General features: G+C 44.2%; 2 protein-coding genes and 1 long non-coding RNA gene across 3 annotated transcripts; 2 read left to right on the forward strand and 1 right to left on the reverse strand.

The window, feature by feature from the left end:
- The first annotated feature begins 34,930 nt into the window (after nt 1–34,930).
- Nucleotides 34,931–38,746, forward strand: LOC109762426 (SEC12-like protein 1). Its single transcript, XM_020321278.4, has 10 exons — nt 34,931–35,148; nt 35,242–35,348; nt 35,824–35,956; nt 36,214–36,305; nt 36,577–36,676; nt 36,780–36,852; nt 36,923–37,043; nt 37,530–37,649; nt 37,877–37,947; nt 38,040–38,746. The coding sequence occupies exons 1-10, from the start codon at nt 34,951–34,953 to the stop codon at nt 38,126–38,128; spliced, it is 1,104 nt and encodes a 367-aa protein (XP_020176867.1). The 5' UTR covers nt 34,931–34,950; the 3' UTR covers nt 38,129–38,746.
- Nucleotides 38,527–40,900, reverse strand: LOC109776061 (uncharacterized). Its single transcript, XM_020334745.4, has 3 exons — nt 40,559–40,900; nt 39,018–39,275; nt 38,527–38,830 (listed from the first exon to the last, which is right to left on the reverse strand). The coding sequence occupies exons 2-3, from the start codon at nt 39,262–39,264 to the stop codon at nt 38,796–38,798; spliced, it is 282 nt and encodes a 93-aa protein (XP_020190334.1). The 5' UTR covers nt 39,265–39,275; nt 40,559–40,900; the 3' UTR covers nt 38,527–38,795.
- A 343-nt stretch (nt 40,901–41,243) lies between these two features.
- On the forward strand, nt 41,244–43,711 carry LOC141022175 (uncharacterized). The gene is made up of 3 exons (XR_012183316.1): nt 41,244–41,599; nt 41,682–41,763; nt 43,449–43,711. It is a non-coding gene; the product is annotated as an uncharacterized lncRNA (long non-coding RNA).
- Nucleotides 43,712–72,089: the final 28,378 nt, after the last annotated feature.

Genomic DNA, 72,089 nt, shown 5'->3' on the forward strand with positions numbered 1-72,089 from the left:
AGTCATACGTCTTCACGATTCGACCGATCCAAGTACTGAACGCACGGCACCTCCGAGTTCAGCACACGTTCAGCTCGATAACGTCCCACGAACTCCGATCCAGTAGAACTTTGCGGGAGAGTTCCTTCAGCACGACGGCGTGATGACGGTGTTCATGATGCTACCGACGCAGGGCTTCGCCTAAGCACCGCTACAATATTACCGAGGTGGAATATGGTGGAGGGGGGCACCGCACACGGCTAAGAGATCAATGATCAATTGTTGTGTCTCCAAGGGGTGCCCCCCTCCCCGTATATAAAGGAGTGGAGGAGGGGGAGGGCCGGCCCTCTCTATGGCGCGCCCTAGGGAGTCCTACTCCCACCGGGAGTAGGATTCCCCTTTTCCTAGTAGAACTAGGAGCCCTTCCAAGTAGTAGGAGTAGGAGAGAAGGAAAGGGAAAAGAGACGAGAAGGAAGGAGGGGGCGCTGCCCCTCCCCCTAGTCCAATTCGGACTAAGCCTTGGCGGGGCGCGCAGCCTCCCCTCTCTCTTTCCCCTAAAGCCCAATAAGGCCCATATACTCCCCGGCGAATTCCCGTAACTCTCCGGTACTCCGAAAAATATCCAAATCACTCGGAACCTTTCCGATGTCCGAATATAGTCGTCCAATATATCGATCTTTACGTCTCGACCATTTCAAGACTCCTCGTCATGTACCCGATCTCATCCGGGATTCCGAACTACCTTCGGTACTTCAAAACACATAAACTCATAATACAAATCATCACCGAACGTTAAGCGTGCGGACCCTACGGGTTCGAGAACTATGTAGACATGACCGAGACACGTCTCCGGTCAATAACCAATAGCGGAACCTGGATGCTCATATTGGCTCCCACATATTCTACGAAGATCTTTATCGGTCAAACCGCATAACAACATACGTTGTTCCGTTTGTCATCGGTATGTTACTTGCCCGAGATTTGATCGTCGGTATCTCAATACCTAGTTCAATCTCGTTACCGGCAAGTCTCTTTACTCGTTCCGTAATACATCATCCCACAACTAACTCATTAGTTACAATGCTTGCAAGGCTTATAGTGATGTGTATTACCGAGTGGGCCCAGAGATACCTCTCCGACAATCGAAGTGACAAATCCTAATCTCGAAATACGCCAACTCAACAAGTACCTTCGGAGACACCTGTAGAGCACCTTTATAATCACCCAGTTACGTTGTGACGTTTGCTAGCACACAAAGTGTTCCTCCGGTAAACGGGAGTTGCATAATCTCATAGTCGTAGGAATATGTATAAGTCATGAAGAAAGCAATAGCAACATACTAAACGATTAAGTGCTAAGCTAACGGAATGGGTCAAGTCAATCACATCATTCTCTAATGATGTGATCCCATTAATCAAATGACAACTCATGTCTATGGCTAGGAAACATAACCATCTTTGATTCAACGAGCTAGTCAAGTAGAGGCATACTAGTGACACTCTTTTTGTCTATGTATTCACACATGTATCAAGTTTCCGGTTAATACAATTCTAGCATGAATAATAAACATTTATCATGAAATAAGGAAATAAATAATAACTTTATTATTGCCTCTAGGGCATATTTCCTTCAGTTTAAAGTAGGATGGACATAGTATGACATCATTCATATCATGGTCAAACAGATATAAAACAAACATGCTTTTCTATCATTGTGTGCGCACGTGAACATCACAACTAGATTATAGATCAAGACCAAAAGAATATCCTTCATCTCTTTTAAACCGTGTAAGGTGAAATGATACGTTAAGACAACTGTGTATAAAAGTGAACAGTGTAACTGACATTGGCTGCAAACCAAGCAGTTAAATGAACACATCACAGTAGCAATCAGTTCAAAGGCAGGAGGAGTAAGGACTTACAACAACGGCCTGAACTGGTGTGCTCATGCCCTTCATCTTGCTGGTGTGGCAATCCCTGAAGATTTGCACTGCATTCGATTCAGGTTCTTTTTGGTCGGCACGGGTTTTCCTCTGTATCTGGAACAAGTCAATATAGATACTATAATATGGCATAGAAAAAGAAGGAAGTAGCAGCTATTTACAAGAGCCTCGCAGTGTGCAATATAGCTACGAGATCCTGTTGTCTGTTGGAATTTCACTTTAGAACGGTTGGTCTTGTTCTTCAAACAGTTAGCCTAGAAGAAGATACACTTGTAAGGCACATACATAAATACAAGTTCAATATGTGGTCTGATCAAATACATATACCCTACCTGATACTTTGGATCAGACCAGTGTTTAAAAAGGGTTGTCCAGTCTTCATCTGTAATATATTCCAGTGGAGATGTTTGGGCGATTTCATTGTTAGCCTTGCCTTCAAAGTGAGATTTTCTAACGTGGTACCCATACTGTCGCAGAGCAGACTAAAAAACATGAGTGCATGCTTGTTTAGTTGCATCATCTTTCGGATCCAACTTGAACCTCATCTGTTGAAAAAAGAATGTGAGTCTTATTAGGAGGAAGCTAGAAAGTATGGCACAGAGCAACACAATATTACAAATTGCGATGAATAGCATTACTTACGGATAAATGGTCAAGGAAGGTGTTAAACTGGGTATTGTCTTTCTCATTCCTGTACTGGATCCACGTTGGGAGGATACGTGCATGACACCTAACAGCAATGGTTGCCTCTGATACTAACTTGGCTGACTCTGTAGCATCACGTGGCCTTTTAAACCTGCCTCAAAATGGATCTCCATTCTTCCTCCTTTATATTTTGTTAATCTGTCAAGCATTATCCCAGATGTCTGTTTCCGCTTGTGCCGTGGTGCTAGTTCAACAACGAATATGGAAAGTGTTAGTGCACATCAAACTGTGAGAGTACATATAAAGGAGCATGCAACTGCAACTTGACTCGGTCAGGTACCGTCTTGGTGTTGATGCTCATGAGGTTCATCTGATCTTGCCAAGTCCTGTTGTGTCAGCAGTGCTTCGGAAGTAGTGTTAGGTGTGAATGCAGCTTGGGAACTGGTCAGTTCCGGAGCAAACGAACGAGTAACTCATTGAGATGCTGGTATAGTTGAAGCGGATGCTACAGCTGGTGGAGCAGGTGATACTGTGTTTGTAGATTTAGCCGGTGGACTTGGACCTTCTACTGCACTATAAGTACCAGTAGAATCTCGAGGGCGGATCCTTTTCCGTTTCACCCGACGAGTAACACCATTCCCTACTATATTCTTTTCCTTGCTCTTTTTTGACTTTGCCATGTCAAGGCATACCCACAACACAAAAGAATAAAATCTCTCTTCAGAACTCATTGATGCATGATACAAACAAGCAATACTTTGATGTAAGACAACCGTATGAGGATGGAATATGTAAAAAAACAGGACGGCGTGACATATTGACAGCTATGATGTGTAAACTAAGCAGAAGGATTTTCAAGAAAATAGAAGTAATGCAAGCTAGACACCATATGAAAGATGCAACCAATATCACTCTGCCTAGTTAAAAGTGTCTTGTCATAAGTGGCATTTCGAAAAATTAGAAGCAGTACAACGTAGAAATCAATGCAAGATGCAACCACTATCAAACTGCCATGTTAAAAGCGTCCAATCAGGAGTGACTGATGCGGGATACACAACATCAGTACTTTGATGTAAGAACATGGTATGATTGATAGATGCAGTGTATTCTAGACATAGAAAGGCATGTCATATGCACATGTATAACGTAAAACTCAGCAGGTGCAATTTAATCAAAATATAAGAAATACAGGCTAGACAACATATGCAACGTGAAACCAATTATCACACTGTCAACTTAGAGCAAGCACCTGCGATGGTGGAGTACGGGAGATGAACTCATCATGTAGACTTGGGACTTCAACTTTATTAGCAGTGGCAGTGGCAAATCTAGAGTCTCTGTTTGCGTCGGTCTGGAGGACCACCTACATCCCCTAACTTACTCTTTTCCTTCCTATTTTCTGATATTGCCTTATGAAGTCAAAACCAAAAGAAGATGAATAAAATTAGCTCTGCATAACTGGTTGATGCATGATAGAGACGAACACTACTTTGATGTAAGGCAAGCGCAGGATAGGAGGATGGAATATATACAAAAATAAGACATCATTGCATATTTAGACGTACAATAGGAGGAGGGAATATGTATGAAAAACAGTAAGCAGAAGGCATCTCAACAAAATTAGAAGAAATGAAAGCTAGGCACCATATGAACATGCAACCAATATCACTTTATCAGGTAAAAAGTGTCTCGTCGTAAGTGCCATTTCAAGAAATTAGAAGTAGTACAAGCTAGAAGACAATGCAAGATGCAACCTACATCACACTCCCAAGTTAAATGTGTCTTATGGGTAAGTGATCGTTGCAGGTATAAGTTGTAAGCTGCGCAGATGCAATTCAACAAAATCAGAAGCAATACAAACTAGACATCATATGGAACACGCAACCACGTATAACAGTTCCAAGTTAGAGCAAGCACCTGTGATGGTGGAGTAGGGGAGATGTGCTCATCATCTACACGTATGTTCTAGAAACAGGAACACGTGTCATATTCACAGGCATTATGTGTAAAGTAAGCAGATGCAATTCAACAAAGTTAGAAGCAATACAAGCTAGACATCATACGCAACATGCAACCACATATAATAGTGCCAAGTTAGAGCAAGCACCTGTGATGGAGTAGGGGAGATGTGCTCATCATCTACACAGCTATGTTGACTGTCCAGCCTTGTGTTGTCTTGCGAATCTTGTTGGTAGGATGGAGGAGTAGAATCTGTAGAGACCCTCTGTTTGAGTTGCTCCGAAGGACCACCATCATCCACTGCCGGACTAATTTCCATCAGCTGTATTGATTTTGCATTGTGAAGTCAAATTGATAAGAAAAAGGAATAAAATTCGCTCTTCAGAACTCATTCATGCATGATACTGACGACCACTACTCGGATGAAAGGCAAACACATGATACGAGGATGGAATATGTACGAAAAATAGGACGGCGTGACATATTCACACCTATGATGTGGTAACTAAGCAGAAGGCATTTCAACAAATTAGAATCACTGCAAGCTAGACACCATATGAAAGGTGCAACCAATATCACTCTGCCAAGTTCAAAATGTCTGGCGTTTCAACAAATTAGAAGCAGTACATGCTAGAAATCATATGCAAGACACAACCAATATCACACTGGCGACTTAAAGGTGCCTTATCATAAGTGACTGATGCGGGATATGCAAGAACAATAGTCTGATGTAAGAACATGGTGTGATCAGATATAGTATGTTCTAGAAACAGGAACACGTGTCATATTCACACGCATTATGTGTAAAGTAAGCAGATGCAATTCAACAAAGTTAGAAGCAATACAAGCTAGACATCATACGCAACATGCAACCACATATAATAGTGCCAAGTTAGAGCAAGCACCTATGATGGTGGAGTAGGGGAGATGTGCTCATCATCTACACAGCTACGTTGACTGTCTAGCCTTGCGTTGTCTTGCGAATCTTGTTGGGAGGATGGAGGAGTAGAATCTGTAGAGACCCTCCATTTTAGTTGCTCGGAAGGACCACCATCATCAAATGCCTTACCAATTTCCTTCCGCTTTATTGATTTTGCATTGTGAGGTCAAACCGACAAGAAAAAGGAATAAAATTCGCTCTTCAGAACTCATTCATGCATGATACTGACGAACACTACTCTGATGAAAGGCAAAGTCATGATACGAGGATGGAATATGTACAAAAAACTGGACGGCTTGACATATTCACACCTATGATGTGGTAACTAAGTAGAAGGCACTTCAACAAATTAGAAGCACTGCAAGCTAGACACCATATGGAAGGTGCAATCAATATCCCTCTGCCAAGTTAAAACTGTCTCATCATAGGTGACGTTCATCAAAGTAGAAGCACTACATGCTAGAAATCATATTCAAGACACAAACCAATATCACACTGCCAACTTAAAGGTGTCCCATCATATGTGACTCATGCAGGATACACAAGAAGAGTAGTTTCATGTAAGAACATGGTGTGATAGACAGATATAGTATGTACCAAAAACAGGAAAGCGTGTCATATTCACACGTATCATGTGTAAGCTAAGCAGATGCAGTTTACACTAATTAGGAGCAATACAAGCTAGACACCATATGCAACACCTTGGATGGTGGAGTAGGGGAGCGGAGACTTGGAACTTGTAATGCACTAGCAGTACAATGAGAATCCGTACAGATGCTCCGTTTATGTTGCTGCAGAGGACCACCATCATTGCCTTTCTTACTCTTTTCCTTCCTCTTTTTTTATTTTGCCTTGTCAAGTCAAACCCACAAGAAAAGGGAATAAAATTTGCTCTTCAGAACTCATTGATGCATGATACTGACAAGCACTACTTTCATGTAAGACAGCCGCATGATGGGAGGATGGAATATGTATGAAAAACAGGACGGCATGACATATTGACATGTATGATGTATAAAGTGTAAACTAAGCACAAGGTGTTTGAACTAGTTAGAAGCAATGCAAGCTATAAACCATATGAAAGATGATACCAATATCACTCTGCCAAATTAAAAGGGTGGCCTAACAAATGTATTTGATCAAATTAGAAGCAATACATCGCAACAGGCTAGAAATAATATGCAATATGCAATGAATAAAGGTGTCTCATCATAAGTGATTGATGCAGGATACAGAAGAGAGGTAGTTTCATGTAAGAACATGGTTAACACATAGATGTAGTGTGTACCAAAAATAGGAAGGCATGTCATATTCACAGGTATAATGTGTAAACTAAGCAGATGAAATTTACCCTAATTAGAAGCATTACAAGCTAGACACCGTATGCAACATGCAACCACATATCACACTGCGAAGTTTGAGCAAGCACCTGCGATGGTGGTGTGGGGGAAGTGCAGTCTTCAAGTACAGAGCTACGTTCAATATCTTCAATTAGGCTTGATGTTTCTTGAGAATCATGTGGAGAGGATGAAACTGCACTCTTTATAAGAGTGGCGCGTCTCATACTAACCCACGGGCATGACTGTCTCATCATAAGCGATAGATGCAGGATACACAAGAACAGTAGTTTGATATAAGAACATGGTGTGATAGGCAGATGTAGTATGTACCAAAAACAGGAAGGCGTGTCATATTCACATGTATAATGTGTAAGCTAAGGAGATGCAATTTAACAAATTAGGAGCAATACATGCTAGGCACCATATGCAACATGCAACTAGATATCACACTGCCATGTTAGAGCCAGCACCTAGGGTTGTGGAGTAGAGGAGATGAGATTTGGAACTTGCACTGCAGTAGGAGTAGCAGGAGAATCTGCAGAGATCATCTATTTCGGTTGCTCCAGAGGACCACCATCATTCCGTGCCTAGTTCCTTTTAGATTTTCCTTGTCAAGTAAACACGCAAGAAAAAGGAATGAAATTCGCACTTCCAAATTCGTTGATGCATGATAATGACGAACACAACTTTTATGTATGGCAACCACATTGTAGGAGGATGGAATATGTACGAAAAACACTAAGCAGAAGGCATTTCAACAAATAGGAAGCAATGCAATCTAGACACCATATGAAAGGTCCAACCAAAATCACTCTACCAAGTTAGATGTGTCTCATTATAAGTGGCACTTCAACAAATTAGAGGCAATACATGTTTGACAAGATGCAACCAATATTACATTGTCAACTTGAAGGTGTCTCGTCAGAAGTGATTGATGAGGGATACACAAGAAAAGTAGTTTGATTAAGAACATGGTTAATATAAAGACGTAATATGTACTAAAAACAGGAACGCATGTCATATTCACAGGTATAATGTGTTAACTAAGCAGATGCAATTTACCCTAACTAGAAGCATTACAAGGTAGACACCATATGCAACATGCAACCACATATCACACTGCCAAGTAAGAGCAAGCACCTGCGATGGTGGTGTGGGGGAATTGCGGTCATCAACTAGAGAGCTATGTTGACTATCTTCGTTTAGCCTTGCTGTTTCTTGAGAATCATGTGGGGAGGATGACACTGCACTCTTTAAACGAGTAGCGCGTCTCACAGTAACCCACTCGGGTGACTGTCTCGTCATAAGTGATTGATGAGGGATACAAAAGAGCATTAGTTTGATGTACGAACATGGTTAATAGACATATGTAGTATGTATCAAAAACAGGAAGGCGTGTCATTATCAAAGATATAATGTGTAAAGTAAGTTGATGCAATTTAACCAAATTAGAAGCAATACATGCAACCACATTTGACAGCGTGAAGTTAAAGCAAGCACCTGCGATGGTTGTGTGTGGCAATTGAGATCATCAACTGCAGAGCTACATTTACTGTCTCCATCTGCTGGCACTGCACCCTTTAGAGCGTTGAGACGCTTACTGCTTATCTTCGAATTACACTGAAGCGACTTCTGTCTTTTATTTTTTGTATTCATCAACACTGCTTCAGAGTCTGAAATACCCATTCATAAAAAACAATACTGTGAGTTTGGGTGAAGTGTGTGCACAAGTAGTACAGTGTAAAGGTAGCAGATAGCAGGTCGGTGAGAAATAAATGACGGGAGATGCTACCTCTTGAGCACTGCGTTGGTTTTTCCCTTGAAGAGGAAAGGGTGATGCAGCAAAGTAGCGTAAGTATTTCCCTCCGTTTTTGAGAACCAAGGTATCAATCCAGTAGGAGACCACACACAAGTCGCCTCGTACCTACACAAACAAATAAGAACCTTGCAACCAACGCGATACAGGGGTTGTCAATCCCTTCACGGCCACTTGCAAAAGTGAGATCTGATGGAGATAACAAGATAAATATTTTTGGTATTTTTTATGATATAGATTGAAAGTAAAGATTGCAAAGTAAAATAGATTGGAAACTTATATGATGGAAGATAGACCCGGGGGCCATAGGTTTCACTAGTGGCTTCTCTCAAGATAGCATAAGTATTACGGTGGGTGAACAAATTACTATCGAGCAATTGATAGAAAAGTGCATAGTTATGAGAATATCTAGGCATGATCATGTATATGGGCATCACATCCGTGACAAGTAGACCGAAACGATTCTGCATCTACTACTATTACTCCACACATCGACCGCTATCCAGCATGCATCTAGAGTATTAAGTTCATAAGAACGGAGTAACGCATTAGGCAAGATGACATGATGTAGAGGGATAAACTCAAGCAATATGATATAAACCCCATCTTTTTATCCTCGATGGCAACAGTACAATACGTGCCTTGCTGCCCCTGCTGTCACTGGGAAAGGACACCGCAAGATTGAACCCAAAGCTAAGCACTTCTCCCATGGCAAGAAAGATCAATCTAGTAGACCAAACCAAACTGAAAATTCGAAGAGACTTACAAAGATAACAAATCATACATAAAAGAATTCAGGGGAGGTTCAAATATTGTTCATAGATAATCTTGATCATAAACCCACAATTCTTCGGATCTCGACAAATGCACCGCAAAAAGAATTGCATCGAATAGATCTCCAAGAAGATCGAGGAGAACTTTGTATTGAGATCCAAAGAGAGAGAAGAAGCCATCTAGCTAATAACTATCACTAAAAAAATACACTTCCGTGATGATACGTGTTTGTCACAGTAGGTCGCATTTCTTGTCATGCATGTACATCCATGACAGAATCAAGATAGTCATACCTGTGCTGTCGTAGAAGTGTTCCATGACATTACCAAAATTATCATCACAGAAGTGTCCACTTCCATGACGATAAATCGCGCGTCACATAAGTGCTTTCGTCAAGGGTGACCGACACGTGGCATCCACCGTAACGGAACGCCGTTAAGCTATCGGGTCCAGTTTTGGATCCGATAACCCGTTAACAGCCCCGACCAATGGGGATTTTCCACGTGTAAAATTCTGATTGGCTGACGGAAACACGTGTCAGCTCCGCGTTGGCACAGGTGTCACTCATCCAATGGGCGAGATGCGCCTATGATACGTCGACACGTGGCACGGCCCAACAGTGGCCCAATAGAGTTTAAATGGGCCAGCCCAACTAAAGGCCCACAAGATTTTGCGGACCATAATGGGCCGGCCCAGCTAAAGGCCCACAAGATTTTGCGGGCCATAATGGGCCGGCCCAGGTAAAGGCCCACAAGATTTTTGCGGGCCATAATGGGCTAGCCCAGGTGAAGGCCACAAGATTTTTGTGGACCATAATGGGCCGGCCCAGCTAAAGGCCCACGAGATTTCGCCGACATTAATGGGTCGGCCCAGCTGTAGGCCCACAAGATTTTGACGACCCTAGTAGGCCGGCCCATTAGCTGGCTGCCATGTTTTGGGCCAAATGCCGGCCCATATTTGATCCGGTCCATTAATGGCCTGCCATGTTCCGGGCCTAATAATGGCCCATATGAGATCCGGCCCGTTAAAAGCCTACCATGTTCTGGGCCAAATTACGGCCCAGATCAGGTCCGACCCTTTAAGAGGCGTTGGGCAAAATTATGGCCCATATCAGATTCGGCCCGTCAACTGGATGCCACGCTTTTGGGCCCATTTGCTAAAGGCCCATTTAGTAATTCGGCCTGATATTAGTTTTGGCCTATTAAGGGCCCATTTAACATTTCGGCCCTATATTAATTTTGGCCTGTTAAAAGCCCGTCATATAGTTGGGCCTAACTATGGCCCGGTTTGCATCCGGCCTGCTCGCAGCCGATAATCTGATTGGGCCAAACAAGGACCGAGACAATTTTGGCCTATTATAAGCCCATGATTTGATTGGCACATTCATGGGCCGGGGTCTATTTTGGCCTGCTGCCGGCCCGTGAGCAGTTCGGCACGTTTCAGGCCCAACCTACTTTTCAACCTCCTAAAGGCCTATTGAGTTTTCTTGGGAAAATAGGGCTGGCGGTTTACTCGGCCTATTAAAGGCCCAAATCTACTAGTGGGCCAGTTTACATTTAGGCCTGTTAATGGACCAAGATGACGGGGCCCATGATGCGGATCATACATGGTGATTTGCATGACGGCCCGATTATGTACCGTAATTTTACGGTTTGGCCGGTTTACTCCGAAGACGGGATATATATACAGTAAAATAACTGTAGCATCGTGAATAATAAAAAAACCTAGACTGTACAATAAAGAAATTACGGCATATTACATCCAGTAGGCATCAAAGTTCGCCACTATGATAATAAAGCAAAAGCAGACAGCAGATTACATACATTGGGCATCAAAGATCGTCACCAGTGCAACTAAACACGCCGACAAAATAATATACAAAACCGACAGCACTTCAACAGAGTTCAAGAAAGGTTAGCCCTGCTCGGGAGCTGCAGCGCAAGCAGCTGAGCAAGCTGGTGAGACTGCACTTGTTTGACACATATCCTCCTCACTCTGAAAGATAAACAAGTAGACAGATGACAGGTTTTGCACATACAAGTATCAGTGCTGACAATTCATCACATTTCTTACTGACGAATAAAGTGACACAGTTTAAAATAGCATTAACACAATATGGTATTGTTCAGGTCAAGACATGGCAGGAAATGACATTGTGAAGGGGTTGGGAGCTTCACGACACCACTGGATTATAGATCAAGAACTCATAAGTATCAATGGTTAGCGTGCTGTGAATTTATCCCATTTCAGATTGGCAAAATAAGATCACTTGCTCTGTATAGTTTAATTTACATGGTATGAAGAAGGAACTTGGTTGTACAACTGAAAATTTAAATTTAGAAGGACAAACTTTTGTTTATGAACTGGAGTACATAATAAACTTTAAACATGCAATTTGATGCAAACACCGAAAATAAACAGCTGTTGCAGTCATGCCTAACCAAATATACACAACAAAGTTTGAAGGTTTGAGAAGGACAAACTTACATTATTGGTGAAGGCAGGCTCTATAAAGCCCTTGTCCATGCTGATGGGGGGGGGCCAATTCAAGAAGTTTACCACAGAATCTTCTTCATAAGCATTGCCTTTATTCTACATTTTGTTAAAAGTAAATATAGATGTGACAATATAATAAAAAATGGAGAATATTTAAGATAAGATGAAGAGTGATGATACATAACCAAGTAGCTATAAATGTAAGTACAGCGATACAGGCAAAAGGTACAGCCAAGAGCAATGCAGAGCTAAACTTCTTCAGTACCATCGGTGTTATCCAACGTTATGGTAAGAGTAAATATAGATCTTATGTGTAGAAAATGGAGGGCAAAGGAAAATAAGCTGCAGAGTGATGGTACATGAAGAACTACCTGTCAATATAAGTACACTGATAAAGGACAGCAGGTACTTACAAGAACAATGCAGAGCTAAAAAATTTCATTGGCATTGGATATATTCTACACTAATGTAACCATTCATACAGATCAGATAATTTGGAGCGAACAATTGATAAGCAAGCTATCATGCATACTGCTATGACATACTCCTGTCGTTCTTTTCAAACCGGAATTCTTTTTCGAGCAGATTTCCTGCAAAGAAGATCCAAGGCACATGCGGAAAAGTAGAAGTTCAAATTGTCATGCGATATCATAGACAGTACCTCATCCTCGGAACGAGACCAGTGCATAACAAGGTTTTTCCATTCAATGTCTTCTAAATTTAGCACAGGAGACTTCACCAGAAATTCATTTATAGACTTGCCATCAAAGTGTGATTTCCTCAAGTAACACCAATACTGCTGCAATGCTTCCTTGAAAAGCGCAAACAAGCTTTGCTCGTCATGACTATCCAGATTGACCCTCACCTACTTACAACAATGTAATGTAAATCATTGATGTGTTCAAGCAGCAGAAAACAGGAAAATAATCACCATGAATAATAGCACTTACACGTAAGTGGGACAGGAAGATGTGAAAATGGTGTTTGTCTTCACTATAATCTTCCAATGATGGGAATATATGCACGTAGTCCCTAACAACATTGAAAGCATTGTCTTTTAAACTGGGAATAACTGGAATGGGGTTCCAATCTGCAGGAATTGGCCGTCTCTACAGTTGGGATAGGTCTTTGGCCGGTGGACTTGCTGTACTTTTTGCTGGAGTGGGATTTTCTGTGGTACGGCTGGTGTTATGGCAACTGAAATCGGCATACCTTTTGCTGGAGTGCAGGTCCTGTGTGGTGGGGCTAGTGGTGTGGCCAGTGAAGTATGGGTACAGTCAGCTGGAGTCGGTCCTACGTTTTGTGTCACTGGTTGTACAGCCAATATAAGTGGGGTGCTGTCTGATTTCTCCGGCACAACCACATTTTTCAAGGACTTTGCTGGCGCTCATTCAGGTTCGGCAATCACCCTCTTCCTTTTTGATGTCTGATGCACAAGAACAGCATTTGAGTGGAAAAACATGGTATGATGACAGATGGAATAGGTATTGATAATGGATGGGCATGGCATCTCGCCATATTTGATGAGTAAACTAAGCAGATGGCGGTGCAACAAAGTAGAAGAAATGCAAGACAACATATGCAAGATACGCGCAATCAATAAAACCTTGCCAAATTAGAGCAGGCACCTTGATGGGTGAACATGACAGGCCATCTGCCTTTGACTCCTCGAGGTTAGAATAGTCATTAGGATCATATTCTGAACAAGAATCTACAGGTGGGGAGCGTATGAGTTTCATTGCATCCAGAATGGCACTCAATGCCTTGGTGCCAATTTTGTAAGTCATTGCAGTGTTCCACAATATTCTTCTGATGCACGGATTCTGATATTCACTGTAATTACGTATAATATCTGAGAACCATGAAAACATAAATAGTTGTGAGATTGTCTTTGTAATGCAGAGGATATTCTAATATAGGGGCGCCCCTGTAAACACTTGTGTGCTATCACTGGATTCTGATGAGAGAGCTCATGTGTGCTGTAATATGGTGCGTGCATTTATATAATCTGGCACAAGTACACAAAAAATAGGCTCCAGAAGTAAGGATAGTTGGCAGATGATAGGTTCAAAATATACTGTATAGAGAGTTTATTGCCAAACCATGATAACAAGAGCACACATCAACTAGGCAGATCATAGTGTACATAAAAGGGGTACACCATAACCACGATATATAAATTGGGAAAGTGGAACTGGCTTGAAAATACGGTGTTGTATTGCCGCTAGTAATTGAAAGCCTATCGATCAAGTACATGCCAGCTCTATCAGCTGTTGACTGCAGATGTCCCTGCTCCCCTTCCTGACAAGGAACATACTGTACGTACTAAATACATAATAACAAAAGAGGAACATGTTAAAGAATAGAAGAGGAAGCATATTCTTGAGGTTCCGCTTAATTGCATACAATGTTGGTTGCCCACTCATGATGAATCACAGCGCCCAAAGAAATGCAATTCCATGCTGTCTCTCTATATGTGGCAATTTTGAGCAAGAGTCATTAGGATCATATTCTGAACAAGAGTCAACAGGTGGGGAGCGTATGAGTTTCATTGCATCCAGAATGGCACTCAATGCCTTGGTGCCAATTTTGTAAGTCATTGCGGTGTTTAGCTTCAAGAGTGGACTGCTGCTAGTGTGACACAAAGCAGCTACACAGATCATAGTGTAGATATAACGGGAAAACCATAAGCATCAGAGTAAAATCAGCAAAGTGGAACTTGCTGGAATATATGTGCTAGTATTGCCGGTACGGCTAGAAAGGCTTCGGATACCAGCTCTCTTCAACTGAAGGTGCGGTACTGTTAATATCAGTGTAACTCTCAAAGGCGACACAGCTCCCCGCATTTTCTTGCTATTCTTATAGGATTCAAGTGGGCAGGCCACTACAAATCCTATTCCCATGTTTACAAAATCCTATGAATCAAAGAGGCCCGACGAGTTCAAAGTGTCCATACCAACCGACCGTATAGACCTCTACACTACAAATGTCCCTACTCATCTTCACTACAAGGAACATATTGTACTACTATCATACTCCCTCCGTTCCAAAATATAAGTCTTGGTAGAGATTTCCACTATGGATCACATACAGATGTATCTAGATACATTTTAGAGTGTAGATTCACTCATTTTGGTCCATATGTAGTCCATGGTGGAATCTATACAAAGACTTGTATTTAGGAACGGAGAGAGTACTTATTAAAGAAGAACGGAAGAGGAACATGGTAAAGAAGAGCAAGTAGATTTTGGAAAATAAAATGTTCGTTGCGCAGTGCCCACACATGATGAACCAGAGCGCATTAAGAAAGCATCTCCCTGCTGTCTCTCTATATGTGGTGCACGTGCTTTTTCGAAAGTAAAGTAGAAACATTAGCTGACCAATTAAATGTTATCTGTTTTAGTAATATCAGCATCATATTAGATTCGTACTTGAGCAACAAGTTTGGAATTATGAGTGGCACGTTGTTTAGCTTGATGGATTCAAGAGCAGTGCTAAGCAGGTATGATGATGGTACTGAATATAAAGGCATGTCTGCATTTGGGTCAGTCGACCATTTCAGGCGGTTGGATGAAGATCCTACGTCTCCTAACCCTTCTTCTTCCTCGTCTCTGATTCTTCCCATACAGAACACCGCACGGGCCGCCGGCCGGACCATCGGCCCCCGCCGCCTGTGTTCCTCCGCCACCCCCACCCCCACCCCCGCCCGCACCCGCGTCGAGTTATCTTCGTTCGGCGCGGCCCCACCACCGCCCCCACCCCAACAACCAAAGTCCCCACCCCGAGCCCCTTCGTTCGCACCGGCGAACTCCGGCGAGCTCTGAAAAATTGACTGACCCAATTTTGAAATTTAGTCTACTGTTATTTAACTAGTGTGGAATATAAAAGGGGAAAACCATAAGCATTGGGAGTATAGTGTTGAGCGTGCCATGGCGGATCTGAAGGTGCAAACCGGAGTAGCAGGTAAGTGATGGACAAGAAATCAGAGTAAAGCAGTGGCGATCTATTTTCTTGCTGCGATAAATAAGTTGAGCAGATACGAAAGAGTACCGCCTCTGGTGCGGCGCCGTGTATGCATCTGCTGAGAATTTGATGGTGCTGCGGTAGCGATGGCTGTCGGCGGCGTGGTAGCAGATCTAGGAGGGTAGACGGTGGCGGCAGGGCGCGGTGGACGAGACGGTCGTAGGAGCGGCATTGGTAAGGTGGACGATAGCGGGGATGAAGCGAGAGGACGGGATGCAAGGATCCCGGTCCGAAGCCGTGGATGAGAGAGGTCGGTCTGTTGTAATGGACGGCGGCGTCGGGGTATCAGCTCCGGCATGGTGGAGGAGGACGGCGGTGGATGGGGTGGCGGACGGAGGAGGCTGGGGTGGAGAGGGTGTTTTGGTGCCCACGGAGTATGAATGGGGAAATGGAGGTGCAGAGGAAGGGGGAACCATGTCTTCAGAGCGCGCTTGTCTCAAATGCGAGGAAATTTACAAACTTAGCCCCCGTTTCAAATTTCCTACATCACAGCAATATTAGTCGGTTGGGGATAGGACGGTAATCTCGCATACACCGAATATTTGCCGAAGAGAGTTTGGTTTTGGCGCCCACCATGTATGAATCGGGGAGGGAGTCGATTTCGGCCGAGGACACACCGTGTTTTGGCGCCCACCGTGTATGAATCCGGGTGAGAGGCGGTTATGTCACGTTCGAGTGAAATTACAAACCTACCCCTATCGAAACCTATAGAAATCGAGCAGATAGGCTTTGCGTGGCAGGGATAGGCAGTGGTAATTTCCATCTCGCATATTTTGGTTTCGGGCTGTTACTGCGACTTTCCCCGCTTCGTTCAAATTTTGCAGAGTGCACGTTTACCATGCCAACTCAATTCGAATCCCGTTTGTATTCTATTTTTTCGGGCGGGATCCATTTTCGATTGGAATAAAATTCTATATACATCATTTTTTATATATATACTTTCAAAAGCACAACACCCTTTATACATAAATATGGTTTACAAATGGCATGATCTCAGATTCATAAGGTTGTATCCATCAATTTGGATTTTCAAATAAACCACTTTATGTTGAAATCCAATGTATGCATTCCTCGCTAACTGTCTCCAATTAATGTGTGTTTCATGCGGGTTTTTTTACTTCTCAAACATGTATAATGTGTTTCACACACGCAACATATAGTGTATCCCGTTTAGACACTAATTGCATATAAACCATGCATTGTTTCTAATTAAAGAATCTATGGATCACCAATATTAATAAACTATATAACATTACACGTGTCCCGAAATTCAAATGAATATGCATGTTTGATACACCCATTTGTGTTATGATATTATCGATGTCGTGATCTCCAGTTTAAATATTTGAATCCCATTTAATCCAGATATTCGTCTCATATAACTATCACTCATGCTTATATAGGACTATCTCTTTAGACCTATACGCGTTCATCGTCTCTCGGGTATCTCTCGTGCTACCCGTATGTCGACAATGATCTTTTATCTTCGTAACACACTGACGGTACTCTCTCCCTCGACGTTCATCACTCTATCTCTCTCTAAGTATATCTCGCTCCCTGCTATGTGTCTCTAACTATAATTCTCCATGTGGAATCTCTTTCTCTCACACAAACACAAAACTTTGTCTTCTGGGGTCTCATTTCTCTCTACTATTCCCCTGTGTGCAACTCGCACACCCCTAATACAAAGATGTCTTTCGCTCCTTAGGTATGAGAACCTACGACTCTTCCTCTTAAAAATCTCTTTCTCACACACAAATACAAACTCTGTCTCCCAGGGTCTCATATTTCTCCACTGTTCTCTTGCATGTCGCTCACACACACTATCTCTCCCTAGAGATATCTTGCATTCCCTCATATGTTTCTCTAGCTATCACTCTCGTTTTGAAATATCTTTCTCTCTCGCAGACACAAAACTCCGTCTCTCGGGATCTCATTTCTCTCCGATATTTGTTTGTATGTGTCACATGCACCCTTTCTTCATCTCTCTCACACCAACACCCATAACTCAGCCTTCTGATCCACTCGACTCCTATCTCTAACGCACACTAGCTAGCATCTTTATCTTTCTATTTATCTGTTTCTCCATCAACCTTCTTTCATTTATAGGTTGATCTCTTTTGCATAATCATTGTGCCTCACTCCCTCTGCTCGCCATAGATGCATGCTCCAGCCCACGCCACTATCTCTTAAAGACAAAAACACATGCTCAATTGTCGGGCCTTCTTCCCTGCATTCTCGCATGCATACATATTGCCATACCAATCTGTCTCTCCCATGTCGTTGATCTTAGCTTATGACTTATGTCTTCTTTCTTTTATCTTGATCATGCACGCGCGCGCACACACACACACACACACACACATCCCACGTATACATGTATACCTCTCACACATGCACGTTGAAGGTCTCTATGTCTCCATACGTAGTTAATTACCCTCAACCCTAACGCCACATCGAATCGTTCTCTTCTTGTGTGCACATAACTTCCGCCTGGATGGGTAAAACACACACTCACACTTAACAATCTCCCTGTAGCTACCCCCCCTCTCACTCTTCCGCTATATCCCTGAAACCAATAAGACCATCCCTTCGTTTAATTCCCGCCTACATGCACCATCGATATATAGTAGTCTTCCTTGGTGTCTCTCGAACAAACACGTTCTCTCGATGTCGACTACTCTCACGCGCACACACCTTCTCTTCCCTCTCTACGGGCATTTTCTCTCTCGCACCCCATCGTTGGTGGCCTCTGCCATACACATCAACTCTCTATGATGAAGCCATGAACACTTAAATTACATCCGCCACCGAAGACCCCGCGACACACACACACACAGATAGTAAGACTCCATCACACACACACGCGCGCGCACACACACACACTAAGACTCCATCTCTCTCTCTCCCACACACACACACACACACACTGAGACTCCATCTCACACACACATGCTCTAGGCGGAGCATTTGTTCCTACCACCCTTCATCCACCCTTACCCCGTATGATAAACAATCACCTTAATTTACTTGTATAACATGGACAAATTCCACTTTACTTTAGTAGTTAGCAAACTTATCATTTGTACCCTTATAAAAAACCGAGTTGGCGATGATGGTGTGCCTGCCATCTTGTAATATAGACCGTCTGATCTATATCTGACGGATAGAAAGCAAACTATGATAATTTTACAAAAGATAGCTGCACCTCTCTCTACATCCTTATCTCCCACACCTCATTGCTGAGCAATTAAAAAAGAAAGTCTCCGGAACAATCAAGCATGGTGGCCGCTGCCGCCTGCCGGCGCCGTCCATCCCCATGCCTCCGCCCATTCCGACCATCAGTCACCACCACGCTCCACTCCTCCTCACCTTATCTCTCATCTTTCATTTTTTTCGATGACATACTCGAGATACCAGTTTTCTGATAAAATTCTTGAAATATCATTAGTTTTTACACATGGGATTACTCCTGCATGGGTAAATCACAACATGTGTTTTGTAAAAAAATGCATATTTATGTTCCGTGCAATGCACGAGCATCTTGCTTGTAATTATATTCTCAAAGCACGAGCAGGAAGTGACATTTTTTTACACAACCACGTTAACATGGCCACGTAAATCACTAGCTAAAGTAAATACCATTATACTTATATCCCGATGCAAAAGGTTGAGTACATGTCCGAAGAGTAGAGTCGCACACACGCACTCTGTCTCTCAGAATCTCTCTCTCTCACACACACACCAGTTATGTGACGCCCACTTAAGCAGACACGTATGTTACAATTTGTGCACCCGCGGGTACACGTGATGCTGCGCGTTTATTTAAGCCGGACGGCGAACCCAAACAGTAGCTGCATGCATTCATTTGAGATACTACCCTAATTAAACTCATGCATTAATTACGTAGTTTTCTCGTTTTCCTCTCTGCCTTCGTCGCGGTGCACAATATTGACCACTCCTATATGACTAGCCGCTCTATCTACATGCGGGACATCATAGCATCTGGGCCCGCGTGCCATCCACCAAATCACAGCGAGGTGCTACAGTCGAAACTCACCGGTCACCCCGGTGTGGCAGTCATGACCCGTCATATCACAAAACCCACACCTTTACCAGCAGTGGTAAAGTGGCCTCGAAGTTGGACTGGACGAAGCAACCATCATTTCACTGGAACGCTCGTTGAAGCCCTTTCTCCCCTTTCTTGAAGAAACCTCACTCTGGGCTACTCACTTCTGCCATTTTTCTTCTGTACCGACGAAGGAAAGGTGGGCGAATCAGTGATGCTGCTATATTTTCATTCCAAGAATCTTCTTTTTGCGAAGCACCGACCGATTCTCACAGCCTATTCTTTTCCCGTTTTCATTGCAATTGTGGTTTCCTTTTGATTGCTTTTTGTTTGTCAGTTCATTGATGGATCCTGGAGCACTAGGCAAAGAGTTGCCGGCGGACAACCCACTGGAGACAGCGATCTCCAGGAAGCGAGCACCGACCAACGAGTTGACCATGTTGGCGGGCCAACCCATGGAGACGAAGAACTCCAAGAAACAAGCACTGGCCAAAGAGTTGACGACGTTGGCAGACGAACTCCTCAAAGAAATTTGGAAGAACAGCAAGGGCCCCACCATGCCTACCCCAGAAACTCTGATGGCCACCTTTGCGCAGCTCAAGGCCGAGTTTGAGGAGATAGTCGCCGTTGAGAAGCAGTATTCCCCTGGCAAGGTGATGGCCCCCATCGAGGACGAGGAGATGGCCCCCGGAGGGATGGGATCCCCCGGTGAGCTGCACAAGGTAAAAAATGAAAGTTGTGGTTTTTGATTATTTGCAATGTGCTTGCTAATATGTTAGGGTTGTGCAGGTGCCGGTGGACGTCCTTGATGATTCCGATGTCGCGGCCCGTCCTGTGGACAATGCCCCAGAGATCGTTTTTGATGTCGCGGTCCGTCCTGTTGGCATCGCCCCGGAGATCGATTCCGATGCCACTGTCCATCCTGTGGACATCGCCCCAGAGATCGATTCTGATGTCGCGGTCAGTCCTGTGGACATCGCCCCAGAGATCGATTCCCATGCCGCTGTCCGTGTTGTGGTCATTGCCCGAGAGATCGATGACAAGAAATAGTTGGTCGCGCTAATCCTTCAGGGTAGTTTGCATTGCCCTGTGTTTAATTACCAGAACGATGCGTGTTATCAAACCATCTTAGGGCTAGTGCACTGTCTTGTGTGGGCGGTACTTGCTACTTTTGTTTGATAGTGAATCATGCGAACCCTCTCCGAGTTATGGAAACAGATGTATCCTCACCAGCTTTTGATGTAGTATATGGCATGCTTAGATGTAAGTTTGAACTATTTATCATATCAGTAGGGCTTATTTCATGATTCTTGGTGTTAGTAGGCTAGCTACTGTGCGAGCTATAGTACTTGCAAAACACTCACCGAAGAGAAATGTTGGGGCTGATGAGCTCGTGGAACACTTATACTGATCCGTCGTCGATCGGCCAATAGCCCAAGCTCCTAAAATTGTAGGTTTAGCGATCGATCAGACAATACTCGACACAGATACATTCAGGCCTCATTTGGTTCATAGGTTAGGAAAATCGTAGCAAAAGTATAGAGACGTACAACAAAAAATCATAGCAATACAGAGACGTCCCTCCGTTTCAAAATAGATGAGTCAACTTTGTACTACTAACTTTGAAACGGAGGGAGTACAGATCCTAGGCGGGCTAGTTTGGCCTAGTGGGTTTTGGTGATATGACGTGGTACAGTGCCGTCCAGTCTTCGCATGTGGTAGCAGTACTACGGGTAGAGTAAGTTTTCTTGAAGAAGCGGAATTCAATGAAGTCATGACGGTTCCTTCGTCCGACTAACTTATAGTGGGAAAGGTTGAGCCTGCGCTACGACCGGGGTGGACCAGGATAATTTTGTGCATGGCAGCTGGACCAGGATGGTCGACGTCCCACATGTCGGCGAATGAAAGTATTCTTTCCGATATAGTGGACGAGCAACGAGTATTCATTGTTTATTTTTGATGAAACCTATTGTATCCACTGTTACGACGGAGGAGTGTGAAACACGGCAGCCCAGTGAACTTGGCATGTGCACCACTCCCTCCTTCCCCATGTAATACTACCATAGTGTCGACTATAAGGTTACAACTTTTTCTCACTTTCTCTCTATCTATTTCCTCTCAAATGTTTTTTACCTTTCTTTTTTAGACACAATTGTTTTTTATGTCTCTTTTTTAGAATTAGTTTTTTTATACCTAGGAGCACGTGTAGAGACGAGCTCCTGCAGATCCCACTCCTTGACCTTGTCAATGCCTCTCTCTCCTCCACATAAGCGGGCTTGTCGAGAAGACAAGAGATGATCTCTTAGCACAATATGTTTCACCATGTTTTTAGGAATAACTAGTTATTTAAGATAAGGCTAAGTGATGATCCATTGTACACATGTTTTTTTGTCATCTCTAAATTACATGCAAGACTTATGATAAGACTATCTTATCAACCATTGTACGTGCCCTTTATAGCCCAGAATTTTACTGGTAGTACTTGCTATCAATGCGGGCAGCTGGCCTCTGAGGGGGGAGCGCGCGCGGGGAGGTGGTGGAGTGGGGAAGGGGTTCTGGTGGGCCAGGGCGGTAAGAAGCGGGCTGGGAAGCGGTGTGGACTCCCGCATGGCCCACCTCACATTATCACCACATATTTCTTAGAGTCCGTGCACGGCGGGCGGGCGATCTCTTCTCCCTCCCCCGTCTCTCTCCTCTCAGCCGACGCCCGCTGAGCGATTAGATTTCGGCTATCGACGGTTTATTCAATTGCAGTCCCACATGTCAGTGAAAATGCAAGACAACGCGTGTCCCCTCTGGTGAGCGGCGTGCGAGCCGGACTGTCGGGGGTGCAACGTGAACGCGACGCGTACGAGTTGTAAGTGTGCCGCCTTCTCCTTTTGAACTTGCAAAGCGTAACATTTTCGTGCGATCGATTGATAGAAATCCAGAACAAAATGACGAGGGCGGTGCTTTCCCGCGCGTTAGGCGGGCTAGTTTGAGTGATATGACGTGCTACAGTGCCGTCCACTTGCTCATTTTTTATGTAAGCAAGAGTCTATACTCTTACGTGGGAGGAGTGCGAAACATGGCGGATCTGATTTTGATCAAGGGATAACTGTTCCCTGCAAAATAATGGAGCACTGTTAGCAATTATAGCATGATAGTTAGGGCATCTCCAGCGCTGGCCCTCAAATTTACACCGGCATCTGTCCGAGGACACTGGTGGATGCCATCCAATGCTGCCCGCATACCTTTCAACAACTATATGAACTAACCAGACGAAATTCATGCAAACAAAGCAAATTTCAAATTGACCGGATGAAATTCATTACATTTTGAGAACTTTTCCTATAAACTGGACGAAATTCATTACATATTTCGCACAAACCGTACTAAAACCTACTGTAAACCAAACCTAAACGATCGTCGGGCCCCGACCACCATGTCCGGCCTTGAACCCGAGAAAGCCGGCCATTGCCTTTGCCTCCTCCTTATCCGCCTCGATAACCTCCTCCTCCGAAGCACAAGGTTATGTAGATTTCCGCCTCCACGTCGCCGTCAAGCGGCTAATCAGCCGCCGATTTTTATCCCACCAAGCTTGGTGTTGACTGAGTGGAGGAGCGGTGGCCTTCCTGGGACCAGAGTGGTGGCGACCTACCATGTACTACTCTTCCTCGCTGCCAGCTGCGCCCGCGCACGCGCGCCGGCTTTGTGGTCGTGGCGGCGGAGGGCGGCCGGGAGGGAGCCGGCGATCTCCTTCGTCTGCTCCTGCGAGAGTACGTCCAAGAGAGCTTTGGAGTGCGCCCGGAGCGGAGCCACCGATGTCCTTCGTCTGCTCCTGCGACAGTACGTCCAAGAGAGCTTTGGAGTGCCTGGGAGCCATGGTTGGAGTGGTGCCAACAGAAGGAAGGGACCGGAGGAGAATGAGTGTGGGTCTTTGGCTATGGCTGGGAGCTGGGGCTCAAGTTAATATAGCGGGCGAATGGCAATGAGCCACGGCAGACGGATGGACGGCTGGCACCGGAGTAGGTTCGTCGGTAGCCGTGGTGTAACGCGGAGCAGTCGCTTGCACCGGGATGCCGCACAGGTGGCGCTCTCTCGGCCGTCGCGCTGCTGCAATGTCGGCGCCAGTGTGAGGGCGCGTCGGGCGTGAATGCGGACGCTGCTTCAGTGACTTAACCGCAGGTGCTTTGTCTCACTGACATGTGGGCCCAACGGGCATCAGGCCCGCATGTCAGTGACACACCAACTGCACCTGCAGTTAAGGCCGGTGAATGCGGCATTGACGTTCTGGAGAGACGGTGATCGTTTCAGGCGGTAAGCGCGCGCTAGCGATGGAAGGGGTTTCGGTAGGCCACGGCGGTCAGACACTGGCGTGGTGGTAAAATGTGAACTCATGGATGACGAGCCTTTGAAGCGTATGCGGCACGTATTGACAACCAGGCGTCCATGCAACCGCTCTTGTCACCAGCTAGCATTCGGCGACCACCATTAGACACCACACAACCATACATAACTTACGAATAATGGACGAATCGATCAGACACACACTCGTGTGCAGTGGCACTATGATCGGTTGCTCACGATAGTACATACTACTCCGCACCATAGTACCCTCTCTAGCTAGGCTGTTTTATAGTTTGTCATTGTGATGGACGATATACATGAGCAAGGCGCTGAGTCACGAGTATGACCGTTGGTGTTAAGCCAGGTGAATACATGCTCGGTGTTCGCGGAGGCCTCCAGCAAACGTCTAAACAGTAATGTCACATACGCATAATTTTGGTTTTTATTTCTTTCTCCACTGACAGGTAGGCCCCCATAGATAGATAGATAAAGAACACGAGCTGATGAGGCGCATGCGGACTGTTTGACTGGTCAACCAGACAAATACGGAGCTATACGCTGAGCTAGTGACCGTATAATCAACATATCTCGTATACAATGATCAAAGTGAGCTATCAAGACAAGTTCAATGACCGCCAATGCATTTTACTCGGTAATAAATGACCAGGATTGAAGGGGAATCCAAATTTCCTTCGTCTTCTGTCCTTGAGCTCTTGACAAACCAATGCACTTTACGGTTGTCCGGCCACTCCACCCCAGAGCTGTCACCAAGCGTCGTTCATGCCACCGCGCCGCACACTAACCGGTAAGGAAGCGATGGCATCCCGCCGCGCCGAGTTCCTCGCCGCCCACGACCGCACACAAAATGGTAGGCAAGCGGTGGCTGTTGGGGAACGTAGTAATTTCAAAAAAATTCCTACGCACACGCAAGATCATGGTGATGCATAGCAACGAAAGGGGAGAGTGTTGTCCACGTACCCTCGTAGACCGACAGCGGAAGCGTTATCACAACGCGGTTGATGTAGTCGTACGTCTTCACGATCCGACCGATCAAGTACCGAACGTACGGCACCTCCAAGTTCTACACACGTTCAGCTCGATGACGTCCCTCGAACTCCGATCCAGCCGAGTGTTGAGGGAGAGTTTCGTCAGCACGACGGCGTGGTGACGATGATGATGTTCCACCGACGCAGGGCTTCGCCTAAGCTCCGCGGCGGTATTATCGAGATGTAATCTGGTGGAGGGGGGCACCGCACACGGCTAAAATATCGTATATCAAGTGTGTTCTTAGGTGCCCCCCTTGCCCCCGTATATAAAGGAGCAAGGGGGAGGCCGGCTGCCCTAGACGCGCCAAGGAGAGAGGGGGAGTCCTCCTCCTAGTAGGAGTAGGACTCCCCTTTCCTAGTCCTACTAGGAAAGAAGGGGGGAAGGAAAGAGAGGGAGAGGGAGAGGGAAAGGGGGCTGCGCCCCCCTCTCCTAGTCCAACTAGGATTCCCCTTGGGAGGGGGCGCGCCACCTCCTGGCTGCTGCCCTCTCTCTCCCCTCAAGGCCCACTAAGGCCCAATACTTCCCCGGGGGGTTCCGGTAACCCTCCGGCACTCCGGTTTAATCCGAAACTTCTCCGGAACACTTCCGGTGTCCGAATATAGTCGTCCAATATATCAATCTTTACGTCTCGACCATTTCGAGACTCCTCGTCATGTCCGTGATCACATCCGGGACTCCTAACAACCTTCGGTACATCAAATCACATAAACTCATAATATAACTGTCATCGTAACTTTAAGCGTGCGGACCCTTTGGGTTCGAGAACTATGTAGACATGACCGAGACACCTCTCCGGTCAATAACCAATAGCGGGACCTGGATGCCCATATTGGCTCCCACATATTCTACAAAGATCTTTATCGGTCAGACCGCATAACAACATACGTTGTTCCCTTTGTCATCGGTATGTTACTTGCCCGAGATTCGATCGTCGGTATCTCGATACCTAGTTCAATCTCGTTACCGGCAAGTCTCTTTACTTGTTCCATAATACATCATCCCGCAACTAACTCATTAGTCACAATGCTTGCAAGGCTTATAGTGATGTGCATTACCGAGTGGGCCCAGAGATACCTCTCCGACAATCGGAGTGACAAATCCTAATCTCGAAATACGCCAACCCAACAAGTACCTTTGGAGACACCTGTAGAGCACCTTTATAATCACCCAGTTACGTTGTGACGTTTGGTAGCACACAAAGTGTTCCTCCGGTAAACGGGAGTTGCATAATCTCATAGTCATAGGAACATGTATAAGTCATGAAGAAAGCAATAGGAACATACTAAACGATCGGGTGCTAAGCTAACGTAATGGGTCATGTCAATCACGTCATTCTCCTAATGAGGTGATCTTGTTAATCAAATGACAACTCATGTCTATGGCTAGGAAACATAACCATCTTTGATTAACGAGCTAGTCAAGTAGAGGCATGCTAGTGACACTCTTGTTTGTCTATGTATTCAAACATGTATTATGTTTCCGGTTAATTTTTTCTATACAATTCTAGCATGAATAATAAACATTTATCATGATATAAGGAAATATATAATACTTTATTATTGCCTCTAGGGCATATTTCCTTCAGTCTCCCACTTGCACTAGGGTCAATAATCTAGTTCACATCGCCATGTGATTTAACATCAATAATTCACATCACCATGTGATTAACACCCATAGTTCACATCTCTATGTGACCAACACTCAAAGGGTTTACTAGAGTCAATAATCTAGTTCACATCGCTATGTGATTAACACCAAAAGAGTACTAAGGTGTGATCATGTTTTGATTGTGAGATAATTTTAGTCAACGGGTCTGTCACATTCAGATCTGTAAGTATATTTGCAAATTTCTATGTCTGCAATGCTCTGCACGGAGCTACTCTAGCTAATTGCTCCCACTTTCAATATGTATCTAGACCGAGACTTAGAGTCATCTAGATTAGTGTCAAAACTTGCATCGACGTAACCCTTTACGACGAACCTTTTGTCACTTCCATAATCGAGAAACATGTCCTTATTCCACTAAGGATAATTTTGACCGCTGTCCAGTGATCTACTCCTAGATCAGTATTGTACTCCCTTGCCAAAATCAGTGTAGGGTATACAATAGATCTGGTACACAGCATGGCATACTTTATAGAACCTATGGCCAAGGCATAGGGAATGACTTTCATTCTCTTTCTATCTTCTGTCGTGGTCGGGTTTTGAGTCTTACTCAATTTCACACCTTGTAACACAGGCAAGAACTCTTTCTTTGACCGTTCTATTTTGAACTACTTCAAAATCTTGTTAAGGTATGTACTCATTGAAAAACTTATCAAGCGTCTACATCTATCTCTATAGATCTTGATGCTCAATATGTAAGCAGCTTCACCGAGGTCTTTCTTTGAAAACTCCTTTCAAACACTTCTTTATGCTTTGCAGAATAATTCTACATTATTTCCGATCAACAATATGTCATTCACATATACTTATCAGAAATGTTGTAGTGCTCCCACTCACTTTCTTGTAAATACAGGCTTCACCGCAAGTCTGTATAAAACTATATCCTTTGATCAACTTATCAAAGCGTATATTCCAACTCCGAGATGCTTGCACCAGTCCATAGATGGATCGCTGGAGCTTGCATATTTTGTTAGCACTTTTAGGATTGACAAAACCTCCTGGTTGCATCATATACAACTCTTCTTTAATAAATCCATTAAGGAATGTAGTTTTGTTTATCCATTTGCCAGATTTCATAAAATGCGGCAATTGCTAACATGATTCAGACAGACTTTAAGCATAGATACGAGTGAGAAACTCTCTCATCGTAGTCAACACCTTGAACTTGTCGAAAACCTTTTGCGACAATTCTAGCTTTGTAGATAGTAACACTACTATCAGCGTCTGTCTTCCTCTTGAAGATCCATTAATCTCAATGGCTCGCCGATCATCGGGCAAGTCAACCAAAGTCCATACTTTGTTCTTCATACATGGATCTTATCTCAGATTTCATGGCCTCAAGCCATTTTGCGGAATCTGGGCTCATCATCGCTTCCTCATAGTTCGTAGGTTTGTCATGGTCTAGTAACATAACCTCCAGAACAGGATTACCGTACCACTCTGGTGCGGATCTTACTCTGGTTTACCTACGAGGTTTGGTAGTAACTTGATCTGAAGTTACATGATCATCATCATTAACTTCCTCACTAATTGGTGTAGGAGTCACAGGAACAGATTTCTGTGATGAACTACTTTCCAATAAGGGAGCAGGTACAGTTACCTCATCAAGTTCTACTTTCCTCCCACTCACTTCTTTCGAGAGAAACTCCTTCTCTGGAAAGGATCCATACTAAGCAACGAATGTCTTGCCTTCGGATCTGTGATAGAAGGTGTACCCAACTGTCTCCTTTGGGTATCCTATGAAGACACATTTCTCCGATTTGGGTTTGAGCTTATCAGGATGAAACTTTTTCACATAAGCATCGCAACCCCAAACTTTAAGAAACGACAACTTTGGTTTCTTGCTAAACCTCAGTTCATAAGGTGTCATCTCAACGGATTTTGATGGTGCCCTATTTAATGTGAATGTAGCTGTCTCTAATGCATAACCCCAAAAACGATAGTGGTAGATCGGTAAGAGACATCATATATCGCACCATATCTAATAAAGTACGGTTACGATGTTCGGACACACCATTACACTGTGGTGTTCCAGGTGGCGTGAGTAGTGAAACTATTTCACATTGCTTTAACTGAAGGCCAAACTCGTAAGTCAAATATTTTACCTCTGCAATCATATCATAGAAACTTTTATTTTCTTGTTATGATGATTCTCCACTTCACTCTGAAATTCTTTAAACTTTTCAAATGTTTTAGACTTGTGTTTCATCAAGTAGATATACCCATATCTGCTCAAATCATCTGTGAAGGTCAGAAAATAATGATACCTGCTACGAGCCTCAATATTCATCGGACCACATACATCTGTATGTATGATTTCCAACAAATCTGTTGCTCTCTCCATAGTTCCGGAGAACGGCGTTTCAGTCATCTTGCCCATGAGGCACGGTTCGCAAGCATCAAGTGATTCCAAAATCCCATCAGTATGGAGTTTCTTCATGCGCTTTACACCAATATGACCTAAACGGCAGTGCCACAAATAAGTTGCACTATCATTATTAACTTTGCATCTTTTGGCTTCAATATTATGAATATGTGTATCACTACGATCGAGATCCAACAAACCATTTTCGTTGGTGTGTATGACCATAGAAGGTTTTTATTCATGTAAACCGTTTCCATTCCACAGTTGTAAAAGTTCTTCAACTAATGTCCTTAGGTACACATCAATGTCGTTGCCGGGTTGCTTAGGGCCTTGGATGAGAACTGGCATCATAATGAACTTCCGCTTCATGCACATCCAAGGAGGAAGGTTATACATACATAGAGTCATGGGCCAGGTGCTGTGATTGCTACTTTGCTCCCCGAAAGGATTAATGTCATCCGCGCTTAAACCAAACCATACGTTCCTTGGGTCACCTGCAAACTCAGCCCAGTACTTTCTCTCGATTTTTCTCCACTGCGACCCGTCAGCGGGTGCTCCCAACTTCCCGTCTTTTCTTACGGTCCTCTCTGTTCCATCGCATCAACTTGGCATGCTCTTCGTTTTTGAACAGACGTTTCAACCGTGGTATTATAGGAGCATACCACATCACCTTCACAGGAACCCTCTTCCTGGGGGGCTCGTCGTCAACATCACCAGGGTCATCTCGTCTGATCTTATACCGCAATGCACCGCATACCAGGCATGCATTCAAATCCTCGTACGCACCGCGGTAGAGGATGCAGTCATTAGGGCATGCATGTATCTTCTGCACCTCCAATCCTAGAGGGCATACGACCTTCTTTGTTGCGTACGTACTGTCCGGAAATTCGTTATCCTTTGGAAGCTTCTTCTTCAATATTTTCAGTAGCTTCTCAAATCATTTGTCAGGCACATCATTCTCTGCCTTCCACTGCAGCAATTCCAGTACGGTACCGAGCTTTGTGTTGCCATCTTCGCAATTGGGGTACAACCCTTTTTGTGATCCTCTAACATGCGATCGAACTTCAGCTTCTCCTTTTGACTTTCGCATTGTGTCCTTGCATCGACAATGACCCGGCGGAGATCATCATCATCGGGCACATCGTCTGGTTACTCTTGATCTTCAGCAGCTTCCCCCGTTGCAGCATCACCGTATTCAGGGGGCACATAGTTGTCATCGTCCTCTTCTTCTTCGTTGTCTTCCATCATAACCCATATTTCTCCGTGCTTCGTCCAAACATTATAGTGTGGCATGAAACCCTTATAAAGCAGGTGGGTGTGAAGGATTTTCCGGTCAGAGTAAGACTTCGTATTCCCACATATAGGGCATGGACAACACATAAAACCATTCTGCTTGTTTTCCTCAGCCACTTCGAGAAAATTATGCAGGCCCTTAATGTACTCGAAGGTGTGTCTGTCACCGTACATCCATTGCCAGTTCATCTGCGTGCATTATATATAATTATGTGTGCCAAAAGTAAGAAAATTAGACAAGTATCTATCTAAAGTAAGAATTGTTTTTCTTTCAGAAAGAAGATAAGAACAAGAGGCTCACCACGGTGGTGCCGGCGACGAGATCGGCGCGGCGATTGACGGCGGTGAAGACGGGGACGGGACGTGACGGACCGCTAAACCTATGCAAATCTCGGGGGAAATGGAGCTTGGAGGTCGAGCTTCGAGAGGAGAAAACTTAACTAGTGTGGCTCGGGCATTTCATCGAACACCTCATGTGCATAGGAGGTGAGCTAGAGCACCCAAATGCCCTCCCCTCGCCGGCCAGAAAAAACAGAGCACTGTGGAGTGCTCTGCTGCGGCGAGGGGGTATAAATAGGCAACTCATTTGTCCCGGTTCGTGGCTGGAATTGGGACTAAAGCTCCCCCTTCTGCCCCGGTTCGAGCCACGAACCGGGACCAATGTATGTGGGCCAGGAGCGAGGCGCATTGGTCCCGGTTCGTGCCAGGAACTGGGACAAATGGGTCCAGACGAACCGGGACCAATGCCCACGAGGCCCCGGCCGGCCCCCTAGGCTCACGAACCGGGACGTATGCCCCCATGGGTCCCGGTTCGTAACTGAACCGGGACTAATGGGCTGGCCAGGCCCCAACCAAAGCCCTGTTTTCTACTAGTGAGATGTGTCCAAGAAATGAGAGGCTAGTAAAATGGCGAAAGAAGAACATGTAACTAGGAACCATAGAGCTTTGTGGTGTGTCATGCTTAAGAATTTGAGGCGTTAGGGGAAATTGATGGGAAAATCTAGGGATTCGATATTGTTCATGTGCTTCGGCCACTTTCCTCTTTCTCCAATGATTAGTTGTATATCAATCTTCAACAGCCCGCTTATCATCTTGATGCGATCATAGTATTTCTTCTGCGGCCGAGTATGTGAATGACTTTAGATCCTCCTTATGATGTGGCCAACTAGCAAACCTCGCGTGGTGGCACACCCGCATAATCCAACTCCACCAGTATCTAGATGTACTTCGGATGCCGAGAAAACAAAACATACACTATTTTGTGAGTCAATGCATTTTTTGGAGCATTCCGTACAATGAAGTTTGATATATCCCCTTTTACGCAATAATTTTTCTTCATACTTGCAAGTCAAGCTGGAACAAATATTGTTTTGTATAACTCTTATTTTAGGTTCAACTAAAGACTTGTTATTGTCACATTCGAACGAGCGGGTTCAGTTTACTAACGATAAGGGGCATATTGCATTTATCCTTCAAAGTAGAGGTTCGTCCTTTGTTGGTAACTCTTGCTATTAGTTTAGAAGATCTATACCACATGGTGATCTTTATTGTTACTAGGCAGAGTGTGAGAAATAGGTTAAATAATACTCATGATCGTGTACTGTTACGCATCATATCTCATCGTGTGATGAACGAGCATTGTACCCCCTATCAACCCCGCCCCAAAGAGCCATGAATGCACCCTTTTATCATCTTTTATACCACCCCATGTTTGTAACAGCTAACAAGCAACAAGGAGAGAAATGGTCTAGTGAAGAGGTAGCAGATGTGTCCAAGAAATGAGAGGCTAGTAAAATGGCGAAAGAAGAACATGTAATTACGAACCATAGAGCTTTGTGGTGTGTCATGCTTAAGAATTTGAGGCGTTAAGGGAAATTGATGGGAACATCTAGGGATTCAATATTGTTCATGTGCTTCGGCCACTTTCCTCTTTCTCCAGTGATTAGTTGCGTATCAATCTTCAACAGCCCGCTTATCATCTTGATGTGATCATAGTATTTCTTCTGCGGCTGAGTATGTGAATGACTTTAGATCCTCCTTTTGATGTGGCCAACTAGCAAACCTCGCGTGGTGGCACACCCGCGTAATCCAACTCCACCAATATCTGGATGTACTTCGGATGCCGAGAAAACAAAACATACACTATTTTGTGAGTCAATACATTTTTTGGAGCATTCCGTACATAAAGTTTGATATATCCCCTTTTATGCAATCATTTTTCTTCATACTTGCAAGTCAAACTGGAACAAATCTTGTTTTGTAGAACTCTTATTTTAGGTTCAACTAAAGACTCGTTATTGTGACATTCAAACGAGAGGGTTCAGTTTACTAATGATAAGGGGCATATTGCATTTATCCTTCAAAGCAGAGGTTCGTCCTTTGTTGGTAACTCTTGCTATTAATTTAGAAGATCTATACCACATGGTGTGTGGTTAGCAACTTTGGATTTGATGAAATTGGGTTATTGTCTAATTGCTTTGCTGTAGAGTTAGAATAAAAACAAAATCCAACATGAATGGGGAAAAGTTAGAAGACCTAACATCAAGATGGACTAGGAAGATAAAGTGGTAAACATGTATGGTTCAACATAGTGGCAGCGCTACAAACAATAAATTTGGCGGGCCAGGCTAAAGGGGTTCCTAAATTGTTAACCATCATGCCCTAGTTTTACCCTAACATCGAAGCATTTTGGTCCTAGCTGGACTATGCCAATTTCCTAGTGCCCTCCAAAACTTATGGCGATCAGCGACGGGATGACGACTCTGCTAGACCGCCCTTTTCGGCCAAAATAGCCCTACTGGCGGTTATCATGGTGACCGGGCACTTATGATGACCCTGCTAGAGTTGCTCTTAGCGTTTTGCTCTTGGACTAGGCGGACCATGGCCTAGTTTTGCTTGTGTGTAGCTCTGTCGATGCTTCTGCATCATGCTGATCTTGGTTTTTAATTTATGTTTACTACATAATCAGAATTGGAAAGAAAAGAAAATTCATGCATACCTATAAACTCAGTCATGCATAGATTGATCAGATGAAAGAACCCTAATTAACTTAGGAATTTCTTATTCAAATTTATGTGACCGATAATGACTATGATTTTATTGACAAAATATTTTGAATTTGAAGATTTTTTTCTTCTAAATTTAGGTTTGCAGTTAACTTCCGAGTCAAATCCTGCAGGGTGGGAGTTTCTACACGATCATCTTTTGTTTAAACCTGTGCGAACTGGGGCTCATAGTTTTAGAAGGGTGCATGCTCACTAATAAAATGTTGGTTTCCATGAGAAAAGTGTTTATAAAGAAATTTTAGCGACTTAACCGTTGCATCGAGGTGGTACAACCACATTGAATACAAAGCCCCTCAAGCATCGAAAATAAGAAAAATGAGACGTTTGTTCAATAGTGATGTACCTAGCTAGCCTCTCCCTTGGTTCTCTCTAAAGGTGATAATACCCTAGACTGGGCCGGGTTTTGGGCCAGGCTTAAGAAAGCGCATAGTGAAAATCCCGACCTTGGCCCATCCCGGCCCGAAACACATGAACAATGCCATTTGTCAACTAAAATAATATGTTATACTCCCCCCATCCATATTAATTGACGTTGGTTTAGTACAACTAGCATCAAGTTCTATTTTTGAATAAGAATAATATATCTTTGTTCATTTCGGGCTTTTGGGCTGGGCTTTAGACAGAAAAGTCAAGCCCAAGCCCAGCCCGGATGGCGGCCTTTCGGGTTGGGTTTGTCGGGCCATGCTGCCCATGACCAGGTTTAGTTCCTTTCATGTACCACTGCTGTTCCCCTAAAAAAAAAATGTACCACTGCTGTAACCAGCTGGTAATGCTCAAAAAACAAAAAACGCTGGTGTCAATCACAAGACTCGGAAAAAAAAACTGGTGTCAATCGCAACAGCACGAATCCGCATCTAGGTGCTCACTCCAGCCTCCAACGCGAGAGCGAGAGACAATGCCAATCACCAGCCGAAATGAGCCCTTCCGGGCGCCGGCGGGACAGGAGGGATGCCAGCTTCAATCATGGCGGACTTTGCAGAGCGCTGAAATCGCCCTGGCGGCGGTGCCGGCCTGAGAATATCCCAGTGTCTGTCCCAAGATGAAACGATTCCCTTCCGTCGCACTCTCCGCCCGTACCAGACTCCTCCAAGGCGCACCCCGGCGGCACGACAAAGTTAACACTACAAGCACCAATTAAGAGCAGGCAGAGCTGGAGAAGCGCGTGCTGGAGTCAAAACTCTCGGCAGCTGTTGGTTGGCTCTGATGGCGAGCAACGGCGACGAGGCTACCGCAGGGGTGGTCGGGAAGGTGACCTGCGCGGCGTGGATAAAGCGGCCGGCCGTGTCCAGCAGCCGCAGTCTCCTCGTGGTGTACGGCCACGGCGCCACTGCCTCGTCCCCGCCGTTCCTCGACCTCCTCGCCTTCGACACCAGGGCGTGCGAGCTCGCCTCCGAGCCCCTGGTGAGCGAGCAGCCCGTGCGCGGGGTTTCGGCGCCTGCTGCTGCTACTGCTGCTACGGCCGTGTCTCTGACAGCGGGTTTAACGATTTTGCAGCTGAGGGTCGTGATGGGCGAGGAGGGAGCCGACGCGGACACGCCGCGCGCCATCGCCGTGCACCCCGCCGGCGACGAGTTCGTCTGCGCCACCGCCAAAGGCTGCAGGTGCGTACGTGCTCGTGGCATCTCTTTCTTGTACAGGTCTAACTGATGGCCAGCTTGGCTTGTACATTTTCATCAGAGCTTTTTATTTTCTTTTCTTGCTGACACTGTCAGGTTTAGAAATTGCTGAAATAAGCTTCCTATGTTTATTTACTATTGCGCCGCAAGTAAATTTACATCATCATTGTTACTAGATCCATTTCAAATGTACACTATCTCTATCATCTGGCAACTGTTCTTGTACATGCTCTGTCCTGCTGCTGCTGTTTTTGTACAATGCTTTGTTCTGCTGCATGATAAATATGTACCGAGAGAATACATTTTATGGCATTCTTCAGGCTTCAGGCTTCTACTGATAGCAGAAATGGAACAGTTTCCTTTTTTTCTTCCTGTACATCAACTACATTTCGATTCACCCTCTTTCACTCATATTCTCAAGTTCATCCGGGATAAGACATTCATTCTATCACATTTGCAGGCTGTTCAAGCTGGTCTATGATGACTTCTGTATCAACCTTGTTTCGAGAGATTCCTCGGCACTCCAATCAGTTGGGCCTCAGCGATGTTTGGCATTCAGTACTGATGGTACCAAGTTTGCTATTGGTGGTGAGGTATCAGGCCATCCCACCTTGCCTTTTCTTTTTCATGCATTTACTGTATACAAATTATCATGTATGCTACTCTTGTTAAATCTCTTTTGTTCAGAGTTATGTAGCTTTTTCTGTAGGGAAAGTTATGTAACTTCAAGGGTTATTTATGACATGTTGTAATCTGCTGAACTATAAATTTACATTCTGGACTTTAGCTTCTGGAAACCACAAATTTGAGTTCTTAACTAAACTTTCCTATTTTTATTCCACTAAAACAGGATGGACATCTAAGAATATTTCACTGGCCAAGCCTCACTGTGCTTTTAGATGAACCTAAAGCTCATAAATCCTTCAGGGACATGGACATCAGGTGAATGAAACTATGAAAGTAGACGCCTTGTTTTTTAAAGAATGACCTTGCGTTAATTGGCAAATGATTATTACCTCGTGGATCAATAGGATCTGATGAACTGTACATACCAAAGCTGCTGGGTGTGTCTTGATAGTTTACTACAAACTTTTGCACAAGAGATCCTTGTTACTAATTAGGGCAGTTAGCCAATTTCTATTTGTTCATTAAATTACAAAGTAAGCTCTTTTTGGTAGCACATTTAATCCCGAAATGCCTCTTTCTCATGTAGCTTGGATTCAGCGTTTTTAGTATCAACTTCAACTGATGGTTCTGCAAGAATATGGAAGATTGATGAGGGAGCTCCACTCCTAAATCTGACAAGATCTTCGGTATAGTGTGCTAAAATCCATGTACTTTCCCCTTTATAATAACTGAAACTGAATTGCTTATTTGACCATACTGTTCACGATTCTTCCTGTAAATGATTTGCAGGATGAAAGGATTGAGTGTTGCCGCTTTTCTAGGGATGGGAAGAAACCTTTTCTGTTTTGCACACTTGTAAAAGGTAATCACGTCGATAAAGTCAAGAAATGCAACACCAGACAGACTTAATTGAATTTTTATTGATGAAATAGGAAATGATATCGTGACTATGGTTTTGAGCATAAGTAACTGGAAGAGAATTGGATACAAAAGACTCCTGCGAAAGCCCATTTCAACACTTTCAGTTAGCTTGGATGGCAAGTATCTCGCACTGTAAGTGGATGTGGTGGTGCATCTCATGTAATACTGGCTGCGACAGTACTTCTATATTTAGCATTTCTAGGCATACCTGCATCGCCGAAGTCTGAGGTATTCAGAATAGTTTTTACTTTCCAGAATTCAAACAATTTCTGAATCGTCGTTTCTCACACTTCTCAGATACAATCCATCTTGTTCTACATTTCAAAAGATGCAGCATTAGTACCTGGAGTGTGTCCAGTTGACTGAACAACATATTGGTTGGTCACCTCATAATGCCATTATCAGGCTCTGAAACAATCATTTTACTGAAAGGAATCACTTATCCGCTATTGTGCGTACATTTCGTAACAAAAAGAGCTTGTCCGCATGTCATACTACTTGTTCATTGTCCGACTTAATGTGCTTGTCTAGATCTGCTGAGCCTTCCGCGTCGACGCGACATCCTTCTTTTGGCTGTGAAGTGGTACTGACATGGATACATTTTTCATCTTTATCTAGAGGAAGCCGTGATGGCGACTGTTGTGTTGCCGATGTACAGAAGATGCAAGTTTCTCACCTGATCAAGAAGGTCCATCTTGGCTCCCCAATTTCCTCCATTGAATTTTGCCCTACTGAAAGGTAATGGTAACTACTGGTATTTCCTGTTACAAGAAGCGAGACAAACCTGAAATAATCACCGACTGTCTTCCTTTAGCACTGCCAAACTAGTGAAGTAGCAACTAGTTCAGCATTTGTTCATAGTGAAGTCAGAGTTTTTCAGCTATTCACTTGGAAGAATCATCACTGGTTTATGGTCCAAGCTTGAATGAAAGAACTGAATGACCTATTGTTTGCTGATGTTGCAGGATTGTGATCTCCACCTCGCATCAATGGGGAGCAGAGATAACGAAGCTCGACGTCCCTGCCGACTGGAGAGGTACACACATACATGTTGCTGTAGATGGTGTTCTTGTATGTTGCACATAAGTATTTACCAAGATTTTCCGGTGTATGCTTTCCGCATTGCAGTTTGGCAAATCTGGCTGGTATTCTTGAGCCTCTTCGTGACGTCGGCGATCCTGTTCTACACGTTCTTCAAGCACACAAACCTGGTGTAACCCCATAGGGTGCACATTTCGGAGCAACGATCCTCTAGTGTCTGAATTCTGATGATCAGAGTCCATGCCTAACATTGATAATGTGCCTTATCCTCTGTTTTTTTTTCTGACACAATGGCTCGTCCTCATGAGCCCTTGCATTGTATGACCAAATGGTTTTGTGTCTGAAATGATCATTGTTTTCTAGTATCGAACCCTAAGCAAGCACATTTTTGTAAACCAAGTGTTGAATTCTGTACATCATATACCATGTGCCTCCTGTGCTGTAATCTTTATGACTTCATTTCCACAGAAAATAGTATGCCCATGGCAATTCCACAAAATCAGCAAGTTGTGTTTCCACCTTGACGATGAACGTGCACGCATGAGTAACCAGATAAATCAAAGGCCCTTCCAGCTTACCACGGTTACACATATTCAGATAATTCTTATAAGATGACAAGTAGAGATGTGTTGCTGCCTGGTGTTTTCACCTTGCTTGCCTAATATAAAGTTGAAGCATCACACAGCTTGTACAACCAAACCAGGAACACAGGGACAAGGTTGTGTTTTCAATTAAACTGGGAAACATTGCTTGCTTTCGTCAGCAAGTTAAAACATATTCCAAAACAACAAAAACATGCTTATCTCTGTGATACAACTTAACAGCAACAGAAGGGTCTGAACATCATTTGCCCATTTCCCAGACAACACCGCCATCCTCTGCATGCAGCAATTTAACAAAAAAAGTAAGAGGATGCAAGAAAACACAGTCGATGAAGCAAAATAGATATGCATAATGCAATTAATGATTTCCATGGTACAGTCCAAGATCTTGGATTTCCAGATAGATTAGTTTTCTTAAGGTAAGTGGTTCCTCTAGGATCCGGCCATGAAAGACAGGATTTACCTTTGATCTTTTTGTTGATCCAAACCTCAAGCAACATCCCTGCACCAACTCCAGCGGCGCAAACAGCACCGTAGATTGCCAGTGCAGAAGGCAAAGATCGTCGAGGCAGAAAGTAACACTCAGGTACTTGTCTTATTTTCTTCGGAAGGCGCTTCCTAACAACCGGCTGACTTGACTCAGTAACTGCACCACTCACTGTCTTCCAGTCTGCATTCTTCAGCATATCTTTAGAGTCTTCAGTACCCATCCTAAAATTGCCTGTACGCAAATGATAATCAGAATCTGTCACCATACAACATATGAAAGACACTCAAATAATAGCCATTATAATAAAAATACCATGCTCATTTAGATTGATGAAGAATATAAGCAATAGAGCAAAACCTCGGTTAGCACAAATACAGTGGCAAGTTAGTTGGATTAGCCTTTGCCAGTTGCACTAGACATACCGATACAACCAAATTATCAAGTGTACTAAAAGAAATGTGACAAGACTATGTCTTTAGGACATACACCATTTATCCTATCCAAGGGGTTACATGAAATGATGAAAATACCCCTCTACTCGTAAGCACAACTGAAGATGGATTCTTATATACATACAACAGAGAATGTGAATCCTTTCTAATCCCTCAGCAACAGGATTGGTAACCTAACAGCAAACAGAGCTTCAAGCATAATACAGCATTTGAATTGTAGCAGCTTCATCATTTATGAGAAAACACAAATGTTCTCACATGGAAACAACAAAAGATATCAAAATAATACAGTCCATGTTACATGAACACACAGGATTGCAAAGTCTGAAGGGTAAGAAAATCTAGAAAGCAACACACAACAAAACAAATTTTATCAACCTATCCAATCAGTTGCAGAATTTGATTCATCCATGTAGGATCACACCAAGGGTTAATGAACCATTGCCCATTGGGCTACTCGGATGTCTTGGAATTTTTTTCCGGAATACATGTATGCTATAGAGATGCAGCGCTACACTCAGTTCAAAATATTTTTTACTGGAAAATAAATGTGAACAAGTTCTTGTCCTTGCAAATCTCAAGCACCTTACAAAAAACATATTATTAGCTTACAAAAAAACATATTATAGGGAAAGTATTATTCAAATAGCCAAGTAGATAAAAAAATTCTGCAGATCATCGGAAGTATTTTTTTTCCTGAATTTTCTTTATTACTTCTTTCTTTATGTTTTCTCTAATCAACCAGATAGGAATTTTGAACCCCCCCCAAACCCCCCCTTTTTGGCATTTTTCCTGAGGCAGCTCCCCGCTGCCAGGCCATCTCCCCGCCGCTGCCCGTCCCGCCGGGCATACCTTCCACCTATACCTGCGCCCCTGCAACCCTAGACCGTATCTGCCTACACCCACTACCGCACTATACCCTATACTAGACAGTATACTCTACTACCTCCTTGTATTGCTGCTTGGTGATACCCTGGCTGAGGAAAACGCTTATAAATCCGTGGAAATCCCACTAAATCCGCGATGTGGGACTAAAGTTTCCATTTTCCAGGTAGAGCTTACCCGTAGCGGCCGGCCGGCGTCTGCTCCCACTCAACCGCGAGTCCCGCTTCCGTCCGCCGTCGAGGAACCCGTGTCCGGCGTGGGGAGCGACGGCGACGCGCCGATGCGGGAGCCCCGCGCTCCTCCTCCTCCTCCCACGGTGGCCGCCGGCGGTCGTCCCTTCACCTGCTCACTGGCCTCGACTCGAAGTGATCCTATCCTACACTCGCGGTATGGCACGGCAAGGCTGGAAGGGAGGAGGAAGGAAGGGATGCGGCGGAGGAGGCTGCACTCCGGCGAGGGATTTGGGGAAGGAGACAGCCGGAGTTGAGATCGATGCACTTTTTTTTTAGGGAAGATCGATGCACCTCGGCCCATCTGTCTCCCCTATAACACGGCCGTGCAGATTGATGGATATGGGCCCATAGAAAATACGGGCCAGGTACTCCCACTGACGGCCCAGATTACATGTCAAGTGCGCTCGCGTGAAGCCGTGACCGTGAACGAGACGGACCAGGACCGCGTCCCTCTTATAACGGGCGAAACGCAACGGGCGACGGCAGCCGAGATCCGCGGCGGCGGCGCCTCGCCCGGAGAGCCGGGGCAGAGAGGGGTCGTGTCACACCCCACCCATTACATGGTGGTGTATGACAGGTGAGGTCCACCTGCTGCCGTGATGGACTTAGTAGTAGGTGTCCTGCGTGTGTGTGTGTGTGGTGCTTATATGCCCAACCCTCTGTTCTGAACTAGTCATCGAATTAATGAATGAACTGAGCTGCTCCAGCTCCTTCGTTCTCGGTCAATCCCTTTGCCATTTCCTATCTCTATCCTGTGATTCTTTAGCTACTGCTAGGGACATCACAGGTCGGGGATGCTAGGGATGCGGGCGAGCACCGCGGCAGCATCTCTACGGCGGATGGGCACGGAGCCACGGACGCGCACCTCTACGGCGACCCGAACGACGCCGCCATCCCGACGCTCCTCCGCTCCCGCTTCCACGCGCTCAAGCACCCCCTCGCCCTCATCTCTCAGGGCGTCGACGTCGCCCACCTCTCCCCGCAGGTCCGGCTAGCGTCCCCCTCCTCTCGTCTCATCTCACCCGGCGGATTCCGGCGACTGAATTGCGTGTGTGCCTGCGGTGCAGGCAGTTAAGAACGTGGCGGCGAGGTCGCTGAAGCTGAAGAAGCTCGTCTCGTCCACCTCTACCTGCTCCACTAGGCCGAGAGGTAAGCTCAGCCACCCCCCCCCCCCCCCCCCCCCCCCCCCCCCCCCCCGCGCCCTCATCTGCACTCCTCCCTCTGCCTCGTGACAGGTCGCTGCGAAATCCAAATAGATTCATCTGCAATTTCTTCCTTGTGATTCGTCTGCAATCTCCTGTGAAAAACTTCCATCTGCGTTGAGCATAGTGCATGGAGTGAAAAACTCTGACAAAATTAAATTTGGCTGTCGGTAATCCTAGTTCTACTCCCACCTGAACAGACTTGATGTTCTGCACTTGGAGGTTAGATGTTGCAGTTGAGTTGTCTGAAAAAGTCTGAACCATATGCATTGTTTCTCTAGCAAAAAACTGCGCCTGTCCCCAGTATAGTGCAGCGAGCGTCGAGCTTTGCTTTGCTTTGCTTTGTGTGTGTGTGCGCGCGCGCGCGCGCGTGCACGGGAGGCTGATGGCACTGTCCGTGGCTATGGCTAACTACTGAGAATTCGTTAGGCCTCAGTTCTCACATACTAAACTAGAAAGAATTTACGAGCGTCAGTAAGCTCATAACCTCAGAATTATGCCAGTCTTTTTTTTTTTTGCGAGGTAGAATTATGCCAGTCTTGTTTGAACTGAATCGACGAGCCTTATAAACTTGTCTGAACTGAACCTGAATCCCAAGTGCTTCCCTCTCCAATCTCTCTCTGGTTTTTTTCTTGGGGAACTTCGATGAGGCGGACGGGTTGTTGAGGTGATCTGTGAGTTGGGTAGGCTGGCGTGTACTTGATTTGGTGGTGTCTCACAGGACTTAGCTCGGTTTCTTGTTTGTTTCGAGTAGGCTTGGTTGTGGTGGTATTTGCAGTCGATAAGTAGTTCTTGCTTCATGAGATTCAGCTTAGTTTCTGTTTTCAAATATGGAGTAGTCTGGACAGAGCATTATATGTTATTTTCCTTTATTTTCAACTTTGGAGTACTTGTAGCAGGGCCGATGATATTTCACATTTAACGAGTGACACAGAGGACAATTAATAGCTCTGATTCGACCGTGGACCTGTGGTGCAGACTGTTCGTCTCTGCTGGTCCGGGTCTAACAATTTAAACTAAAAAGTCTGGATATTGTTTGGATAAACTTAATAACTAACGACGCTTTCATTTTATTGTCGCCCCTAACTGATGAACTATCAGTACTCCTTTCTGTTAACTAGCCAAGAGGTAGAGTTTGTGTCGGTACTTTTGAGTTGTGGCATTCAGTATTAATTGCGAAGAGAGCGCCTTCTCACCAGTGAGGCGGTTCTGCATGGACTATGTTTGGAATTACGTCTTTTGCCTACTGTGTACCACATGGTCAGTTCATCATCGGCTTCCTCGGCTCCGGCAATTTTCGTTTCGCTTACTTTCCTTCCCCCTTCTGAAGTATTATTAACTGGAGCGGTAGGCTATAGAAGTCACTCCAGTCTGAAGTCTGAACCATTGTCCAGTAATGCTTAGGTGATCCCAATATGAATTCAGAATTGAGAAACTGATGCGCTATCAGTAAAATCATTACAACCAACGTGGATTTAAACCGATGATTGCTTATTTAGATTAGCTAATTCTTCTTAGTCTCTCTTTCACAGACATCACATTTTAACCTCGCAACACGGTAAGAGGATTGTTGTCCATTCATCCTTTGCTGAAGACATTGTGATGTTGAATAGTTGAGTTACATTCATATAGGTGCTACTGCAAGGCTGGATTCAATTGGTGAATCCTACACTAGGAGCAGCGTCAGGCCACAACATTTGTGGACCGGGAATGCAAGACGGATCACCTCCATGTGGGCTGTTGTTGCAAGGTCACGATGCTGCACCAAAGCTAACTCAGTAGGAGTAATTTATTCCCGTCCAAATATTTATTATTGATCACTGCTGCTTCATCTGTCTATTCTCATTTAACTATAATATATTTACTGGCCTTTTGAATGTTTGGCTAATTCTTTTTATCTTTTGGGCCTTTACGGGAAGGAAAGATGAATTTAGAAGAGTTAAATTTAGAGTTATTGTAGTGTCTGCCCCGCAAGAACAAAAAGAGAATTAGTGCAGTGTCTCATGTCTGTTGGACCCAATCTAATTGTGCACACTAAATATACATGCATGCTGTAAGACATGGTCACATGGATGATTGGCATCTTTTGACAAAGGCATGTTAATTTACTGGAAAAATGCTACGGCACCTATGACTATGAGCGTAGATGTCCACTCGTGGTTTTGAGGACCAACTTAGGATGTGATCATTAGTGTTGCTTCACACCTGCTTGATATAACATAATGTTTATTGTTACTAAACTGAAAATCGACCTAAGCAATGTTAAGTGGATTTCATGGAATTATTAATAAGAAAATTACATAATCTGATGTAGTATATGTTAATTGATTGTTATTATTTTCGTTGCACCGCATGGGCATTTTGCTAGTCATATTTAAACAACTACAATTTCATATCATTTGATTCTTTTTCCTAAATTCATCTAAAATTTCCCTCCTTCCAATGATACTATTTTTATAAATTTGGAGCCCTTTGCATGTACTGTTTATTGATTGTGTGTTAAAAAAATTCTGGCTAGTAGAAAACCTTATTTTTGGAAGATTCAAGGATGTTCGAGGAGTGACCAAAAACATTGAAGACTTTGCGGAGCGAGGCAAGCAACCTACTTTGATCATGCTAAACCCATATTTGCATTACACACTTAGAATTATTTTTCATGCATAAAGTATTGTTTACTAGTATTGATATGCTAAGTAAAATTAGCTTGGGCTTAGCTTAGCTATGCCCTATGTGCTAGATATTGACACACCCCTTTGACATTCTTAATACCCCTTTTTTCTAACAATAGGACTACACCCATTGGTTACCAACAAATGTGATCTTGAGGAGATAATCAAAGCTATTCGGTGGATTATCAAATTTTAGGTCTAGTTGATGAGCATGATGATTATTAGGAACAATTTGGATTTTGTTAGGTGGTTGTGATCTTGAACCAAATTCCACGATGGATTATGAGATTTTAGGTGGATTTAGTTAGGTGATTGTGTTCCTTAGGAGATAGTAAAAAATCTTTCATGGATTATGAGATTTTAGGTATAGTTGATGAGCATGATGATTATTATCATATTTATGGATAAACCGTTTTTTAATTTATCTTGGAACAATTTGGATTAAGTAGTTAGTCGTGATGTTGAATTGAGCTCTAGAGTGGATTTAGAGATTTTAGGGGAATTTAACTAGGTGGTTGTGATCCTGGGGAGATAGTCAAGGATATTTGATGGATTATGAGATTTTAAGTCTTGTAGGTAATCAAGATGATTATTATATTCGTGGCTAAGCAGTTATTTAACTTGTCTTGAAAAAATTTGGATTTAGTTTATGATTTTGAATCAAAAATCACGATGGATTATGAGATTTTATGTGTATTTAGTTAAGTGATTGTGATCTTGAGGAGATAGTTAAAGATGCTCGGTGAAATATCTGATTTTAGGTCTGGTTGTATTGGTAGATAAGAAGATCATTAATTAATCTTGGAACAATTTGAATTTGGTTATGTCGTTGTGACCTTGAACCGAATTTTATGATGGATTATGAGATTTTAGGTGGATTCAGTTAGACGATTCTAATCTTGAGGAGATAGTCAAAGATGTTTGCTAGATTATAAAACTTTAGGCCTAGTTGATGAGCATGATGATTATTATATTGGTGGATAAACATATTTTTATCTTTGAACAATTTGGATTTAGTTAGGTGATTGTGACCTTGAATCGAATTTCCCGACGGATTATGAGATTTTAAGTGGATTTAGTATAATTTGAATTTGGATAATTGTGAACCCAATTTCAGGATGGATTATGAGATTTAGGTGAATTTAGTTAGGTGATTGTGATCTTGAGGAGGCAATCAAAGATGTTTAGTGGGTTATGAGATTTTAGGTCTAGTTGACGAGCATGATGATTATTATATTGGTCAATTGATGGATAAACAGGTCTTTAATTTGTCATGGAAGAATTTGGATTTAGTTACGTGATTGTGATCTTGACCCAAATTTCACAATGGATTATGAGATTTTAAATGAATTTAGTTAAGTTATTGTGATCTTGAGGAGATAGTCGAAGATGCTCGGTGGATTATGTGATTTTAGGTCTGATTGGTTATTGTGTTGATTGCTATATTGGTGGATAAGCAAATAATTAGTTAACATATTAAAATAATTTGGATTTAGTTAGGTGATTGCGATTTTGAGAAGATAGTCAAAGTTGTTCGATGGACTATGAGATTTTAGATGTATTTAGTTAGGTGATTGTGATCTTGAGAAGATAGTCAAAGTTGTTCATTGGATTATTAGATTTTAGTTCTAGTTGATGAGCATGATGATTATTGTATTGGTGGATAAATAGATCTTTAATCGATCTTAAAACAATTTAGATTTACTTAGGTGATTGTGATCTTGACCCAAGTTTTCATGGTGGATTATGGGATTTTAGATGGATTTAATTAGGTGATTTTAATTTTAAGGTGATAGACAAAGATGCTCAATTGACTATGAGATTTTAGGTCTGATTGGTGATCATGTTAAAGCAACTTTCTCAGCAGATGAGATTTTAGGTGGATTTAGTTAGGTGATTGTGATCTTGAGGAGATAGTCAACGATGCTTGGTGGATTATGCGCATCTTTAATTAGTCTTGAATCAATTTGGATTTAGTTAGGTGATTGTGATTTTGAACCAAACTTTACGATGGATTATGGTATTTTAGGTGGATCTAGTTTGGTGATTGTGATCTTGAAGAGAGAGAGTCAAATATCTTTGATGGATTATAAGATTTTTGGCCTAGTTAATGCGCATGATGATAGTCAAATATCTTCGATGGATTATAAGATTTTAGGCCTAGTTAATGAGCATGATGATATATTGGTGAATAAACAGATTTTTAATTTAGCTTGGAATAATTTTGATTTAGTTGTTAAGCTTCATGCACTAGCCAACACAATCGAAAGTTCGAACTAGTCGACAAGGCTAGGTAACCCACATAAACACATCAACACCACCTTTCACGTATGACGTGGGATGTCAACATGTGGATAGACTCAGAGGTATGGATTGAGAGGTTTATACGTGGACAAGACGGGGGCAGGGCAGGAGCAATTTTTAAATAAATTGTGAAAGGCAGACCTTACCTCTGATACTAAATGGCTTCATTCACTAGTCAACTCAACGCAACCAAAAGTCCTAACTGATGGAAAGGGCTGGGTAATTCACATATACACTTCAACATTGGTTAGGAGATTATGGGATTTTAGGTGGATTTAGTTAGGTGACTGTGATCTTAAGGAGATAGTCAAAGATGTTCGGTGAATTATGAGATTATAGGCCTTATTGATAATCAATGTGATTGTTATATTGGTGGATAAACCAATCTCTAATTTATCTTGAAAAAATTGGATTTAGATAGGTGATTGTGATCTTGACCCAAATTTCATGGTGGAATATGAGATTTTAGATGGATTTTGTTATGTGGTTGTGATCTTGAGAAGATAGTCAACGATGCCCAATCGATTATGAGATTTTAGGTCTGGTGGTGATCATGATGATATAAGTGGATAAGCAATCATTAATTAATCTTACTATTTGGATTCATTTAGGTAATTGTGATTTTAAACTAAATTTCACTATGTATTATGAGATTTTAGGTGGATTTAGTTAGGTGATTGTGATTTTGAAGAGATAGTCAAAGATGTTTGGTGGATTATATGATTTTAGGCCTAGTTGATGAGCATGATTATATTATATTGGTGCATAAACCTATTTGAATTTATGGTGGATTATGAGATTTTAGGTGAATTTTGTTAGATGATTGTGATCTTGAGAAGGTAGTCAAAGTTGTTCGATGCGTTATGAGATTTTAGGTCGAGTTGATGAGCTTGATGATTATTGTATTGGTGGATAACAGATCTTTAATTTATTTTGGAACAATTTAGATTTAGGTGATTGTGTTCGTGACCCAAAGTTCACGATCGACTATGGGATTTTAGATGGATTTAGTTAGGTGATAGCGATTTTAAGGAGATAGTCAAAGATGCTCGGTGGAGTATGAGATTTTAGGTCAGGTTGGTGATCATGTTGAAGCAAATTTATGGTAGATGATATTTTAGGTGGATTTAGGTAGGTGACTGTGATCTTGAGGAGACAGTGATTATGAGATTCTAGGTCTGGTAGGTAATCATGATGATTGTTAAGCACATCATTAAATAATCTTGAAACAATTTGAATTTAGTTAGGTGATTGTGAACCAAATTTTACGGTGGATTATGAGATTTTAGATGGATTCAGTTAGGTGATTGTGATCTTGAAGAGATAGTCAAAAATATATTCGTTGGATTTTAAGATTTTAGGCCTTGTTGATTAACATGATGATTATTATATTGGAGGATAAACATATTTTTAATTTATCCTTGAAATAGCTTGGATTTAGTTAGGTGAGTATTGTTGGAGAACGTAGTAATTTCAAAAAAAATTCTACGCACACGCAAGATCATGGTGATGCATAGCAACGAGAGGGGAGAGTGTTGTCCACGTACCCTCGTAGACCGATAGCGGAAGCGTTATCACAACGCGGTTGATGTAGTCGTACGTCTTCACGATCCGACCGATCAAGTACCGAACGTACGGCACCTCCGAGTTCTACACACGTTCAGCTCGATGACGTCCCTCGAACTCCGATCCAGCCGAGTGTTGAGGGAGAGTTTCGTCAGCACGACGGCGTGGTGACGATGATGATGTTCCACCGACGCAGGGCTTCGCCTAAGCTCCGCAACGGTATTATCGAGGTGTAATATGGTGGAGGGGGGCACCGCATACGGCTAAGAGATCTCAAGGATCAATTGTTGTGTTTCTGGGGTGTCCCCTGCCCCTGTATATAAAGGAGCAAGGGAGGAGGAGGCCTGCCCTAGAAGGGGGCGCACCAAGTGTGGAGTCCTACTAGGACTCCCTAGTCCTAGTAGGATTCCACCTCCCATATGGAATAGGAAAAGAGGAAGGGAAAAAGAGAAGGAAGGAAGGGGCGCCCCCCTTCCCTAGTCCAATTTGGACCAGACCAAGGAGAGGGGTGCGGCCACCCTTGAGGCCCTTTTCCTTCTTTCCCGTATGGCCCAATAAGGCCCAATACGTATTCCCGTAACTCTCCGGTACTCCGAAAAATACCCGAATCACTCGGAACCTTTTCGAAGTCCGAATATAGTCGTCCAATATATCAATCTTTACGTCTCGACCATTTCGAGACTCCTCGTCATGTCCCCGATCTCATCCGGGACTCCGAACTCCTTCGGTACATCAACATACATAAACTCATAATAAAACTGTCATCGTAACTTTAAGCGTGCGGACCCTACGGGTTCGAGAACTATGTAGACATGACCGAGACACGTCTCCGGTCAATAACCAATAGCGGGACCTGGATGCCCATATTGGCTCCCACATATTCTACGAAGATCTTTATCGGTCAGACCGCATAACAACATACGTTGTTCCCTTTGTCACCGGTATGTTACTTGCCCGAGATTTGATCGTCGGTATCTCGATACCTAGTTCAATCTCGTTACCGACAAGTCTCTTTACTCGTTCCGTAATATATCATCCCGCAACTAACTCATTAGTCACAATGCTTGCAAGGCTTATAGTGATGTGCATTACCGAGTGGGCCCAGAGATACCTCTCCGACAATCGGAGTGACAAATCCTAATCTCAAAATACGCCAACCCAACAAGTACCTTTGGAGACACCTGTAGAGCACCTTTATAATCACCCATTTACGTTGTGACGTTTAGTAGCACACAAAGTGTTCCTCCGGTAAATGGGAGTTGCATAATCTCATAGTCAGAGGAACATGTATAAGTCATGAAGAAAGCAATAGCAACATACTAAACGATCGGGAGCTAAGCTAACGGAATGGGTCAAGTCAATCACGTCATTCTCCTAATGAGGTGATCTCGTTAATCAAATGGCAACTCATGTCTATGGCTAGGAAACATAACCATCTTTGATTAACGAGCTAGTCAAGTAGAGGCATACTAGTGACACTCTGTTTGTCTATGTATTCACACATGTATTATGTTTCCGGTTAATACAATTCTAGCATGAATAATAAACATTTATCATGATATAAGGAAATATATAATACTTTATTATTGCCTCTAGGGCATATTTCCTTCAGTCTCCCACTTGCACTAGGGTCAATAATCTAGTTCACATCGCCATGTGATTTAACATCAATAATTCACATCACCATGTGATTAACACCCATAGTTCACATCTCTATGTGACCAACACTCAAAAGGGTTTACTAGAGTCAATAATCTAGTTCACATCGCTATGTGATTAACACCCAAAGAGTACTAAGGTGTGATCATGTTTTGATTGTGAGATAATTTTAGTCAACGGGTCTGTCACATTCAGATCCGTAAGGATTTTGCAAATTCCTATGTCTACAATGCTCTGCACGGAGCTACTCTAGCTAATTGCTCCCACTTTCAATATGTATCTAGACCGAGACTTAGAGTCATCTAGATTTAGTGTCAAAACTTGCATCGACGTAACCCTTTACGACGAACCTTTTGTCACTTCCATAATCGAGAAACATTTCCTTATTCCACTAAGGATAATTTTGACCGCTGTCCAGTGATCTACTCCTAGATCACTATTGTACTCCCTTGCCAAAATCAGTGTAGGGTATACAATAGATCTGGTACACAGCATGGCATACTTTATAGAACCTATGGCCAAGGCATAGGGAATGACTTTCATTCTCTTTCTATCTTCTGCCGCGGTCGGGCTTTGAGTCTTTACTCAATTTCACACCTTGTAACACAGGCAAGAACTCTTTCTTTGACTGTTCTATTTTGAACTACTTCAAAATCTTGTTAAGGTATGTACTCATTGAAAAACTTATCAAGCGTCTTCATCTATCTCCATAGATCTTGATGCTCAATATGTAAGCAGCTTCACCGAGGTCTATCTTAGAAAAACTCCTTTCAAACACTCCTTTATGCTTGCAGAATAATTCTACATTATTTCTGATTAACAATATGTCATTCACATATACTTATCAGAAATGCTGTAGTGCTCCCACTCTCTTTCTTGTAAATACAGGCTTCACCGCAAGTCTGTATACAACTATATGCTTTGATCAATTTATCAAAGCATATATTCCAACTCCGAGATGCTTGCACCAGTCCATTGATGGATCGCTGGAGCTTGCATATTTTGTTAGCACCTTTAGGATTGACAAAACCTTCTGGTTGCATCATATACAACTCTTCTTTAATAAATCCATTAAGGAATGCAGTTTTGTTTATCCCTTTGCCATATTTCATAAAATGCGGCAATTGCTAACATGATTCGGACAGACTTAAGCATAGATACGAGTGAGAATCTCTCATCGTAGTCAACATCTTGAACTTGTCGAAAACCTTTTGCGACAATTCTAGCTTTGTAGATAGTGACACTACTATCAGCGTCCGTCTTCCTCTTGAAGATCCATTTAATCTCAATGGCTCGCCGATCATTGGGCAAGTCAATCAAAGTCCATACTTTGTTCTCATATATGGATCTCATCTCAGATTTCATGGCCTCAAGCCATTTTGCGGAATCTGGGCTCATCATCGCTTCCTCATAGTTCGTAGGTTCGTCATGGTCAAATAACATGACCTCCAGAACAGGATTACCATACCACTCTGGTGTGGATCTCACTTTGGTTTTACCTACGAGGTTTGGTAGTAACTTGATCTGAAGTTTATATGATCATCATCATTAACTTCCTCACTAATTGGTGTAGGAGTCACAGTAACAGATTTCTGTGATGAACTACTTTCCAATAAGGGAGCAGGTACAGTTACCTCATCAAGTTCTACTTTCCTCTCACTCACTTCTTTCGAGAGAAAACTCCTTCTCTAGAAAGGATCCATTCTTAGCAACGAATGTCTTGCCTTCGGATCTGTGATAGAAGGTGTACCCAACTGTCTCCTTTGGGTATCCTATGAAGACACATTTCTCCGATTTGGGTTTGAGCTTATCAGGATGAAACTTTTTCACATAAGCATCGCAACCCCAAACTTTAAGAAATGACAACTTTGGTTTCTTGCCAAACCTCAGTTCATAAGGCGTCGTCTCAACGGATTTTGATGGTGCCCTATTTAACGTGAATGTAGCTGTCTCTAATGCATAACCCCAAAACGATAGTGGTAAATTGGTAAGAGACATCATAGATTGCACTATATCCAATAAAGTACGGTTATGACGTTCGGACACACCATTACACTGTGGTGTTCCAGGTGGCATGAATTTGTGAAACTATTCCACATTGTTTTAATTGAAGACCAAACTCGTAACTCAAATATTTGTCTCAGCGATCAGATCGTAGAAACCTTATTTTCTTGTCACGATGATTTTCCACTTCACTCTGAAATTCTTTGAACTTTTCAAATGCTTCAGACTTATGTTTCATCAAGTAGATATACCCATATCTGCTCAAATCATCTGTGAAGGTCAGAAAATAATGATACCTGCTACGAGCCTCAATATTCATCGGACCACATACATCTGTATGTATGATTTCCAACAAATCTGTTGCTCTCTCCATAGTTCCGGAGAACGGCGTTTTAGTCATCTTGCCCATGAGGCACGGTTCGCAAGCATCAAGTGATTCATAATCAAGTGATTCCAAAATCCCATCAGTATGGAGTTTCTTCATGCGCTTTACACCAATATGACCTAAACGGCAGTGCCACAAATAAGTTGCACTATCATTATTAACTTTGCATCTTTTGGCTTCAATATTATGAATATGTGTATCACTACGATCGAGATCCAACAAACCATTTTCGTTGGTGTGTATGACCATAGAAGGTTTTTATTCATGTAAACAGAACAACAATTGTTCTCTAACTTAAATGAATAACCGAATTGCAAAAAACATGATCAAATCATATTCATGCTCAACGCAAACACCAAATAACACTTATTTAGTTTCAACACTAATCTCGAAAGTATAGGGAGTGTGCGATGATGATCATATCAATCTTGGAACTACTTCCAACATACATCGTCACCTCGCCTTTTACTAGTCTCTGTTTATTCTGCAACTCCCGTTTCAAGTTACTACTCTTTAGCAACTGAACCAGTATCAAATACTGAGGGGTTTCTATAAACACTAGTAAGTACACATCAATAACATGTATATCCAATATACCTTTGTTCACTTTGCCATCCTTCTTATCCACCAAATACTTGGGGTAGTTCCGCTTCCAGTGACCAGACCCTTTGCAGTAGAAGCACTTAGTCTCAGGCTTAGGACCAGACTTAGGCTTCTTCACTTGAGCAGCAACTTGCTTGCCGTTCTTCTTGAAGTTCCCCTTCTTACCTTTGCCCTTTTCTTGAAACTAGTGGTCTCGTCAACCATCAACACTTGATGTTTTTCTTGATTTCTACCTTCGTTGATTTCAGCATCACGAAGAGCTCGGGAATTACTTTCGTCATCCCTTGCATACTATAGTTCATCACGAAGTTCTACTAACTTGGTGATGGTGACTAGAGAATCCTGTCAATCACTATTTTATCTGGAAGATAAACTCCCACTTGATTCAAGCGATTGTAGTATCCAGACAATCTGAGCACATGCTCACTAGTTGAGCGATTCTCCTCCATCTTTTAGCTATAGAACTTGTTGGAGATTTCATATCTCTCAACTCGGGTATTTGCTTGAAATATTAACTTCAACTCCTGGAACATCTCATATGGTCCATGACGTTCAAAACGTCTTTGAAGTCCCGATTCTAAGCCGTTAAGCATGGTGCACTAAACTATCAAGTAGTCATCATATTGAGCTAGCCAAACGTTCATAACATCTGCATCTGCTCCTGCAATAGGTCTGTCACCTAGCGGTGCATCAAGGACATAATTTTTCTGTGCAGCAATGAGGATAATCCTCAGATCATGGATCCAATCCGCATCTTTGCTACTAACATCTTTCAACATAATTTTTCTCTAGGAACATATCAAAAATAAACAGGGAAGCAACAACGCGAGCTATTGATCTACAACATAATTTGCAAAATACTATCAGGACTAAGTTCATGATAAATTTAAGTTCAATTAATCATATTACTTAAGAACTCCCACTTAGATAGACATCCCTCTAATCCTCTAAGTGATCACGTGATCCATATCAACTAAACCATGTCCGATCATCACGTGAGATGGAGTAGTTTTAATGGTGAACATCACTATGTTGATCATATCTACTATATGATCCACGCCCGACCTTTCGGTCTTCGTGTTCCGAGGCCATATCTGTTATATGCTAGGCTCGTCAAGTTTAACCTGAGTATTCCGCGTGTGCAACTGTTTTGCACCCGTTGTATTTGAACGTAGAGCCTATCACACCCGATCATCACGTGGTGTCTCAGCACGAAGAACTTTCGCAACGGTGCATACTCAGGGAGAACACTTATACTTTGATAATTTAGTGAAGGATCATCTTATAATGCTACCGTCAAACAAAGCAAGATAAGATGCATAAAGGATTAACATCACATGCAATCAATATAAGTGATATGATATGGCCATCATCATCTTGTGCTTGTGATCTCCATCTCCGAAGCACCGTGCTTGTGATCTCCATCTCCGAAGCACCGTCATGATCACCATCGTCACCGGCGCGACACCTTGATCTCCATCGTAGTATCGTTGTCGTCTCGCCAACTACTTGCTTTTACGACTATCGCTACCGCTTAGTGATAAAGTAAAACTATTACATGGCGATTGCATCTCATACAATAAAGCGACAACCATATGGCTCCTGCCAGTTGCCGATAACTCGGTTACAAAACATGATCATCTCATACAACAAATTATATCACATCATGTCTTGACCATATCACATCACAACATGCCCTGCAAAAACAAGTTAGACGTCCTCTACTTTGTTGTTGCAAGTTTTACGTGGCTGCTACGGGCTTAACAAGAACCGTTCTTACCTACGCATCAAAACCACAACGATAGTTTGTCAAGTTGGTGCTGTTTTAATCTTCGCAAGGACCGGGCGTAGCCACACTCGGTTCAACTAAAGTGAGAGAGACAGACACCCGCCAGTCACCTTTAAGCAACGAGTGCTCCGAACGGTGAAACCAGTCTCGCGTAAGCGTACGCGTAATGTCGGTTCGGGCCGCTTCATCTCACAATACCGCTGAACGAAAGTATGACATGCTGGTAAGCAATATGACTTATATCGCCCACAACTCACTTGTGTTCTACTCGTGCATAGCATCAACGCATAAAACCTGGCTCGGATGGCACTGTTGGAGAACGTAGTAATTTCAAAAAAATTCCTACGCACACGCAAGATCATGGTGATGCATAGCAACGAGAGGGGAGAGTGTTGTCCACGTACCCTCGTAGACCGATAGCGGAAGCGTTATCACAACACGGTTGATGTAGTCGTACGTCTTCACGATCCGACCGATCAAGTACCGAATGTACGACACCTCCGAGTTCTACACACGTTCAGCTCGATGACGTCCCTCGAACTCCGATCCAGCCGAGTGTTGAGGGAGAGTTTCGTCAGCACGACGGCGTGGTGACGATGATGATGTTCCACCGACGCAGGGCTTCGCCTAAGCTCCGCAACGGTATTATCGAGGTGTCATATGGTGGAGGGGGGCACCGCACACGGCTAAGAGATCTCAAGGATCAATTGTTGTGTTTCTGGGGTGCCCCCTGCCCCCGTATATAAAGGAGCAAGGGAGGAGGAGGCCGGCCCTAGGAGGGGGCGCACCAAGTGTGGAGTCCTACTAGGACTCCCTAGTCCTAGTAGGATTCCACCTCCCATATGGAATAGGAAAAGAGGAAGGGAAAAAGAGAAGGAAGGAAGGGGGCGCCCCCCTTCCCTAGTCCAATTCGGACCAGACCAAGGGGAGGGGTGCGGCCACCCTTGAGGCCCTTTTCCTTCTTTCCCGTATGGCCCAATAAGGCCCAATACGTATTCCCGTAACTCTCCGGTACTCCGAAAAATACCCGAATCACTTGAAACCTTTCCGAAGTCCGAATATAGTCATCCAATATATCGATCTTTACGTCTCCACCATTTCGAGACTCCTCGTCATGTCCCCGATCTCATCCGGGACTCCAAACTGCTTCGGTACATCAACATACATAAACTCATAATAAAACTGTCATCGTAACTTTAAGCGTGCGGACCCTACGGGTTCGAGAACTATGTAGACATGACCGAGACACGTCTCCGGTCAATAACCAATAGCGGGACCTGGATGCCCATATTGGCTCCCACATATTCTACGAAGATCTTTATCGGTCAGACCGCATAACAACATACGTTGTTCCCTTTGTCACCGGTATGTTACTTGCCCGAGATTTGATCGTCGGTATCTCGATAGCTAGTTCAATCTCGTTACCGGCAAGTCTCTTTACTCGTTCCGTAATACATCATCCCGCAACTAACTCATTAGTCACAATGCTCTCAAGGCTTATAGTGATGTGCATTACCGAGTGGGCCCAGAGATACCTCTTCGACAATCGGAGTGACAAATCCTAATCTCAAAATACGCCAACCCAACAAGTACCTTTGGAGACACCTGTAGAGCACCTTTATAATCACCCATTTACGTTGTGACGTTTGGTAGCACACAAAGTGTTCCTCTGGTAAATGGGAGTTGCATAATCTCATAGTCAGAGGAACATGTATAAGCCATGAAGAAAGCAATAGCAACATACTAAACGATCGGGAGCTAAGCTAACGGAATGGGTCAAGTCAATCACGTCATTCTCCTAATGAGGTGATCTTGTTAATCAAATGACAACTCATGTCTATGGCTAGGAAACATAACCATCTTTGATTAACGAGCTAGTCAAGTAGAGGCATACTAGTGACACTCTGTTTGTCTATGTATTCACACGTATTATGTTTCCGGTTAATACAATTTTAGCATGAATAATAAACATTTATCATGATATAAGGAAATATATAATACTTTATTATTGCCTCTAGGGCATATTTCCTTCAAGTATAAGATCATAGGTGGATTTAGTTAGGTAATTGTGATTTTGAAGAGATAGTCAAAGATGGTCAATGGATTATTAGATTTTAGGCCTAGTTGATGAGCATGATGATTATTTTATTGGTGGATAAACAAATTTTTAATTTATCTTTGAAACAATTTGGATTTAGTTAGGTGATTGTGACATTGAACCGAATTTCATGGTGGATTTAGTTAGATGATTGTGATCTTGAGGAGGTAGCCGAAGTTGTTTGGTGGATTATGAGGTTTAGTTGATGAGCTTGATTATAATATTGGTCCATGAACAGATCCTTAATTTATTTGGAACAATTTGGATTTAGTTAGGTGATTGTGATCTTGATCCAAATTTCAAGGTGGGTTATGGGATTTTAGATGGATTTAGTTAGGTGATTGTGATTTTATGGAGATAGTCAAAGATGCTCGATGGATTATGAGATTTTAGGTCTGGTTGGTGATCATGTTGAAGCAAATTTCACGGTAGATGAGATTTTAGGTGGATTTAGTTAGGTGATTGTGATCTTGAAGAGATACTCAAAGATCTGGTCGATTATGAGATTCTATGTCTGGTAAGGTAATCATGACGATTGCTATATTCGTGGATACATCATTACTTGATCTTGAAACAATTTGAATTTAGTAAGGTGATTGTGATTTTGAACCAAATTTCACAGGATTATGAGATTTTAGGTGGATTCAGTTAGGTGATTGTGATTTTGAAGAGATAGTCAAATATGTTTGGTGGATTATAAAAGTTTGAGCCTTGTTGATTAACATGATGATTATTATATTGGTGGATAAACAGATTTTTAATTTATCTTGAAACAATTTGGATTTAGTTAGGTGATTATAAGATTTGAGATGGATTTAGTTAGGTAATTGTGATTTTGAAGAGATAGTCAAAGATGTTCAATGGATTATAAGATTTCTGGCGTAGTTGATGTGCATGATGATTATTGTAGTGGTGCATAAACAGAATTTTAATTTATCTTGGGATAATTTGGATTTAGTTAGGTGATTGTGACACTTAACTGAATTTCATGGTGGACTATGAGATTTTAGATGGATTTAGTTAGATGATTGTGATCTTGAGGAGGTACTCAAATATGTTCGGTGGATTTGAGATTTTAGGCCTAGTTGATGATCATGATGATTATTATATTGATGGATAAATTGATTTTTAATTTATCTTGAAATAATTTGGATTTAGTTAGGTGATTGTGATCTTGAAGAAAAGGTTTGTGGAAAGTTTTCTTAAATGGTATGTGGAAAGTTACAAGTCTTTTCAGAGTACAAGAGAAGGATATAGTCAAAAATGTTCGATGGATTATATTTGTGATATTATTTGTGGAAGGTTTTCGAGCATTACCAATGACCTCGGTGTTGAAGAAAGATAAGAAGTTTGAATGGATGTCCAAGTGTCAAGAGAGCTTTCGAGAATTCAAGAAGAGGTTAACCAACGTTTCGTTCTTAGCCACCACGGACATCCATAAGAGTTTTGAAGTTACTGTGAGGCATCTAAGCATGGACTCCGTTCTGTCTTGATGCAAGAAGAGTCATAGCCTATCTATCAAGGCAACTGCATCCTCATGAAGAGAACTACCCTAACAATGATTTGGATCTAGCAGCAGTAGTGCTTGCTCTTAAGACATAACATCGTTACTTCATAGGTAATCTCTTCAGATCTACACGGATTGCAAGAGCTTTACGTTTGTGTTTTGCCAGACGGACTTGAACATGAGACTAAGATGGGTTGATTTAATTGACCACTATGACTTTGGTATCTGTTACCACCCTGATAAGGCCAACATCGCCGTGGATACCATCAGTAGGAAGCCATGTCCCTTGCCAGTGCTACATTAAGGCTTCGAGAAATTTTGCGTACAGCTAGTCAGTAGTTGCTATCTCGCTAACTTCGAGATTAGACCCACTTAAATCAAGAAGCATAGAAGAAATCAAGAAAATGATCAAGGGAGAACCCTGGATTGTCAGAAGACGAGCGAGGAGTTCTTTGGTTTGGGGTCACATCTGTGTACCTAACCAAGAAGGTATGAACAAGTGGAATCTATAAGAAACTCGTGGCACCACTTTATTCCATCCACCTAGGGAGTACCCAAGTTATACCAGGACCAAAAGGAGTTCTTTTGGATGGAATGGAGTTTGCTATAGCCCCGTTACTTACCAATGTCAAGTCAAGGCCATGATTCTATTTGAGTCATAATTGACCATTTGCCTAAGCTTGCCATCCTCAACCAATTAAGACTTAACACCAAACATTTGCAAGCCAACTGGCTGATAGCAACCTCTTCCAGATCTTAACTCTCCACAAAGTTCTCAAGAAGGTTGTTATAGATAAAGGTACCAAGTTTACCTTCAGAGCTTGGAGAGACCTAAGAAGCTATGGAAATCAAGTAATCCATCAAACGCGGCCTCTGCAAAGACAACCACCGAGCTATCGACCCCCACCCCTATCCAACTTACCATGAGATCTCAATTTCTTGTCCTTGCTAATGCTATATGTCAGAAGCCGCACCATCGATTACCTCTGTTCTTGAAGACATAGTCAAAGATGTTCGGTGGATTATGAGATTTTAGGTCTAATAGGTGAGTATGATGATTATTATATAGTTGGATAAAATAATCTTTAATTAATCTTCGACAATTTGAATTTAGTTAGGTGATTGTGATACTGGACCAAATTTCACTATGGATTATGAGATTTTAGGTGGATTTAGGTAGGTGATTGTGATCTTGAGGAGATGGTCAAATAAGTTCGTCCGATTATGAGATTTTAGGTCTAGTAGATGAGCAGGATGATTATTATGTTGGTGGATAAACAACTTTTTAATTAATCTTGGAATAATTTGAATTTAGTTAGGTGATTGTGATCTTGAACCAATTTTCATTTTTGATCAAGGGAATATATTAATATTGTGAAGATAACAATTGCACCCTGCCTTTGCACCAACCAGATATCGAAAGACATTAAGGATGTACACAACCAAGAACTAAATAAAAAAGAGAGAAATATAAAACAAAGACCGTGTCGTAGTGATGAAACACTCGTAATCGCAACAGTCTAACCACCATCGAAGATAACACCCGGACCGCAAAAGAGGTTCTCCAAAAGTGACACCTCCAAGAAGGAAACAATGCACAAGCGTTGGATCTTGAGTTTTCACCCTAGATTTCCATGGCCATTGCCAGGTACAACCAATGAAGGCCAGACCTTGGGCTTTCACCTGGGAAATTATGGCTCGGTACTCAAGAAGCACCACCTGTGTTGCCGTCCCCTCCTGCCAAGGCTGCTGCTGCAAGTCCTTAACACCCGACACACAGAAAAACATGTGCCGCAAGTCTTCATCGCAACCGAAACTCCTCTCCGCCATTACAAGCCTCCGATCGCAGCCACCATGACTTTCTTCATCACTGTCTATGCCATGGAAATCTATATTTAGGCATGTCCCATGGCACTGGCAACACAGTGAAGCTTCGCGCCACGCCCTCATGAAGCCTCTCTGGCCGAAGAGAAGGGCGCGCCTGACCGGATCAATTTCGATCTAGATATCCAGTGGTGCCATGCGCCACTAGCGGAGATCTTTAAGAGGAAGACCGAAACTCGTCGACGTCCAGATCGAGGAGGCCAGCATGAAGCATATCTACAATTTGGAAAGTCGAAGAACAAAAGGGCCAACCACCTTTATTCAAGCCAAGCCAGTAGCCCCCACGCCACCAACCGTCTGTAGAGGAGAATACGAAACAGACCACTGCCGACCTCGCTAGATCCGACGCAGATTAGACACGAAAGGGCCCGCACCGCCGCCTCCCGGGGACAACAACTGTCTGGCCAATGCTCGATATGGCCGCCGCAACCTGCCGGCCTAGATCAGGCCGGGTCCGCTGTCGCCACCGCACGCCATGGCTGTAGCGCCTCAAATGGCGCAGCCGAGGACCGGCCTCGCCCGATCCGCCCTCCCCCAGCGCTGCCACCGCCGCGCCTTTTCCACAAACCACCATCCGCACGCGCTCGCCACCATGCATATTCGCCCCGATGCACCTTCGCTGCGTGCATCCTTAGCCCCCCGCCTTCGGCGAGACGGGCGCCACCGCCGCCACCGACACCGACGGTGGCGGCGGCAACCAGGGGGATCGGCCTAAGGGTGGTGTTGGCTAGGGTTCGAGGGAGCCTCCGATGCCGCCCAAGCGGGGGCGACATGGGAGGCGTGGTTATGGTGGACCGAACTTAAAAAGAATCTTCATGATAGATTATGACAGATGAAACAGAATCTTCAGCAACCAAAATGGATGTTAAAAAGCACATTTTTTTGATAAAGGGTGACGGTGTCCTGGCATAGGGGTCATTCACGACGTCGATTCCTGGCCTGGTGGGCTTGGCTGACGACCCCTAGGTCAGTTTCATCTGGGGCCACGTTGGCGGCCCTTGACGATTATATGTAAGACTCTGGAAGACTTGTAGTACAAGCCAAAGATACCATAGCCGGGGAGACCCTACCTCCACCGATGTAGCCGACTAGGACCTGTAACCCTAGGACCCCCAGTGTGTATATAAGCCGGGGGACCGAGCTGGTCGATAGAACATAATATAATCCCTTGGTGTTCACTTGTACTTTGTACACACCCCAATCACAATATATGAGAGCAGGAGTTGGGTATTACCTCGATCATGAGAGCCCGAACCTGGGTAAAAGCTCGGCTGCTCTTACCATCTAGCCTAACCGCCTAGCCAGGATACCCTACCAAGGGATCTGCCGGAATCGTCTCCGATAGTGGTGGCCCATGTTGTCCCTGCTAGGTGAGCTTAGAGGCTTGATGGATGTTCAAATCGGATCTGGCGCAATCGCTAGGTGAGCTTAGAGGCTTGATGGATGTTCAAATCGGATCTGGCGCAATCTACGTGCTGGGATAGATGTTCATCTTCGGCGCCGCCACCTTCATCGCCGACTCAACTAGCCACTTGGCCAGATCGAGAATTTTGCTTCAGGATGATTCATCAGATTCAGCAATCTGGAGAACACCGTGGATTCCGGCAGGGAGTTGGTTTTCCAGGGTTTGGTGTCATGCTTGATCCAGGAACAACAGAAAGTCGAATTTTTCGCCCACCCACCACCCATCTGATCGCAAATATCAAAGATCTCACCTAGGTGCCTAATGGCGCCACCGAAGAGATGGAAGACCTAGAGGAGGTCAGCGAGTCTGCGGACAGTCGGCCGCTAGCCGCGGTGTCCTTATGCCCGTGGCAGGCGACCTCCATCCAGGAGTGCTACATGGTAGACACGCCACGTGACAGCCAAGACATCGAGGAGAATCCCGATTACAGGTCGAGAGACGAGAGCCCGCCGCGATAGGACAAGAAGGCACCTCGGTCCCCTAGCGAGTTTAGCAACCGCGATCTTCAAGCACTTAACATAACTCTGGGCAGTCTGCATCATGATCATGCCCGGCACAGGATATTGAACTCAGCAGTCAAGGTGGCCAGGGACTGTTAGCAGCAAGCCATGCTCATGATGTGCGTGCGTGTGTGTGTCAGTTAGATGGACGCGCGGGGTGTGGCCGGGCGCCGGAACCAGTGGCGTCCCGTTGGCGTACGTGCGCGGCGGGCGCCGGAGCTGAGGAGTGCGGGGCGGGCGTTGCGTGGGCAGCGTCTAGTTGCATGCATGGCTGAGTTAGTTAGCACGTAGTTGTAGTAGCTAGGCTGTTAGGAGTGGCCGGTGGAGCTGGCCGCGTCGCGCGCATAGCGCGCGTCGTGCGCATGGCCGGTTCGCTCGCTGCATGCAGCGGAGAGCTAGCTAGGAGGAAACGTGAGGCCTGCGTCGCTGTGCGTCTACAAAGCCACGACTGCCAGTGTGTATTTTTGTGTGCTGAGTTCGTGCTTAGGAAGGAAATACTAGCGGCCGTTAGTGCGGCCGGCGGCGTACGTGCGCTGGGGCAAAAATCTTGCTGTGTGCTTCTTGTTCTTCCACCTCCTTTCTTCTACGTCCGTGCGAGAGAGAGTGAGAGCTCCGGTGAGAGGCAAGGCGAGGCTACGGCAACAACAGGGACCAACAACGCCTGGCCTAGAGAGCTCAAGAGTTCGACAATGCCTGCAAGCAGCTCCATGCTTATGAGCAAGAACTCAAAGCTATCCCAACGAAACAAAAACCACCCTTGCCTTGAGTGGTAGGCTACGAATGTTGGCCTTGGTCCCGACGTCGACGCAGCGATCCGCTGTTTACTTTCCAGCGGAACAACGGACGACGAACTAGCTACTGCCGATTTCTTTCCGGGCGATACGCTAGTGTAGAACTCACAAGTAGTTCGATTGCTCTGGCTGGCTAGACAACAATCACGTACGAAGTACTAGTTGCCGGGAACACACACGAAACACACGCGGCGACTTGATGGCTACAGGGCCGTATCGGTCCTGCTGATTTTTATTACTTTGCGATCTGATCTTTACAGGGGGAACCACGTACAGGTATATATAACACTACCTATCTACCTATACACAGCCGACTCGGCCTGGGCTACGAGTCCGTGCCGGACTCAGATGCCTAATCGTGATTATCTCTAACAATCACCCCCCTAAGCACGATGTCCTCACTTCACAGCTTTGACACCGATCCTTCCCCGCATCTCCGTGAACTTCTGCCGCCCCAAAGACTTGGTCAGGATATCTGCAAGCTGGTCGTCGGTGCAAACATAGTTGACTTCAATCTTGCTTTCTTCCACGCACTCCCGTATGTAGTGATACCGTATGTCGATGTGCTTCGTCCTATCATGATGCACTGGATTCTTACATAGGGCAATCGCAGACTTGTTATCAACATTGAGCACCACACTCTCTGCTTCCTTATCTGTGAGGTCACCGAGTAGCCTTCCTAGCCACACCCCTTGACCCGCCGCGGTCGCAGCTGCAATATACTCCGCTTCGCATGATGATAATGCGACCACCTTTTGCTTTTGTGATAGCCAAGTCACTATGCTCCCGCCCAAGAAATATGCCACTCCCGAGGTACTTTTACGGTCGTCCACATCTCCTGCCAGGTCGCTATCACTATAGCCAAGTAGCTCCACCATCTCCTTCTTCTCTCTCAAATAGACACAACCGAAGTTTGTTGTCCCTTTGATGTACCTGAGTATATGTTTGACAGCTGCCCAATGTTCAGTCGTGGGCGCTTCCATGAAGCGACTCACTATGCCAACGGAATAGGCCAAGTCCGGTCGTGTATTCACAAGATACCTTAGGCTTCCGACCACACTTCTATACTCCGTTGCATCAACCGCAGAGGCTTCACTCCTTTTGCTAAGTTTCAGTCGAGGCTCCATTGGAACAAAACTTGGGTTGCAATCCTCCATGCTACAGCTTTCAAGTATCTTCTTTGCATATGCCTCCTGGCATAGTGTGATCCCTTCCGGCTTTTGATGTACCTCGATCCCGAGGTAGTAAGTCAAGAGCCCTAGATCACTCACCTTGAATAGCTCCTTCATCTGTAGCTTGAATCGAGCAATCTCCTCTTCGTTTGCTCCAGTTATCAAGAGATCATCAACATAGATGCCCACTAAGAGATCATCAACGACAGAAGTTCGTGAAGTTGCGGCGAAGGATCAGAGTCCAAGCTGTAAAGTGAGGACATCGTGTTTAGGGGGTGATTGTTGGAATTAACCACGAGTCCAGTCCGGCTCGGGCTTGGAACAACTCCCGTGTAGGTATAGGATTAGTAGTAGCCAGGTTAGCTGCTATATATACTTACATATACCCTGTAATCTCTACATCGAACTTAGATCAAAGCAATAAGATAATCAGGAACGACACGTTCCTGTTGCCATCAATCCAGCGTCCAGTGTTCTCGCGTGTGTGCGTTGTGTCGGCGGCGTGTACGTACGTCCATGCATGTACTAGTTACTAGCTAGCTACGTACCGGAGAATCGATCCAGCTGTGTGTGTGCCTGTTTATTGCCTACGTGTGTATCTCCAGGAAGAAGACAGCTTGTGCGTACGTGTGAGCGACGGCCGAAAGCACAGGTCGCCGAATCGCGTTGTACAAAGTACGCCGGAAAGTACTCGGCGTACGGGACTGTGCCAACAACGAAGACATTGAGAAAGCCGCGGAGCCCAGCGCGTCCTCTCACTGCACGCTGTTAAAGAATCTGCACGCCACTGCCCAGGAGCTAGGCAGAGTTAGACTCCCCCGTGGGCACCTGGACAGGAAGTGGTGGGAGATCGGCATGGATGCGCTGAACATAGCGCGCACCAGCAGAAAACTTATGCCCAGTCCAAGAGCCGGATCACAACTTCTGGCGATCTGGCCAGCACGACCTCCTGGCGTACTGACAAGTCCAAGTTCCGTTACCAAGATTGCCATCAGCCTCCGACCGACGAGGGGGCTCCTCAGACGATTTACTAGCCCAAGTCTGCTTGGGGGCACACCACACGGCCTGATGTGCCACATGGTTCGCCCCCATACGAGACCTCAGGAAGAGATCAACTCGGCTGCGTGTCCAAGCTGCGCACAGACACCAGCCGACCTTCACCAAGAATGATCAGGCAACTGGCCTAAACGATGCACATTATACCATAGATGCCATCCAATCAGCAGCGGTGTGTCCATCTACGATGTATCCGCCCTGCTTCGCGGATAAAGATCATTGTTCATCCCTTCCCGTCAAACTTCAAGATCGCCAATTGTGACAAATACGACGGTAACACCTTGCATCCTTGCAATCCAGGTTGCTAACGGGGATGACTACCATGTAGTGAAGCATCTTCCCTTCATGCTGAAAGGATTAGCACGAGTCTGGCTTCATACACTGCCTCCCGGTTCGATCAGAAGCTGGGAGGACCTTCAGCTTGAGTTCATGGCGAACTTCCGAGGTACATACGTCTGCCGGCCGAGGCCAGCGACCCAAGCATCATGAAGCAAGGGAAGAATGAATCAGTAAGTAGCTATTGGACTGATTCCTGGAAAAGACAAACGAGATCATTGACTGCAAAGAAGCCGAGGCCACCGCTACTTTTAAGCACGACACCGATGATGAGTCCCTCTCCAGGGGCTTTGGTCACTTAAAACCCCCGGGCCGTCCAATACGAAGGACGGGAATGGGAAGTTTAGGCGCAACCGCGGGAACAAGTGTCAGGCCGGCGGTGGCAAGAAGAGGCGGTTTCAAGGAAAGAAGGGCGATGGCGGCAACTCGACCTTGAATAAGATCCTGGATCGACCCTGCGACATCCATGGTCCGAAGAAGGACGGTGACCCTCCCACAACCCACACAAACCAGAACTGCTGGGTCCACAAGAATGCCGTGCAGTATGGCAAGGGCAATGCCGACAAGCCAAATCCTTGCAATAATGATGACGAGGATGACCCGCAGCTCGAGAAAGGTAACGACAGTCAGAAGCAGTTCCCACTGCAAATAAAGCATGTGAACATGATTTATCCATCTCACACCTCCTTGGAAAAAGAGCGGAAGTGTGCCCTCCGCGAGGTATATGCCGTGGAGCTCGCTGAGCCAAAGCACAACCCTTTGTCAGAAATTCTCATCACCTTTGATCGACGTGACCATCCGACCAACGTCCCATATGGACTATGGTGGACCTGCCGCATTCGTTCTGGACACAGTTGTTGATGGTTTCCACCTCACCAAGGTCCTGATGGATGGCGGCAACAACTTGAACCTCATCTATGCTGAAACCTTGAAGAAGATGCAGTTTGACGAGTCGCGCATTAGACAGTCAGGACCAAGTTCAAGGGTATCATCCCGGGCATGGAGGACCGTTGTATCGGAAGGGTCACCTCTAGTAACTATAGTTTGGAGCCCTTAAGCTTCGACATAGTACCCTTTAGAAGCGGTTACCACACCCTCCTAGGTCAGACCTTCATTCAACACTCCACCACATTATGCTTACTTGAAGCTCAAATGTCGGGCCCTAACAGTGTCATCACCATCTACGGGTACATCGAGCGGTCTCTGAAGACTGAGCAGGCCACGTTGGCGCTGGCAGCCAAAGCAGTTGCTGAAGCCTTGGCAGCCGAGGAGCTTGCCGACATGCGGTCCAAGGTCGACAAGGACAAAATTATACTCACCAAGCGCACCAAGTCGACGTTCTTCCGGCCCGGCCAGGACATCCAAAAGTTCCAGGTGCACCCTGAGGATCCGACCACGACGGCCTCGATGGGATGGTCGGCTGGGCACTTTTATTAACTCAGAATGTGGGATCAAGCGGATACAATCACACTGAGCGACACTCAGCCTTTGCATAGAGAGGATACAAACAAGTTCGAGAAAGAGATTAAATAACTAAATCCACATGTTGGCAGCAGTAAATGCTCATTGATATAAATGAAAAGCAGAGCCAAAATCAAAAGCCCATGTATTGTAGCTACACAGCCCAAGCCAGTGAAAACCATTAACTTGTAGCAAATTGCATTGAAGAAGAGGCCAGAAAAGGCCAAGATAGGTTTTAGAACTACGAAAACAACTTTCAAAGTAACTAATGAAAAAATATAAATAGGTATATACAAGTCAGAATCAACATCTTGGTTTTGCTTCATCTTATCTCTACTGAACCTGATAACATGATGCAGTGATGCTGCAGCCACCCTCATGAGAAGTATCATATGTATATTTGATCAATTCAGAAGTAATTTGAGATAGTTGTCGAAGATAATTTCAGTTAACAACTTCAGAAGATCTCCTGGCTACTTTGCTAAAGGTTCACTGTGCTACCTTTTAAAAATGAGAATTTTGTTCATGATCTCAGCAAAGTAAATACAGTAATAAAACAAATCATTTTAGTAGTCACTGGTCACTAATAACACCAAAAGAAGTTAAGAGGAACTGCAGCAAAGAGCAGTGTTTCTGATATATCATACTATTAAAAAGAATATCTTCATGATGTTTTCAACTGATAGAGCGCAGAAAAAATGGAGTAAGAAAGTAGGAATATGTTCTCAATTTTATCTTAGTACAACCACTCACAGAAAAAAAAAAATCAGGACTTCTAATCTGCCAGCAAGTTTCATCTTGCTAACAGACGAATACCATTTTAGGCATTTTGGTTTGCATTTGATGAGTACTGTCAGACTGAAAGTAATGCACATGATACTTATTTTGCAGTCTGCACCATGCAGATGAATGTAAATCCAAATTAAGTTTTTTAAGTGAGGAATTAATATTATTTTCATGTGCACTAAATTATCTGATTGTGCATCCTCATGATGAATTAATTGCATAACCTGAGCCTACAACGTCATAAACTCATGTAATTCTGCTCATAACATCAGAAAATGATATATGAATTTTATTTGTTGTTTCTTTCATTCCATAGTTGCTAAATCAGTTGCTTGACCATTTTACCACCATGCAATTAGGCTTCATGAGTTTTATCTATCGACTATATACGTTGAAACTAATTATGTTGGAATTGCAACAGGTACACCTTCAAAGATCATCTTCAAAAGCATGAGGACACTGAAGAGAGTGCCGACCGCACCAAAAAGAACCTTGCAGTAACCCGGGCTCTTGCGTCAAAAGTACTCGTCAACACCAATGTTCACCTAGTTTCAATGGATATGCCGGTGACCTTCGGCATCGCCACTGCCTCCGGCTTATGCTGGCAACCCAGCAGCGAATTTTGAGCACTTCAAAGCCCTGCCTAATCACCGTCATTGCAGAAGAGCGTACCTCAGAACCATTGGCTCTCACTGCCAAGGTGAATTCCAATGACACAGTGCTTGGCCTAGGCCTAAACCTCCTGAACAGACTCCATAGCGATCAGAGTGCAGGGCTCACTTTCAAGTTCCACTTTGAACGCGCCGAGGGCTTAGAGTAAAACAACAGATTCTTGTACATTCTCACTTCAGATACGGTTAACATGAGAGATAAAACAACTCTGAATCTGAGGAGCAATGGAAGTCGAATCAGCAACTAGCTGCGGCCTGTAGCTTGTTCACCACTATCAGACAATCTGAAGCCAGATTCACCACTCCTTCTGACAGATCAAAATGCAGACCTTGATGTAACCGCTATTGCTTCAGCCAGTTCTGGGATGGTGACCCCTTGATGGTCAAAGTGAACCAGGACATCACCACCCCCACACCCATCATTTGATCATCAATGAAACACTGCAGCATCAATCAACATTACTAGTCACCATCTTGGCACTGACGATGATGGCTCACACCTAGATGTAGACACCGGGGACATAAGGCGCTGTTGGATGATATCAATATGAGCCTCCTGATCTTATGCACAACCCTTCATGGTACAGGACCGCCTTCGCTGTTCCGAACCTCGTTGCGTGCGTCCCATGGGAACCGACACATAACGGCAATAGCAGTGGATGTTTCTTCTTTTTGACTAGAGTTGTTTTGACAGTAACTAACATGCTTTGGATTATGAGGTGATGAATGGTTCAGGTCACTATATGTTGCGGTTCTAGGATACTTTGAGCGCCTCAAAGCATTGGTTTGTCGATATATTGCTGTTAGGCATGCAAATGTGCCAGATTAAGTAAGGAAAAAAAAAGGCAACTTACCTCAAAATCGTATGCTGAAAAATCTGTGTTGCTCTCAAGCAAGGCGTTCTGCAAAAATGCAGCGGTTGTGGGCATGTCAGACTAGTGATTTGATCTTCAGCAGACTGAAAGGAATGTTGCAATCTTTCTTGGGTCCTGAAGATGGTAAGCAGTTGCACTGTCGCCTCAGCTATTGTTTCTGTTTCTCGGGAGTATCGATCATATATATTCGGAGACCTGACGTCGTGGGCACATCACCTTTACCTGATGATCTGAGATGCCAATTGTGCCAAGCCTAAGTGTGAAGGTAACATTTGTCTGCACGCCCGGTTTCGAATGTTACTTTTGCTGATGCTGTGGAGTAACATGATAAATTGTACATTTTTTTACGCCGTTTTGTTCTATTTTTCCTCAAGTTTTAGGTTGATCGTTTCGTTGAGGTGATGGCAGTCTTGTGTTACAAAATGCGTGACAGAATCTGCAACAGCAGAAACATCATGTTGTACATGACCTGAGCGGTGGCTCCTGCTGCTAGATGGTGATGTTACGTAATGGCATGAGATTACCGTGGGAGGCGGTAAATGAAGAGGTTCTACCTGTCACTTTATATCATGGCTAGAGTTGCTCTGACACTGTGTGCTTTTGATTATTACTCCCTCCGTAAAGAAATATAAGAGCGTTACAGAGGGAGTATAAGGTAATTACCGAATGGTTCAACTCACCACATCTTGCGGTTGTACTCCTTGGTCCAAGTTGGCGGATACTTTGAGCGCCTCAAGACAGTGGTTGGTCGATATACCGCTGTCATGTTAGGCATTAAAATGTACTCCCTCCGTAAACTAATATAAGAGCGTAGTGATCTAAACGCTCTTAGTGATCCAAACGCTCTTATATTAGTTTACGAAGGGAGTACCAGATATATAAGCGAGAAAAGGAAGGTAAGTGTGCACTGAACCTCAAAATTATGCAGCAGCAACAGTTTTCAGGAACTGGAACAAGGAGTAAATTTTACCAAGAATTGTCGGTTTTTGATGTGTTTCTGTGGAGCATCGAATGTAAATAGAGTTTGGGAGAGCTGACGTCGCCGGCACATCAGCTTTACCTCATGATCCGATGCCCAGTTTGCCAAGCCTGAAAGCAACATTTGTCTGGGCGAGCGAGATCTGTGTGGTGTGTGGTGATGCAGTCAGAGTCAGGTCAGCAACGGCGGCGAGTGTGACCATTCGCCTCTCTGAGCAATCGGAGCGAGATCTGAGTGTTGAGTCAGGAGACAGGGACCGTCCTGCTTTGACTGCTACTGCTGTTGCACTGGTGTTCTCTCTTTCTGGTCACTGCTTTTCGTGTGTGGACACGGCGGACTAGTGAGCAGCATCGCACCAGTGCATAAGTTTGAAATACTAGAAGTAAAGCATGAGCTTCTGCATCAGCTACAGAGAGGGCAGAGGGAATAGAGGCCTGCACTTTGATACATGCATGCAGAGAGGTACGGCGTTTTGGCACAAATGTACGTGAATTCCAACACTTTGTAGCATGAGATTGCGAAAGAGAAGAAGATGAAGCAAATTGCTGCAGGGCGATGTTTACCGGCAGTGTCGGTCTGCTCCATTAAACAGAGATGGTACCTGCAAAACATTAGACTGGCAGGGGAAGGAGGTGCCTGCGCAAAGAGCTAGAGCGTGAGCGCGATAAGCAGCATTAGCAGTATCCTGACAGAAGGAACAAAAATCCGCATTGATGGCTCCTCCTCTGCACCTCAAGGACAATCCTCACCAGCCGTCGGCCAGAGCTGCTTCGCCCTGGACCGGGAAGAAAGAACTAAACAAGGGAGGGCATTCAATTCCGTGCAGGCTACGCGGCGATAGACCACGGGTGGGGCTCGAGGTAAAGATTGACGAGACAAAAGGACAAATCAGCGCTCAGCTCGTCAAATCAAATCAAATGACGTCGCGTCGGTGAGATGGGACTGCCCGTGCGCGTCCCACCTTAACCCACCTGATCCCACTACTTATTGGTGGGAATGATTGGGTAACCCACCAAAAATTACGTTGGTTAACTGGGTGTAAGTGGGAATCCAGCATCCCACTTAAAAAAATGCAAACTCTAGCAAACCTACTCTCCGACGTTCACTTCGTACTCCTGGTAAGCAGCGCCTCCACCTGCCCTCTGGCTCTTCTTGGTCCTCTTCATGGCAATACGCACTTCTGCCTTGCGCCGTCCACCTCGGACATGTGCAGCAGCTCGGCAACTACCTCTGGCCGCCCTGCAACGATGCCATAGCCTCGCTGACGCCGTCGCCTGCCATGCTAGGGAATCACGCCATCTTCCAGCCCCCGGAGACGCCCCGACGGTGCCCCACAGCCTCGTCCCCAACCTGTTGTCCTCGGCATCATACTCCATCTGGACGTCGCCGCGGCCGTGCGCCTCCGAGTTGCCCACAACATGCTCTGCAAATGAATTGACGACCAGACACAACGCTCCTCATCTCTTTTTTCTCTCTCTCAACAAAACAAAACCCCCTACTGGCGATCCTCTTCTCGGCTTCTCCCGCCGGCCACCAACAAACATCCATAAATTACTTGGCTCGCCGCCGGCATGCTGGGCCTCCTGACGCTGCTGTGTTTCTCGTCTGTCCGTCTGTTTTTCCCGTTGCCTCTGCCGCCATCCAAGCCTAGAAGGGCCTCTCTCGCCCGGCTGGCGGCCTCAAATCACGGTTGTTCTTCCTTTTCTCTTTATG

The sequence above is a fragment of the Aegilops tauschii genome, chromosome 5 (assembly GCF_002575655.3).
Source record: "Aegilops tauschii subsp. strangulata cultivar AL8/78 chromosome 5, Aet v6.0, whole genome shotgun sequence".
Lineage (NCBI taxonomy): Eukaryota > Viridiplantae > Streptophyta > Magnoliopsida > Poales > Poaceae > Aegilops > Aegilops tauschii.

Bases quoted from the DNA above. Each gene is read 5' to 3' on its own strand.
- LOC109762426 (XM_020321278.4), top strand. From the start codon at position 34,951: ATGGCGAGCAACGGCGACGAGGCTACCGCAGGGGTGGTCGGGAAGGTG. The intron at 35,957-36,213 runs GTATCAGGCCAT...CCACTAAAACAG, and splicing joins AGTTTGCTATTGGTGGTGAG to GATGGACATCTAAGAATATT. The intron at 36,306-36,576 runs GTGAATGAAACT...TTTCTCATGTAG, and splicing joins TTCAGGGACATGGACATCAG to CTTGGATTCAGCGTTTTTAG.
- LOC109776061 (XM_020334745.4), bottom strand. From the start codon at position 39,264: ATGGGTACTGAAGACTCTAAAGATATGCTGAAGAATGCAGACTGGAAG. The intron at 38,831-39,017 runs GTAAATCCTGTC...TGCTGCATGCAG, and splicing joins GATCAACAAAAAGATCAAAG to AGGATGGCGGTGTTGTCTGG.